The sequence below is a fragment of the Sander lucioperca genome, chromosome 19, assembly GCF_008315115.2.
Source record: "Sander lucioperca isolate FBNREF2018 chromosome 19, SLUC_FBN_1.2, whole genome shotgun sequence".
NCBI classification, from domain to species: domain Eukaryota; kingdom Metazoa; phylum Chordata; class Actinopteri; order Perciformes; family Percidae; genus Sander; species Sander lucioperca.
The window spans coordinates 29,364,806-29,418,702 of NC_050191.1; the positions used below are offsets into that span (position 1 = coordinate 29,364,806).

General features: G+C 42.0%; 1 protein-coding gene and 1 long non-coding RNA gene across 2 annotated transcripts; one reads left to right on the top strand and one right to left on the bottom strand.

Moving 5' to 3' along the window:
• Positions 1-1,599: 1,599 nt before the first annotated feature.
• On the bottom strand, positions 1,600-27,618 carry nt5e (5'-nucleotidase, ecto (CD73)). Its single transcript, XM_031293053.2, has 9 exons — positions 27,023-27,618; positions 21,134-21,356; positions 15,799-15,987; positions 7,198-7,395; positions 5,922-6,076; positions 4,707-4,815; positions 2,433-2,582; positions 1,937-2,137; positions 1,600-1,844 (listed from the first exon to the last, which is right to left on the bottom strand). The coding sequence occupies exons 1-9, from the start codon at positions 27,383-27,385 to the stop codon at positions 1,678-1,680; spliced, it is 1,755 nt and encodes a 584-aa protein (XP_031148913.1). The 5' UTR covers positions 27,386-27,618; the 3' UTR covers positions 1,600-1,677.
• Positions 19,027-22,962, top strand: LOC118493810. The gene is made up of 3 exons (XR_004895831.1): positions 19,027-19,107; positions 20,033-20,037; positions 22,950-22,962. It is a non-coding gene; the product is annotated as an uncharacterized LOC118493810 (long non-coding RNA).
• Positions 27,619-53,897: the final 26,279 nt, after the last annotated feature.

The following is a 53,897-nucleotide window of genomic DNA, read 5'->3' on the forward strand; positions in this document are numbered from 1 at the left end:
TTCAATGTTTTTGTCGCTTTTTCCAAACATTTTTGCCAGTTTTTGTACTCGTTTTTGTTGCTTTCTTTTGTAAAATACACATTTTTTTTAAAAGTTTTTGTCGCCTTTTTTGACCATTTATTTCAACATTTTGTCGCCTGTTTTTAAGGGATCTGTTGGAAAACTTCTTGACATTTGTCACCTTTTATCCAAAAAAATCAAAGTTTTGAAAATAGACATTTTGTACAGTTTAGATTTTAAACAAAAACCAAAATTAGACATAAAAAGGCAAAGAAAAAAAAATATACAAAATACAAACAAGCAGAAAAAGCAAACAAGACTTGCACGTCAGCAAAATATGATAATTTTCTCTCATCGTGTACTTAAATTTTCTCAAATTTCAATAAAAACATAACATCTCTGAGCCGCTGTGAAACTGAAGGAGGGTTTGGAAACTTCCGCTGTAAAAGAATTCGACATCTGGCTAGTAAAGATTAGTTTAGATTAGATTCATATGCCAAATTTAGCCAATCTGACTCGTCTGGGGTCCCAAAAATAGCAATTAAGGGGCATGGTTGAAAATGTATTCCTGTTGAAATTGTGTTGAAAGAACCAGACCAGAAGTTGTGTAAAGTGAGATTCATGCTTCTGCGTAAAATCTACGCCGTGGCTACGTACGTAGTTACGTGGCGACACGGATCTGATGTGCATCTCTCGAAAAACTTAACTATTAATCATTTCCTGCTTCTCCTTCTCCATAAACCAGTGATTTTCAAACACTGTGCACATTAGTGTGCCGTGAGAGATGGTCCTGTGTGCCGATTGTCCGATTTTACATAATTTACCCAACAAATTGTTGGGGTAAATTGAGTTACTGCAAATAATTTGCCATTGTTGCGCATCTGTGCATGCAATGTGATGACTGGCAGAGAAATGAAATACTATTCTGTGTCAGTACGTAGCAGTAGTATAGCGCAATAATGACCTTGTTGATTTAAGACAATAGATTTACTGATCACGCTTAAGCGTGGACGAAGGAAAAACGTGTCTCAAGTGGCATTTGTCGCCTTTTGACATTTGCGTTTTTTTCCACCATTTTTTTCGAGGTCATGTTCCTTTTTTTGAGGTTGTTTTCAACAACGCTTTTTTCAATCCGTGCAGACGTGTCCCGGGACCTCCCTAGATATTTGGAGAACCTTATGTTGAACCCAAAGTTATGCCCTTGGGTGTGCCATGTGTTTTGGATGGTTTTGGCCTTTGATTTGGATTAACCAATGTATCTGTGGAGATAGTGGAGCCAAAAGAAACAAATATGGACAAAGAGTGCAGAGCCGGGAGACCTTCACTGCTTGTGTAAAGAATGTTTTTATTTCACGTGTCTGGACAGAAAGTTGAGGATTTTCCAGCTTATCTCGATACAGTCGGTTTTCTTGAGGCTGCCACCTAGTGGCCGTTACAGGAACTGCAGCTGTTACGTTAAACAAAAGACGCACCAGCGCGTCCAACCAGTGGTGTAGTCTACGTGATCTGCAGGTATACCCAGTATACCCACTAAGAAAGCTCCAGGATCTCCATATACACTCTTAAAAATGCCCAATGACACGCAACAACATACTTTCTATTATATTTTTGACATATTTTGAATTGTCATCTGTGTTTTTCTTCTCTTTTTCTGTCCTCTTGTGTTTCTGGGTAAAGTCAGCCCTCCGTGTTCCCACACAGAGTCCACAGCAGTCCCAGTAAAACCAGTAAAACCAGCGGAGCGTTTCGTCCAGAAGCTGAGAACTTGATGCGTCCGTCAACAGACGTGTAAACTATCATTTTTTTCGCGATGTAGCTGGACACAACTGAAATGTCCAAATCCCCTGGAAGGAAAATGAAAAGTAAAAAAGGATCACATGCACCGTACCTTCACGAGTTCACGAAACACGTAAGGAAACAAAAACAAACGTCTCACCGCTGTCGTGTTTGAGCTTCTCGCTTGGGATCATGGAGAATCCGTCTCCGCCCGTCACTAGGAAGGACGGCACCACCACTCTGTAAACCGTCTCATCCTGAACCGGTTCGTAGTGAGGAACTCGACACTTTGTGCAGAGGATGCTGAGGCTCTTCACCCGCTGCTGAGGGGGTTTGGACAAGTCAAACTCAACATGAAATCCTGTCGGGGGGGGGGGGGGGACACGGAAACATCATCAGTCTGACTTATCCATCGATACCTGGCTGAGGATTTAACATGTCAGGAGCACGGATTATCAAAAACTATCAAGCTGGCGTCAAATATCTGCTCAGATTTGCTGTTGTTTAAACTAGGGATGGGTGGTGTTTGGTGTTTTAAGCCCCCATTTTCGTCTTCCAGGCAGCGCTGCCTGGAAGGCACTAGGATTAGGCAATAGATATTTAACACACACACACACACACACACACACACACACAAATAGGAATGTTAAAATTACCGGACACTTGGAGGAACTCTCCTGTGCTCTGGCCGTAGCGGCTCACTGAGTGTTCGAAGGCTTTAAACAGCGTGGAGCCTTTCAGCTGCACCAGGTCGAAGGTTCCCCCGAAAGGTAAGACGGCGATCAGGTCCTCCATGGTGATCGAGCCTATAGCGACAACACATCAACACCGTTTTATAGAAGTCCCTCTGACAAAAACGGTTATCCAAGAAGACACCCAATCGTCAATGATTGGGCGTAGTTTCACTTTGAGGAAATATGCAATATGAAAAGACACGTAAATAGGATTTAAAACACGGCTGTCATACTCAAGGTCCTCGCAAATTTAGATCCGGCCCACATATTAACTTAGGTTCACAATGAATTTTGGCCCGCCTAGTTGTACGCCAAACCAAAGAGACAGGAAGTCTCTTTTCAAACTGCATTTACGAGTCACTCAAAGCACTTTGAGACTCCGAAATCCCCCAGAAGCAGAGTTTTCACATTCAGGCTGAGAAACAGGTTGTTGTGAGTGTGCTGTGTGGTAGCCTGCTTTTATAAAATGTAATCATTGCTTTGCTAAACTCTCTGATGGCTAAGGAAAGGGCGTAACTTTGGGCGGGGGGGTTTGAGATCTCCAACTATTTAGGGAGGTCCCAGGAGAAATACATGTATGCATGCATTTAAACATCTAAGAAAGTGTACCAAAAAAACTGGAAAAAGCAACAAAAACGTTGAAAAAACCCGACAAAATTATCGAAAAAAAAAACTACTTTCCTTCACAATAAAAAGGTGACAAAAACGTTTAAAATTTTTTTTTCGTGAATACGACAAAAACATTGAAAAGGCACAAAAACTTCTTTAGGGCTTTATATTAATTATTTATTTTTTTTTATTTATTTATTTATTTATTTATTTATTTATTTATTTATTTATTTATTTATTTATTTATTTATATATATATACACACATACACACATATACATATATATATATAACTGTAATTGAAGACTATATATGAGACACGTAATAAGTAATACACTCACAGATATTTAACTTTTTTTAAATCAAAGCATGTCAATAAAGTAAACATGTCTGGCCCTAGATGTGATTCTCATGTTCCAGTGTCGCCTTTTAGGGAAATTGAGTTTGACATCCCTGATTTAAAAGAACCATAACAAGGAAAAGGAGAAGATTAAAACAGATTAAACTGTAGATTAAAATGATATGAATAAACATGCCCACATTTAACTTAATTGCACCAAGACCCTGAAAAACGCTGGACTTCTAGGCTGGATACAAAACCTTCTGTAAGGGCTACGAAGACACCAAAGACATCAGCAGAACGGGGCAACTGTTAGCTTGTAGCTCCAAAAGCCGGTATGTTTCTACTAGTTATTATTATAAAGTTATTAAGTTATGAATCAGAGGTGCCGTTTTGGGTCTTATACGACCCGCTCGGCAACTGAGGGTTAATAAAATGCAAACAGAAAGTTTAAAGTCCTGATTTAAAAGAAGTGAGAGCTTGTTTCAGAAAGGTACAGATTGTTTTCAGATCTATGTGATCGAAAATAAACTAGTACATACGTTGATAAACCCACAGAAATATTTTAAAGTCAGTTCTTTGACACACAGGGAGCAAGTGCAAGGATCTGAGAACTGATTCTAAAATCTGCTCCAGATATCTGATCCCCTTTTAGAGAGGCTCGTAAAGACAATAAAAAGGGATTATTGTCATGATTGAGAGTGTCTGTGTAGTCTTGTTTTACATCCTGCCTTGTGTTTTCCCGGCTTTGTGATTGTCTGCCCCGCCCTGATGCGTTTCACCCGTTCCTGTCCCTTGTTTCACCTCGTTATCCTGTGTCTTTAGTCTCTGTTTTCTTCGTGTCTCGTCGGATCATTTTTCTGTTCTGTGCCGTCTTAGATTGTGGCGTCGTGTTCTGTCGTGCCTGTTCATGTCGTGCTCCTGTGCTCTATTCTTCCTGGCCTGCTTGCTTTTTGGTATTACTTTTTGTTGTAGTTTTGGTAATAAATTCTGTATACTGCGTTTGGGTCCAAGCCTCGGTACTTTCCTCCGTGACAAATAGTCTTGCGTACTGAAGACAAACACGTAGATGTTTCTAAATCCTCCTGATGCAGATGTTCTTTAATTCTTGCTCAATTCGTCAGTAATTGTTGAGAAGCCAAACGGAGAGATTTTCTTTGGCTCCGACTATAAAATATTTCTCCCTTTTTCTTATTTTTTATTTTTATTTTTTTTAAATGTTACTTCCATGGAATTGACTGAGTTACCGTTTCTGGTGCGTTCGTCCACAGACGTGCGGACGCCCCCTCCGTTGAAGATGCAGGCGCTGACGTGGTTCCACTGAAGAGCGTCTGCGGAGCGGATGTTGTTGTCGACCTGAATAATGGAAATCAGAAGCAGATTGTTCTCGCTGACAAGGGCGTAACTTTGGGTTGAGATCTCCAACTATCTATCTAGGGAGGTCCCGGGATATGTCTGCATGGATTTACATGGACAAAAATGTCAAAAGGCGACAATTGAAAAAGCACATCCCTAGACATTGTTCTTTGTTAATGTTATATGTATGCAACGGCATAACTTCAAGAGCTTATTTTGGGGGGGGGATCCCGGGACATGTCGGCATGTATTGAGAAAAGCACCAAAAACCCTCTGAAAAGGAGACAAAAACTCAGAAGCAACAAAAACCTCAGAAAAACGCGTTGTTTCTGTATTTGTTTGTTTATTTCATATTAATATTTAAATATGTTTCCATGTATGTCAGAAGCAGAGTATGAGGGCGTGTCCTGACAGTAGCTAGGTAAGGACTACTAGCCAGTCAGAAGCAGAGTATGAGGGCGTGCCCTGACAGTAGCTAGGTAAGGACTACTAGCCAGTCAGAAGCAGAGTATGAGGGCGTGCCCTGACAGTACCTAGGTAAGGACTACTAGCCAGTCAGAAGCAGAGTATGAGGGCGTGCCATGCTAGCAGCTAGGTGAGCATTATAACGTGTGTTCCAAAGTGACCACTTTCGTCTCTGAAGTAAAGGCTGGACTACAACAGAGCTGTTTGGAGCAGTTTGTGAACAGTGTTTTCTGTTGGAGATGGTAAGTCCCTTTGGGGTGGACTTTGGGCTTTTTCACTTTGTAAACCTATAACATGCACAACAAAGATATATAACACAATAAAGGAAAGGGAAAAAGCCAAAAAGCATGATATGAGCACTTTAAAATGTTACCATCTGAGGAATTGTACCAGAGTTACTGCAGCTTTACCCTCAAGTTGTTCTCAGGTCCAATTTGACCCGTTTGTATTTCAGAAATATGGGTTTCCTTCAACCACATTGCCCAAAAATAACATTAAAAATAATAAAATGGTTTCAAAACGGTATCCTGACGAAACTTTGACAAAAACCAGCCTGTGATATCCATCAACATGCTGTACGTTCCTCTTAACTATTAACTATTTTGTTATCATGTACTCACGTTTCCTCGTTAGATACCTACCATGGCATCACAGATCAGGTTTCCCAGGTTGCACTCCCGAAAGCGACACTCCTCAGTGGTCCCGTTCAGGAAGACCAGAGTCTTTCCCACCGTTTGAGTCGAGTAGCTGGTCAGATTCTTTTTCCATTTCTCCACGTCGGCAAGAATGTCCGGATCTGGATTAATCATTAAGCCGTTCATTTAAGAAACCGATGAAGACATCAATGTTATTTATTTCATGTCTGAAAAAGAGCTTTAGAAAAGTATTTATGCCTTTAGAGGGTAACTACCAACCTGTTTTTAAACCTATTTTCCTATATATATTTGTGTCTAAGTGACTGATGGGACCAACAATCTTTGACATTGGTCCAGTGGTAAGCGCGATCGCTGCCCTTGGCAGCGGAGAAACAAGCTACAGTGCGTTCCTCAGGAGCATTTTAACCCAAACCTCAATCTTTTCCCGAACTTTATCTAGTCGTTTTGGCACCTAAACTTGTGTCGTCGCAGCATGACGCTCCAAGTATTCCTATTGGCTTGAAATTTTATATTTGCGTTTGCATGAACTGGGGTAGACGCTCCATATTCATGCTCCATCTAGAAATACGTTAGCCGGTAAGAGACATACAGGACACACTGCTCCACTGTGTGTGTGTGTGTGTGTGTGTGTGTGTGTGTGTGTATGTGTGTGCGTGCGTGCGTGCGTACGGGACATACTGCTCCACCTTTCACGTTTTCTCTGTCACATGATAAACTTACAGCTGCTGCTAATGCTGCTAACGGGTATCGTAGCTTCCCGGCCCCGGCAAGTTAGAAGAAGGAAACATGGAGGACCACACGTATCATAATCCAAATTTCAGGAACAGGAGTCTTCTTCTTCTTCGCCCAGAAAAAGAAAAAAGGAGATTGAAAAGAGCAAGAGACCGGCTTTTTGAGGTGTGAAGGCTACTGCAGCTGTAATACGTACTTTGAACTGCGTGGCGTGAGAGAGCTGATTGATATATAATCTCAACGCTAGACGGGAGAAATTCCCACACATTGGACCTTTTAAGCGGAGCTCACTTCCCTAGGAAACGTGTGCTTGTTCCTCGGGAGTGTTTAAACCCAAACCCTGATCTTTTTCTCTAATCTTAACTAGTTGTTTTGGTGCCTAAACTTAACTGTCGCCGCTGCATGACGCTCACATTTTTCATTGGCTAAACTTAACTACAAACTGCCGCTGATATGAGCTCTGTAGCCGGTCTCCTAAATTCGTAGGATATCGTACGAATTGGTGTGCATAATACATGTCTTGCTTTACCCTGTGTGATGTTCCCGTCCAGCAGAATGGGGTTTCCTATGGCCCTCTGCATGTTCCCAGCATCGTCAAAGGTCACTTTAAGATAACCCAGATATTTTCCAAAGGCGTAGGCCTGCACGACAGGAACCTTCCGCCCGTCGTCTGAGTCCACCATGAACGGATAATCACCTGCAGGGACTTCAGAAGAAGGAGGGCGTCCTGAGAAATAAAGTGTGGAGAAAAAGAAAGATTAAATTGAGAGTTCTGACTTTATTTTCAGAGTTTAAACTCACATTGGGCCTCTTCTTTCGTATTCTTTTGTATTCTGTTAACTTGTTAAAGTGCTCATATTATGCTCATTTTCAGGTTCATAATTGTATTTAGAGATATTAGAATGTTTACATGGTTTAATTTTCAAAAAACACCATATTTTAGTTATACTGCACATTGCTGCAGCTCCTCTTTTCACCCTGTGTTCAGGTCTCTGTTTTAGCTACAGAGTGAGACCTCTCACTGCTTAACATCTTTGTTGGCAGTCGCACATGCTCGGTAGCTAGGTAAGATCACATGCTCAGTAGCTAGGTAAGATCACATGATCAGTAGCTAGGTAAGATCACATGATCAGTAGCTAGGTAAGACCACATGCTCAGTAGCTAGGTAAGATCACATGATCAGTAGCTAGGTAAGATCACACGCTCGGTAGCTAGGTAAGACCACATGATCAGTAGCTAGGTAAGACCACATGCTCAGTAGCTAGGTAAGATCACATGATCAGTAGCTAGGTAAGATCACATGATCAGTAGCTAGGTAAGATCACATGCTCAGTAGCTAGGTAAGATCACATGCTCGGTAGCTAGGTAAGATCACACGCTCGGTAGCTAGGTAAGATCACACGCTCGGTAGCTAGGTAAGACCACATGCTCAGTAGCTAGGTAAGATCACATGATCAGTAGCTAGGTAAGATCACACGCTCGGTAGCTAGGTAAGACCACATGATCAGTAGCTAGGTAAGATCACATGATCAGTAGCTAGGTAAGACCACATGATCAGTAGCTAGGTAAGATCACATGATCAGTAGCTAGGTAAGACCACATGCTCGGTAGCTAGGTAAGATCACATGATCAGTAGCTAGGTAAGATCACATGATCAGTAGCTAGGTAAGACCACATGCTCAGTAGCTAGGTAAGACCACATGCTCAGTAGCTAGGTAAGATCACATGCTCGGTAGCTAGGTAAGATCACATGCTCAGTAGCTAGGTAAGGACTACATGAGCTAGCTAGCTGTTTCTCCAACTTCAGTAGTACAAGGCAGGATTAGCCGGGAGACTTCTTCTAAACGACATGAGAAGTCTCACACACCGTGACACAGGCGGTTGTGCTGGTTGAGATTGTTGTTACAGCCTGGTTTCACTCAGGGGAAAAATGTCAAAAAGACAACAAAGTTTGCTTAACTTTTTCAAAACACGCTGGCCAGTCGGATCCCAAACTAGCAAAAAACGTTTCAGCCGATCAAGAATGTGGAGACCACGGTGGGTTTTTTGGTTAATTTAATAGTCTGATGGATAATTGCTGCTTGTGAAAATGATCGTTGCAGTATATATTTTTTTTTTTACATTTCGTAGTGCATGTTCTGAAATAAAAATAAACATTGCCCTGATGTACACACAGCGCTGTTTAGGTTTTTTTAGTCAGAGAAGCTACATAGGCAGTGTAATTTTTTTGTTCCGTTACCTCCAACACACCTACACATGTTCTTCATCAGAGCTTCTTTTCTTCTTTTCTCCTCTACCGGAAAATTTACGCTCCATTTTTAATCTGGCTTTTTGACAATAATCAAAGTTTTATTTCTTTCATCCTTTTCAGTAAACTATCTTGGCTGATCGATGAGGCGACAATTGTATCAAAGTTTAGATAATTTAAGTTTATATCTAACATTTTTTCCTTTTATTTTGTTCTGGTCAGTTCTTTTTCACATTCTTCACATACAACTGCAGCTTTCCTCATCTCTACCAGGAGTGGAAAGTAACCCATTACAATTACTCACGTAACTGTAATTTAGTAGTTTTTTGTGTACTTTTAAGTAAGTAAAGTTTCTAGAGCACATTTAAACACAGCTTAAGCTGACCAAAGAAGCACCAAGGTGTTGATAAAATCATAGAAATGTTAAAATATAATAATAATAATAATATATAAATTAAAAAGTAGAAACAAAAACACACATACAGAAAAGCATCCCAATCAACAACAACAATGGAGGGAGCACATCAGAGGCCTGTACTACGAAGAAAGATTTGGCATTAACGAGGTAATTTCAGGTTCACGACGGTGGATCAGTTGTTACCGGGCTCAATCGCCATGGTAACTTATGCTGAACACCTGACCTGCTTGGGAGCAGGTTAAATTGGAGATTAGAGATTAACCGGTGTAAAAGCACCGCCTACTGACCAATCAATACTCGATTGATAACGGCATCACCGTTCTTAGAAGATCAGCTGGAGCTCGGTGCGCAGAGAGAGAGAGAGAGAGAGAGAGAGAGAGAGAGAGAGAGAGAGAGAGAGAGAGAGAGAGAGAGAGAGAGGGAAAGGGAGCGAGAGAGAGTGGGAGAGACAGAGCGAGAGAGCAAGAGAGAGAGAGAAAGGGAGACAGAGAGCGAGGGAGAGCGAGCGAGAGAGAGTGGGAGAGACAGAGAGCGAGAGAGCAAGAGAGAGAGAAAGGGAGACAGAGAGAGAGAGCGAGGGAGAGAGAGCGAGGGAGAGAGAGCGAGGGAGAGAGAGAGAGAGAGGTGCGCTCAGAAAAGTTAAACATTTAGAGACGACAACCCCGTTAACATTCCCTGATGGGTATTTTTATGAAATATATAGATTTTGTTATGTATAGGCTATTTGTCGGCTTGTTGAGCCGTGTGTTGCCAATGAGCACATTGGTTTGAATTATATTTTTTATTTCCTCTCACGATTTTTTATTTTCCTCTCACTCGCTCTCTCACTTCCCACTGCCAGGGTTGCAACTGAAATAACAGGCTAAAGCAACGACAGTTTATGGAAAGCACAAGTGTAATTATGGTCAGATCTAGTGCCTGACTGATGGGGAAATTATATTGATAAGTGTTGTGATTTACGCATCTACAGCGTTGGCTATTTTTTGCCGGCTTTCCTTCCTGTTTTAGGAAGCAGCGACTGTATTGTGTTTTGCCTGCAAAACCGTGTCTGTATTCTTCATATTTATGTAGAATTATAGTTTGCTATAAGAGAGACCTCGGGGCTGAGAGCCTTTGAAATACCATAGAAATAAAATGGATAGAAAGGCCATTTCCATTCAAATCAACGTAGCAGAAGGGTCAGAACAGCAGCCAGCTATTTTTATGTGTACCATTGCTATAGTAACGTATAAACTTCTGATAATAAGCCGACTTCCGGCTAGTCGCGGAGCTGAGGTTTTGCAGTAACGGATAAACGAGCAGCGGAGTAGTAACGTTACGAGGCAGAGAGCCAAATGCTAAATGAGTCAACTTAACTTCATGCTTCATCCACACAGAGCACGTTGCTATCGCCACAAGTGACAAAAGGCAGAGTTAGCAAGCTAACGTTAGCCAACTAACACCGGCTGGCTGGCTTGCTGGTTCCGCTGTGCTTTCATGCTGCATTGGTTACAGAGAATGAGCTGAATAGCTGGGTCTAACGTTAGCGGTCTGCTGACCCACTGCTGCTGGGTCTAACATTAGCGGTCTGCTGACCCACTGCTGCTGGGTCTAACGTTAGCGGTCTGCTGACCCACTGCTGCTGGGTCTAACATTAGCGGTCTGCTGACCCACTGCTGCTGGGTCTAACGTTAGCGGTCTGCTGACCCACTGCTGCTGGGCCTAACGTTAGCGGTCCGCTTATCCACTTCTGCTGGGTCTAACGTTAGCGGTCCGCTGACCCACTGCTGCTGGGTCTAACGTTAGCGGTCTGCTGACCCACTGCTGCTGGGTCTAACATTAGCGGTCTGCTGACCCACTGCTGCTGGGTCTAACGTTAGCGGTCTGCTGACCCACTGCTGCTGGGTCTAACATTAGCGGTCTGCTGACCCACTGCTGCTGGGTCTAACGTTAGCGGTCTGCTGACCCACTGCTGCTGGGCCTAACGTTAGCGGTCCGCTTATCCACTTCTGCTGGGTCTAACGTTAGCGGTCCGCTGACCCACTGCTGCTGGGTCTAACGTTAGCGGTCTGCTGACCCACTGCTGCTGGGCCTAACGTTAGCGGTCCGCTTATCCACTTCTGCTGGGTCTAACGTTAGCGGTCCGCTGACCCACTGCTGCTGGGTCTAACGTTAGCGGTCTGCTGACCCACTGCTGCTGGGTCTAACATTAGCGGTCTGCTGACCCACTGCTGCTGGGTCTAACGTTAGCGGTCTGCTGACCCACTGCTGCTGGGTCTAACATTAGCGGTCTGCTGACCCACTGCTGCTGGGTCTAACGTTAGCGGTCTGCTGACCCACTGCTGCTGGGCCTAACGTTAGCGGTCCGCTTATCCACTTCTGCTGGGTCTAACGTTAGCGGTCCGCTGACCCACTGCTGCTGGGTCTAACGTTAGCGGTCTGCTGACCCACTGCTGCTGGGCCTAACGTTAGCGGTCCGCTTATCCACTTCTGCTGGGTCTAACGTTAGCGGTCCACTGACCCACTGCCGTAGGGTCTAACGCAGGGGTCACCAACACGGTGCCCGCGGGCACCAGGTAGCCCCCAAGGACCACATGAGTAGCCCTCAGGCCTGTTCTAAAAGTGAAAATTGAATATTGACATTATCTGTTTCCCACCTTGTTAAGTCATTGTTGATTATTGTGAGAAATCATTAACGTGATCAGTGTCTTCACATAGATGACTATCATTAATCATATATAACTAAAGGCAAACTGAGCAAATTAGTTATTTCAGAAGAGTGTATCAAACTGGTAGCCCTTCGTATGACTCAGTAACCATGAAGTAGCTCTCAGTTTCTAAAAGGTTGGTAACCCCTGGTCTAACGTTAGCGGTCCGCTGACCGACTGTCGCTGGGTCTAACTGTCCCTCCGCACTCCCTGCAACTCCGAGAACGTCTCCCGAGCTGCGTCGGGTGGCTCTCCTCCCAGCGAGCTGCGACACAGTTTATGGCCCCACTCACCCGTATTATCACTATGACAACTAACAACAATCGCCATTTTGTTGTGTACCAATCAAATGACCACTGGAAACAGTTCAATGGCCTTTCTATCCATTTTATTTCTATGGCACCAACATTGGAAGTGTGGGGGACATGCCCCCCCCGTACCCCGTGTCCGCTACGCCCTTGGCGCCCAGGTTTTTCTGCCATCACTCCAAGAAAGACTTTGAACACATCATAAATTACCTGCGTCATGACAGCCCTACAACCCCAACAGTGACTGATCTCAGACAGAAAAACAACTTCTGAGAAAGTATCACCCCTGTGGTTATGCTGTCAACATTGGCATTACGTTTGGTATGACTAACACCCAATCAAACTGCTCTAAATCTGATGAGTCGTCTGTCAGGGACACACTTACCGTCTAACTCACGACCACAACGAGTGAAATCACAGGTCTTACAAATACTGGAGGGAACTGATCATCCAATGACGTCTTTTAGAGAATGTTGTTATAAGCTGCTCACTGTTGGTTTAGAAATCATCGCCCTATCTACATCAACCAGCGGTGGAAGAAGTATTTTGATCCTTTACTTCAGTAAAAGTACTAACACACTGTAAAAAATACTCTGTTACAAGTAAAAGTCCTGCGCTGAAAATTTTACTTAAGTCTGTAAGTAAGTTTACCACCAGTGGAGGACTTGTTGGAGCGTGTCAACACAGCCTCCCTCTTTCATTCCTTCAACCAGCTTTTAGAAAAGGTAAGCCCATATCCAAAAACCTGCTGGTATCAAAGTCTTTCACAATATTTAAAAGTAGCTTATCTTCTTTTGGCCGAGATATCTCTATACTGCAGCCCTACAAACTATCGTTTACAACCTCTCCAATAATCAAAACTGCCCGGGGTAATGAAGTCAAAGAGTTACATTGCTGTGGCAAGCAAATATTTGTTGTTAAGATGTGCATAATTCCTAAAAAAAAAAAAACACCCCAAAACACGTGTAATGTTTTGAATCTGCATAAAGTTTTGAACAATACAGCAGATTAATTCATAAATAATAATATTTACATGGATAAAAGACATTTGCATCCAGAAAAGGCACAAATAGTTGCAGAAAAATTCACCAGAATTCAGGAAATTAAGCGTTTGATGCTCAAAATTCCCTCGGTTATAATTTGTCCCCCCCCTTCACGTGGAAACGTTTTCGCTACAGGTGGAGATCTAAACCCCACATGTTGAACCCAAAGTTACACCCTTGCACTGATGCCAAGTTCATGTTTCCATTTCTTTTTGGGTCATCTGAATTTTACAGCACAAATCACAGGAGGTCTTGAATGCATCACTGACTAGTCAGTGCTGGCCGCCTGAATCCTTGAGTTGCTGTGGCCTGAGGTCCAAACCAACAACTCTTTTCCTCGGCCTGCTCAGTGACTGCTCACTGCTATTTATATAAAACACTACAGTGTTATTTATGGAGCACACCCACACGTGCATCGACACCATGTTTACTCCCGGCTAACTGCGAGTAAGTAAACTCAAAGTTTCCAGTCAGTGTCAGGCGCTGCGGCAGAGTGGAATGAAACAATAACAAGCAGTTTAGGATCTTGCCAGACGGACCAGTTCTGCTCAGTGAAAAACACAAGAAGATCAAGTCAAGCAGGTTATAAGATAACTAAGAAAATTAATAATAACAAAACAGCTGCACCCAGCTGTAACGCTCATTCGTCAAAACACCACGTGACACATTTGCAGTTTTAAAAGCACAAAAAAAGGTCAGTTTGTCCTGAGACCTGCCATCGTCAGCAACTCTGTTCACTGTAGTCTCTTAGTTTAAAGTCATCGTTGGAGATGTTAGGAATTTATGATGCTACAATATCTTCCACTTGGCGAAAAAAAGAGCTTAAAGTGTAGGGCTGTCCTCGACTAAAGAAGTTATTAATCGACTAGAACTCGAGGACTAGAAAAGTGCAATACAAATGCAGTCCATTTACTGGACTTTTGTTTTATATACCCAAATATTCTGGATACTTTTTGTTCTTTCCTTTTATTTATGTGTATACATGCGAGTAAGAGTGTAGGTGTGCGTATGTATATTATATGTATTAGAGTGCAGATCGGGCATTTTTCTGTCTGAGCCCGGCCCGCGTCCGACAGAGCAGTAACCGAACCCAGCCCGAGCCCAACAGGCATTAACCCGAGCCCGACAGTTAAAATCTAATTTTTTTCTCATACTGTACTAATGACATGTACATTTCTTTGTGTGGAAAGCCCGCTTTTATTAAGCAACTGTAGAAAGGCATTCAGAAATGTCAACAGATGAGCGCATCAGCACACACGGGGGGCAACAAGCACACATTAACACAGGCGCGAACCTACATAATAAGCTTTTTTAAATTTAAAATGTTCAATGCCTTATCGCGCTGTGTGACCGAGCCCGACCCGAACCCCAACATCATTTCTTAATCTGTCCAAACCCGGCCCGGCTCGGGTATCCTCTAATATGTATGTGTATATATGTATGTATAGACATTTGTACATATGGGCTAAATGTTGTCATGCCTCTTAATACTGCAATATGTTTTATACATGGAGTTGTTTCCAATAAGGAGTGTTGGAGTGTTCATGTGCTGTATTGTCTGATGTCTCGAGGACCCCCTCGAAAACCAGATGCTTGATCTCAAGGGGTCATCCTCCTAACAATAACATTTCAAATCTGTAACACTGAGTTTCTCTACAAAGAATCATGCGGGAGGGGAGGAAACAAACGACCCATGAAGTCGTATGGTGTGGAGGACTTGTTGTAATTCAGTTAGGGGTGTCTACAAGGCTAGCAGCGGGGGGGAATCATCCTGGAATAATGCATCAGCAGCCGTATATTTGTTTAACTGTGTACATGAATGCAGATCAACAAGGGTGAAGTTCAGTGTTTGGATTAGCACAAGCATCACAACCAGTGGTGGAGTGTAACTAAGTACATTAACTACAGTACTGCACTTAAGTACAAATGTTGAGGTACTTGTACTTAACTTGTCTTTTCATGCCACTTTCTACTTCTACTCCGCTACATTTCATTTAGAAATATTGTACTTTAATCTGTTACAGCTTAAGTTACTAGTTACTTTACTCATTAATATTTCTGCACTCAAAACACATGTAGTTTATAAAATCTGATGTTTGATTCTAAAGTAAACTAGCCAACAATATAACGGACTACAAGTCCAGCTGAGATGATTAGACCATTAAACACACAACTGGTTGGATCCTTTACACTTTCTACAATGGGAGGATTCTTCTTTACTTTTGATACTTTAACTACATTTTCCTGATGATACTCATACTTTTACTCAAGGAACATTTTCAATGCAGGACATTAACTTGCAACAGAGTATTTTTTACAGTGTAGTATTAGTACTTTTACTTAAGTAAAGGATCAGAATACTTCTTCCACCGCTGATCAATACCACGTTATATGACCACCAGTAAATAAAGACGTGACGGATCTACCTGTATAGAGGAACGTGTTGCTGTGTCCACCGATGACCACGTCGACTCCGCGGACCTTCTTGGCGATCTCCTGGTCCACGGTGAAGCCTGAGTGACCCAGAGCGATGATCTTATTCACTCCCAGCGTCTGCAGTTTGTCCACCTGTGGCTGCAGGGCCGTCACCTCGTTCTCAAAGCGCAGGTGTGGTCCTGCAGAAGGTAACGTGGACAGGTGAGAGGAGAGGTAGACGTGGAAACACTGGCTGTGTTCGTAACTATGAGGGGCCGCATAAGACATTATTCATTCTGGTATTAGATTCCCTTAATGAAATCCATTCATTTTGTCTTCATTATATTTATTTATTTGCCACAAATTCGAAGGGCTGCGACTGAATTTCAGAACCAGTGGAACAACCATGGTCTCTCAACACAAGGGGGGCAAACTCCACTTCTGCTGTGGCAAAGGGTCACAGTCAGTAATGTTGGAATGCATAACCCTTGTATGAATGAGGTTTATGACATAGACAGTGACTTTGCTATTGAAGACAGACCACTCTCACAGTTACAGACAAACAATGTTGTTGTTGTTCCATCAATGAACATTTCTATCAGTGACACAACAATGGAGACACTTCAGCAGACCTTTCATCCATTTGAAGATGATGGAAATCATGGTATGGATGTATTTTGCAACCTTGTGCATTTTCTTGAGAGGCATTCCTAATATTGTAACCATAATGCAGTCTTAAAAAAGAAATCAAACCTGTCCATATACTATACTGCATAACTTGACAAAGACTAAGATTATGTTCACATCAATAGTAGAAGCACACAGGATATTTACTCACTATAGTTGTGTAATATAAAGCCAAACTGCCTTTCACTGCCTATGTGACAGTACAGCACTTCACTTAAAGATGCTGTTATAGTTTTAAGGTCATGGTATCATTGTTACCGAAAAGGTGAAACACTGAAACCACATTTTAGTTCATTCTTTTGGATCTAGAGATCTCAATAAATTGAATTAAAATCGGACTTGTTTTAAAATATGTCCTTTGTCGAACAGGATAAAAAAAAAAAAAAAAAAAAAATCAAACAACATTAATACATTGGGAATCTGCAGAAATGGACATTAAGAGAAACAGAAAGCAGCACACGACAGAGTAGAAGAGACAGATGACAAAAGCAGAATTAATTTTTGCAGTGCACATACAGCAACCAAATACCAAATACATAATAAAATAGTTAATAAGAACAATTTACTTCACATTTCATTGTGTAAAATGTTATTGGTCAAAGAACAAGACTAACACGAGTCAACAAGTATAGGGCATTACTAAAGAATGTGTCACTAATAAGAGGCCAAATTACAATCTGTCAACATAATGCCAGATCAGTTTTAGAAAGCAATGCCTTACCCAGTGACCATACCAATATTTAATGTTATTAGGCAATATGTCATATCAGTCATATCCAGAACTCTTGAAGATCAAAAATACTTGCTGCAACAAGTGTTTGTTTGAATGGTCCATGCAAATAAATGTAGGAGTAATTAACACAATCAAGCACAGATGATTAAAGCAGACACTATCGAAATTAAAATACCAATTAAATGCATCTATGAATTATCACTGAAAACAAGCAGTTTCAAGATTACTGGCAAGATAATCCTGGCCACAAAACCAAGCCTACTCCACAATAGGTTTCTGCATTAAATATTGTTTTACCTTCATTGGACTCTGACAATCTGAACTGTACTTAATATGAAATGGTATGCATCTTCTTTAAAACAAGATGCAACAAATGTGTATTTTGCACACAAAAAAACCACCAACATTGTGGAATGATGTGACACCAAATATATATATATATATATATATATATATATATATATATATATATATATATAATATATATATATATATATATATATATATATATATATATATATATATATATATATATATATATATATATACACAGTATGAGAGGAGGCTCTCACTTGACAGAGACTTTGCTGATCTTGAGCTCCGTATACTCGTGTCTGGAACTAGTAGGGGTGGGGGAAAAAAACTCGATACAGCATAGTATCGCAATATTTTCCGTGGCAATACTGTATCGATACACAGACGCCAAGTATCTATCTTTTCTTATATATGTGTTGGTCAGTTTGTCTGCTTGACTATCCCATTTTGCAGCAATAACATTGAAGTGAGATGAACAAACAGAGACATGTATCTTTTTAGATAAAACAAGATGTTGACAAAGTTTTCTTTTGGGGACATAATTTGAAATTGGGAAAAATTTGAAGTTGGAAAAAAGGTAATAAATTGCAATATATCACAGAATATTGCAATATGTTTAAAATCGCAATAATATTGTATGGTATGTGATTCCCACCCCTAGAAACTAGGGAAACTTAGTGTCATTTGTGAACCCACATATGTGTTTGGAATACTTAAACTGCTGTACTAGTAAAAGTGACTTGACTTGATTGTCTTTGAATTGATCTTTGAGTTCTGGTATCCATCAGTCTCATCAACAGACGCATGGGAATTTGAGCAGACAGATCAATTGGAGTCAGATCTTTCCTGGCCTTCGGGCCTCCACCAAAATTCCCTTCAGTACCAGAATGAATAATGTCTTAAACGGCCACTCATACAACCGTTCCCTCATTCACTCACTATTCCCTATATAGTGTTTATTAAATAGTGAACTACAGAGGCAACGACCAAACCAGATTTCAGACACTACATTGAAAACATTGTTGCGTGACTTGCGTCGGGAGTTGCGCCCGTTGTTTGTGTGACAGAGGAGGGCGCGCCCAGCATCATGTAAACAAACCCAAACTAAAATACTTCTAATACATCCCTGAAAGAAACTGAGCACCCAGGAGAACAGTAACAGGTTGAATATATTATATATATATTGCATGGTACATTTCCACTGTTTAGAAACCAAAGCCCGCTCCAATTTTCCTTTTCAGTTTCCACGGTTCCTTCTGCTTCTTCTCCGGGAAAACACGGCCGCTTTGCATTGTGGTATACGGGAGTAAAATGTAGGGTACATCGTACGTACACTCAAATTAGCTGTGCATTGTGAGTATTTTATAGCGGACTATATAGTGAATGAAATTAACCGCGGAGAATTTGTAACTACAAACACCACTACAAAATGGCGAACACGCTATATAGGGAACTATTTCCGTGATAGGGGACGGTTTCCAACACAGCTACTGTTAGTCCTGACTAAGGGCACGTTCAATCTCAAAACGGTGTGCACCATCTTGCTACGGTTTCCTGGTTGAAAGACGCGTTTCCTTGGAACGGTGTGAAACGGTGTGCAATGTGCTTTGAGGTACGTTTTCTCTCGTTTTGTGCTGTGTGTCTCTCATTTATTGGCTGCGTTCCAGGTGATACCCAATCAGCAGAGACGTGTCTGTAAACCCGTAGGCACACAACAGCGTGTTCAACGCACCCCCATTTCAGTTTAAAAGAACGTGTTTCTACGTTTTGTCGGGGCTGAACGTGGCCCTAGTCTCACATGTCCAGCTCTAGCTCCACAGCGCTGCGGAGGAAGGTCTGGCTAGTCCACACAGCATTCTGGGATGGGAGGAAAACGTGCTCTGGTTTATTGGCATTTCTTTAAACCAATCACAATCGTCTTGGGCGGTGCTAAGTGCCGGACAGAGCCACGGTGCCTGTGCAAAATAGTCTCAGGAAGGAACTTGTTTTGGTGGAACATGCGTACGTTCAAAAAGTAGTTTTAGTTGTGCAACAGAAAACTCAGATTGGACAGATAGTCTAGCTAGCTGTCTGGATTTACCCTGCAGAGATCTGAGGAGCAGTTAACCATAGTCCTCACAAATCCACCGGAGGTTAGAATTACAACACAAAGAAAGAGGAAGGTGACGGACATCCGGCCGAAAATGGAAGACATCCGGCAGATTTTCTGGTGGCACTGGAGCAATCCCGAAAATGGAACGTCCACGATATAGACTACCAACTTCATAATCACGGCACTTGAAATGACTACAAACTCCGGCCTCCTATCTGTCAAACATCTGAACTTCAGTTTAAATCACAGAGGTTGTTCTGAGAGGGGACTGTGTAACCCCTTACAGGTCCAGCTCCTTTAGTCAATCGTGTTTTTCTGTTAGAGCCTCTAATAGGTGGAACACTTTACCAAATGAAATAAGAAACTGCACCACCTACCATCATTTCACACAAAGTCTCAAGGCCTGGCTCTTGCATAGTCAGAGTTGTGAACATTTTTAAACCAGTATTTTTTATATTATTGTTGTTATTACTGATAAACTGCTGCTGACATGTTTGATGTGTTGATATCTTGCCCGGTATCAAATTTAGCTCGCCCTGCATTTCTTGGGGATGTATGAAAAATTAAATTGTAATATTTTACCATCTTAACAATCAGTGCCATATTAACGCATACCTAACGACTGATGTAGCCTAGTATCTTTTCATTACTGCCGTTATGGCTTTGCATGGTTGAGCGGTGTTAGGAGATGGGTTAGGTCTATGTTACTATGTCTTCTGATGTTTGCATGGCTTCCTATGCTGCAGGTGGATACTGTTTGATGTGTAGCTGTGCTGGGGTTTTGATGCTTCCTGTGGCTCTGCATGGCAAACTAAGAAAGCTTTTCTGTTGTTTTAGCTGTCTGTCTGGTGTCTTGTTGACTCTCGTCTGTGTAGTTTAATCTGTACTCATGTCTCGTTGACTTCTGTCTGTATAGATTAACCTGCACTAATATCTTGCTGCTTCCTGCTGCTCTGGTCTAAAATCATCTGGCCAAAGGACTATAGTTGAAAATTAGCCGGCTGGCTAACACTGGCACATTTACAGAAATGTTGATTAATGTGTGTTGTCCTTTATAAATAAAAAAGAAGAAAAGAAGAGGTTCAGTGATATGGATCAGATCAGTTTTTTTCTATGGGATGTCTTGGTAAACAACCCATGTAACCCCTAATATTATTTAACATTTCATATTTATTCTGTTGATTTGATTTTGTGTGTAATTTGAGTTTCGGCTTTTTATTCTTCTCTTTCTTCACGTTATCAGTATTTTAGTTTCTTTCTATTTTGATTGGAGGACGCATTGGAGAGTGCCCAGATAAAGCCCTCTGAGGTTTTTTTTGCATCTCTCCATCACATCTTTTATTGATTATTGTGTATATTAATCTGCAGTATTTGTATATGTGTAAACCGATAAACTAAACTAAACTAAACTGAGAGTGTATATCATCATGTTTACAGTGTGGAGGGCTTCACATGAACACGGGAAAGAGTTAGAAGCAAACAGAGAAATCCCAGACAGGAAACATCAACTTACACTCACCAGGTTTGGACAGAGCAGGTGTTTCCTGGGATGTGTATCCCACCACGCCGACCCTCTCGCCCCCCACCGTGAGGATCTTATAAGGTAAAAAAGAGTTGCCAAACGTCGAGGCCAGAGTTTGGTCTGCTTTGATGTTGGCGCTGAGGACAGGACACTGGATCTGCTCCAGGAACGGCGTCATGAGTCCCTCCACTCCGTTGTCAAACTCGTGGTTTCCAAAAACCTGAAAAAAAGAAAAAGGAAAGTCTAATATGAAACTGCAGAAAGACATTCAGACAGTTGCTCTCACTAATAGCAGACACATATAACTTATTTCTCTAGATTCTGCAGATAGTGAAAGATGATCTCAGAAAGAGGAGACTTTCAACACCAAGCCGAATACCAACATGAAATGATCAACGGTGCAAGAAGTACTGTAGAAATATTTCTATAATCTAGATGTGTTAATTCTCAGTAGAACATTTTATAATTATTGATTATATATTAGTTTTTTAGTACCAGGCGGAGAGGTGGAACGGCAGGGGGTGGCTCTCGGATCAGTGTGTGTATGTGTGAGAACTGAAGAAATCTACCCAGAGACAGAGGATGACACAATCAAGGAAGAAGATAAAAAGATTAGGGATATGGTCAGACGGGGTTCACAATTTCGAGACTGAGTGGACCTGAACTCTGTGTACTTTTGTTTGCGGTCAGGGAAACTTAGGAAACTTTTTTTTTTTTTTTTAATATTCTTTTTATTAAACATTTTAGTTATTTCAAAACAGAAAAATTAAAACAAAAGCAGAAACACAGCACAGAAAATATTAATAACCATATCTATGGGCATGTGGATAATTTACATACAGCATCTCGTCATGTGGTTGTACCTACATTTTATCCAGTTTGTGGTTATGACCTTTTAATCTTCAGACACTTTAAAATATTCTCCCATTTTTAATTAATTAATTTAAACAGGTGCGATTTACCATTGAGACAATACCTCAATCTTTCTAGAGTTACAACTTCAGATATCAGAGATTTCCATATCTGAATAGAGGGGGCATCGCTACCAACCCATTTGACCATTATAGCCTTTCGAGCCAGCATTAGGAGAAACTGAACAGTCTCTTTGTGAGCTCTCAGAGGGTCAGGTATAAGCCCCAGTAGACACATGAGTGGGCTGAGTGGGGTTGTCTGTCCTATCACCAAACTGATTTCACTGCATACTGCCTGCCAGAATATCTTGATGTTCTTGCACTCCCAAAGACAGTGATATCTAGTACCCTTAGCTGAGTTACATTTAGGACAGTTCGGAGAAACACCTGGAGTGTACTGACTGTATATATAAGGTGATATGTAAACATTATGTAGAATATTGAACTGCATTTCTTTGTATTCGTTACAGATTGAAATTCTAGAAGGCAGTCTTACTATTTCCTCCCACGACTCAGAGTCAATTGAACTTAGGATATTTTGTGTGTACCCACACGTGTGTTTGAACTTAAATGCTGGACTTCAGTAAACTTTCTTGACTTTAATCTATCGTCTCAGTTTTGATCCCTGAGTTCTGGTGTCATTAGTCTCATTAACCAACGCGCGGGAATTAGAGTGTATAGATAACTGGAGTCAGAACTTCCTAGGGCCTTCGGGCCAGTACTTTTTTTAAAGTATTCCCTTCAGTACTCAGATCCTTTACTGAATTAAAAGAAATACCACAGTCTTGGTGTTGTAGACAATGTTTTGCTCATTTGCTTTACTGAAGTTGCAGTATGTTGACCTCTTTTGGCTACCGTACACCGTGTAATTTCTTTACATCTGATGTTTGAGGCCTCAGCAGGGAACGGTACAGGATTTATTCTCTATCAAGATTTAAAGTGGTGCAAAAACTAAAAAAAAAGGTACAGAGAGCAGACAGCTGATCCATTAAAACGTTGCTCTCCGAGTCGCTGCAATTAAGCTAATTAAAACCAACCAATTGGCCTTCGGAGCTGAATCAATGAATCAACGTCGGCTTTTTCGCTGAGTCAAGTCTGATTCGTCTACTCTGAACTGAGACTATTCTGTTTTTATCTTTGATGGTTTTAGTAATGTTTGTAGAGCCCCGTCATTAAAAATGTGGGATGCGATGGCCAGTTATTTTATTTTCACATAATACTACATACAAGACATTAGTTTGGTTCAAAATTGCTTCCTTATAGCACCAAGCGACCGGGGGGTCAGGGGGTCCTCCCCCATAACATTTTGAGTATCAGAACACTTCAATTTCCTGCATTCTGGTGAATTTTTATGCAACAATTTGTGCCTTCTCTGCATTTATGGTGCAAATGTCATCATTTACGTTAAGTAAATTATTATTATTAAGTAAATTATTATTATTATTATTATTATTATTATTATTATTATTATTATTATTATTATTATTATTATTAATAATTAGGGGTCCAAGAACGAGGGGGCTGGGATTCCATGTATGCAAGGCAACGAAGATCCCAGTACCAGTATGTAAGTATTTTATACGGTACCGCCGCCGCCAGCGACATCATATTCGTTTCCAGCAAAACTGCAAAGAACGCAGAAAATCCATGTTATGTTCTTCTTCAGAAAGTAAATAAATGTCAGACAGACTGACTGACATATGTCCATTCTTCTTAGAAAACAAAAAAGGAAAAGAAAATCCCACTACTCAATACTACCGTACCACAATACTTCTAGAATCGCAATACGAATCGAATCAGTGCCCATGTATTGTGAAAGAATCGAGACGAAAGCATATCGTCCCAGCCCTACTCTCCACGGTCTGCTGCGTGCAAATACACTGGAGGAAGTAACAGGGGACTGGGGTTGTTTTTCTTACATAACCCACAGGAATCTTTTCTCTCTTCTTTCCCTCTGCCACATGCTGGCCAGACTGAGACAGAGACTTTTGGGGAAAAGTGCAGGAGAAAGGCATCTGGCACTTTGGTTGTTATGTTTCGTCCCTTTCCTCTCTGTGGTCTCGCCCCACTCCTTTGACTTTTTTTTTCCCACATTTGTCGACTACTTGAAGGGCTCTGGCCCCGAATCTTTTCTCCAAAGCCCCGAATCTTTGAGGGTTTCAAAATAACTTCAACCTTGTGTCATTTCCTCTCAGTCTCTCTGACTGGAGCAGCAATTCAACAGAATCATCAGACAGTTTCTACCTATGTTATGGAACTTAGAAACAGAAATATAAGACAGTTTCTACATATGTTATGGAACTTAGAAACAGAAATATAAGACAGTTTCTACATATGTTATGGAACTTAGAAACAGAAATATAAGACAGTTTCTACATATGTTATGGAACTTAGAAACAGTCTTTCTGTCTCTCTTTAGGTGTCAGGAGGGAAAATGAGTCATCATCATGTTTTCTCCAAAGCCCCGAATCTTTGAGGTTTTTAAAGTAACTTCAACTTTGTGTAATTTCCTTTTTCGCACATCTGTTAACTTTAACTGGTAACGGATTATTTATAATATCGAGGGCTTGGAGCCATTTTGGGCGAATATGAGTTCTTAATATCAAAATAAGGTCTCGATGAGCTCTATCCAATGGTGCCAAAAAGACCTATCTGATATCAACCTGTATTGAATAAAGCAACAAAACAATAAAGACCTAACACAAAGGTGTGAGTAATGTTTGGAGCCAGAAGGGCGTAAGTCCACTTATGCCCTTCTGGCTCTGAAAAATACATGTAGGACCCACATTTTTGTTCAGAGCCAGAAGGGCGTAAGTGTAGTTGGTGCCCTAAACAGCATTCAAAATGGCTGACACAACTGCAGACATGGAACTGTCTGAGGCAGAAAAGAAAAGATTTTGATGAATATTATGAAACAAACTGATGAATCCTATATTGAAGAAGTTGAAGATGAGTCAGAGTTGTTTTTGAATGAATTTCCTCACAAGAGTGATGACAGTAAGACATAATCATGCCTTGAGAGCCTTACCTTGTTAGCCTAGCCTAGCATGGCTAACGTTAATCTCATTGTTTTGGTCTGATTTGGCTAACTGTGCATGCTAATTAGCCTAGTGTTCTGACATAGAATATTCTTTTGAACTTTCTCATAATCTACTTTACCCTAGCCTTGAACTAATAGATTCAGGGCACTCATGTAGGATATTATATTAGTAAATATTAATGTGTTAATCATTAAGGGACACAGCCACATGAGGTGAGGAAGAGAGATCAACTTGAGGGACACATGGAGACAGCACATGATGGAGGAAGTGAGTTCTGACTTGCATAGAAAATAAGTTTGAACATTCACCTTATCTAATCCTTACCCCAAATTATTAGTATAAGGGCATTGATGTAGGATATTAATAAATATGATGAGGGAGAGAGATGAGATGGAAGAGAGAGAGGGACACATGGAGACAGCAGAAGATGGAGGAAGAGAGACAGACAGGGAGACAGATCATGCAATTGATAAGGGACACATGGAGACAGAAGAGGATCGAGGGACTGAGACAGTAGACATTGTGCTAGAATTTGTTCAGGAGGGAGGGGCTAACAGTGGCCAGGAAGAGGAGACAGAAGAAGATCGAGGGAGTGAGACAGTAGACATTGAGCCTGTTCAGGAGGGAGGGGTTGAAAGTGGCCAGGAAGAGGATGCCAACACACCACAAAGAGGAAGAAAAAGGAGTATTCCTCACACATACGCAGAGTTCTACAATGCTCTGACAGTGGACAGTGAGTAGAACTAAAACTAGTGAACAGAAAAGCAAATAAGACGCAACATGATTCTTTGGATGTGGTCAATGAATAGACTCAGAGTAATTGAAATGGTTGAACAAAAAAAGAAAAGTGAAATGAGTAAAGAGAACACGAGATAACTGTCAATTGTATAGAGTATTTGAAAAAAAAAATAATGAATGTAATGAAATCAATTGAACAACTCATGAATTGCCAATCAAAAGTGTGTTTAGCAAATTCAGTGACTTTTATTACAGATGCCCAGAATGTGAAAAGTGAAATGAGAAAAAAAAAATTAATGAATGAGTTAAATGAAAATTAATTACTTGTTCAAGTGTTATTCAAGTGTTAATTATTCAATCAATTCCCCTTTTGACCAATTATTTTCTGCATTGTTCAGCAGATATGCCCAATATGTTCATAGAAGACTTGGAAATGTTTGGTGCCAAAAAGGCGTATCTGACGTTTTTTGCCATATTTTTTTTGATTTTAAAATGTTTTAGAACATGTTCATTGTGTTAGTATGCCATAAGTTTATTACTTAAATACTCATTCATGCAAGTATGCCTGTGGTTGCAATGTTTGTGGTTTGAGGTTAATAATACAGGTGATTGAAGTGTGGTCAAAATTTTGTTTCGTCTCTCCTGTAAAGTTTGTCAAAAGCCACTTACGCCCCTCTGGCTCCAAGCCCTCGATGTGTGGTTTTGCTACTTGTACTTAAGAAAAGGATCTTAATATTTCCTCCATTACTGGAAATAAAACCACACCACTCACTTACCCCCTTGGACAAAACAAGACATTTGAGGACCTCGTCTTGATCGACATCTGTCAAAGTTTTTCCAACATTTTAAAGACCAATTCAATTAAATTTTATTTATAGTGTCAATCATAACAGGAGTTGTCACACTATAATTTACAAAGACCCAACAATCCCCCCCTCCCCCTCCCCCAAGAGCAATTAACTAATCAGTTAATCGATGGAAATCGTTTATTTGCAGTCAAAAATTAGCACCATCTTCTAGCCAAATGCCAACACTAATAATCTATTGAGTGGCTGGTGAAATTTTAACATTCATCAGCCATTTGGCTGGTGTACAAAAAGTTAATTTTGAACCCAGCACACACACACACACACACACACACACACACACACACACACACACACACCTAAACTTAGTCATCTCTCTGTGTTTCTCACCATGGCATCATAATGCAGTTTGTTCATGAAGTGTGCTGCCTCGGCTCCCTTGTAGTAGCTGAACCACACGGTCCCCTGGAACTGGTCCCCGGCGTCCAGCAGTAGCACGTTGCTCTCGGTGCTGCGGATCCGTTTGATCTCCGTCGCTCTGCGGGCCACTCCGGCGAAACATTTCTTGCTGCTGCCGCCGCATTTCCCGGAGTACTCGCTGGTCTCCTCCACCCGAGCGTGCACGTCGTTAGTGTGAAGGAGAACCAGGTCCCAGGCCGCGGATGGGGACACGGAGAAACCCAGCAGCAGGATCGGGAGGAGAAGGAGGCAAAGCCGCGGCAGAGCGCTCCGCTCCGGTCGCACCGCTCCCATCTCTCTGCTGCGCGCAAAAAAAGTCTGGAGGAAGAAAGAAAACCTGGGACTGTGGTTGTTTTTTCTTACACGACCCACGTTAATCTTACCCTCTCTGCTTCCTATTGAGTCCCTTAGTACATTAAATGAGTCCCACTGACGCTACTTGCTGGACAGACTGAGATAGCGTGTCTGTACACGCCTTCGGGGGGAAAGTGGAGGAGGAAGGCACCAGAGAGGACTTTGGTCGTTATGCTACGCCTTTTCCTCTCTGAGGTCCCCCCCCCCGCCCACCTTTGACTTTTTCGCACCTGTGTTGACTACTCTACAAAAGATTACAGGCTGGATGGAATCAGAGCACACAGTGTCACAGGGGCGGAGTTAAGGGGTGTCTTCTGGGGCTCCAGCCCCGAATGTTTTCTCTGAAGCCCCGAATCTTTCAGGGTTTTCAAATAACTTCAACTTTGAGTCATTTCCCCCTCAGTCTCTCTGACTGGACCAGCAAATTAAGGCAGCAACCCTACCTATGTTATTGTTAGGGACCGTTCGGTATTTAAGGAATGGACCACCGGAGGAAAATAGGGGAGGGTCATGTCTTTTTATTTTATGCTAAGGGGAGGGTCATGTCTTTTTATTTTATGCTAAGGGGAGGGTCATCCAACATTTTTTAGTCTGGGTGGGGGGGGGGGGGTCACCCAACTTTTTTATTCATGAAAAGAGCACAATTTCAAAGTGGCTTGTTTGGTGCATATTTATCCATGTAGCTCTCAGTCTCGGCCCCCTAGCAGATGGTCTGACCCCATACGCGAAGTTTGCTGGGGGGGGCAGGAGGAGCACTGCCCCCCTGGTGGCTCAAACGGGTAATTGCATTGTTTAAAAAATGAGTGGAATAATTACGTCTGGCATGACCAGATATTTTATAAATATCTTAAATAACACAAAACAACTAAATGGTGATAGGTAATACATCTGATTTCATATACTGCTTTAGTAAAAAAAATATTACCTGGCTGACGATGGGAGCAGCAGGACGCAAAAAACGAAAGTTACTGTTGCACTAGTCTGGACATCTTGCCGTGCCAACCTTGCAATAAAGGTTTCCTAAATGCCATGTATATAAATGTGATGTCAGCTTACTAATTGATTGCGGGTTTTGTGTAGATTTGGACTTTTATACGTTTATTCCACTTTGTTTAAACGGTGAAGTGGAGAGGCCTCGTTCACCTGTTTGGAGCTGGCTGGTGAATGTGACGCTCGTATAGACCTTGCTGGATACACCGTGACCCTTTTTGGGGATCTACTGATCGCTGTGGATTACTTTTTTTTTCGTGTCATTGGATTACGGCAAAATACGGATCTTTTTTCTCAACGTGTCTTAACGTTTTATGGTGAGTTTGGAGAGGCATCTCAACAGACTGGAGGTCCAACACTGATTGTTCACTGTTACTTTTTAGTTGAATTTAAGTGTCTGTCTATTGCGTTCCAAAACAGCCGTGCCGCGATTGGATTTCATAAGGGCGAATTGTTAAATTGTTACAATGTAATTTAAAATCTGCTTTAAAAATAAACATATATGTTTTAGAATATAATGTTCAGCTTCGGCAGCTTTACCTATGTGCTAAAATATACAATGACAAAGCCTAGTGTCAAGTCCATAGCAACCAGTGTTGAATTGGTTATATCCCAGCGTCCTTTGCTGAATGGTCTCAATGTTTTATTGTTTTATTTCATATGAATACTAGTTTACTAGAGGAGGAACTTAGTATTTGAAGTAATGCAGTAATGCATGAAGTGTGCATTTAGTTTCCATGCTTATTGTGTTTCCACAACAATGTTAGTGAGTAAATCTACTGAAATGGCCACCACACCATAACAGAGGAGTGGGATGTGTAAGATGAGAATGCAGAGGTTAACTCTGTACATCATGGCTGTAAAAATCAAATGGTATCTGTACTTCTTTGCTAAGTGCAATCTTGCACGCGAGGGGAGGGTCATTCCTTTTTTTCAAATCATTTTGAAGGGTCATAGGACAATTATTACTGACGAGGGGAGGGTCACGTCTTTTTAGGTTAGAGGCCACAAAACTCCTCCGGTGGCCCCTTAATTAAATAACGAACAGTCCCTTATGGAACTTAAAAATAGACACGGAGAAGCCCAGCAGAAGCGGGAGGAGGCGATGCTGAGGCTTCCTATAAAGTCCCATGACGAATTAAATGAGTCCTGCTGGTGCTACATGTTGGGCAGACTGACACAGAGACTTTTTGGGGAAAAGTGGAGCTGAGGTCTTCCCCCACACCTTTGACTTTTTCACACATTTGTTAACTAGACTTCTCTACAAAGATTACACAATGACTGGTAAGCTGTGCACACAGTGGCCCTCATTTATGAAACGTGCGTACGACCTAAAACAGGCGTAGGACGGGCGTACGCCGATTCCTACGCAAAGCAAGGGATTTATCAATTTGAACGTGAGCGTAGGCTGCGATAAAATCTCACATCTGGTCTGAACTCGTATGCAAGTTTTGGAGTCAGTGTGGACTTGCGGTGCAGCATATAATCAGTTTAACAGGAGAAGGAGAAATCATCAGTTGATCACTATATCAGCAATGGCAGATCTGGCTCTTATAGAGGACCTCTATGCGCCATAACAGTGCACACGTACGCGCACGGGCCACAGTGGAGCGCTCCATCGGATTGATTAAGGGCAGATGGCTCTGTCTTGCATCAGCGATATCACCCATACACGGCAGAAAAAGTCTGCAACATAGTTTTAGCCCGTGGGGTTCTGCACAACATCGCGCAGGAAAACAGGGTGCCATAAATGTAGTGATGGAGCCAGATGACCCGATGCCCAGAGAACAGTGTCCAGCACAGCCCCAACTGGGGCTATACCAAGGAGACAGGATATTATTCCTCACTTTTAAAAGGAATAGTGTTATGTTTGGCAATGATACTCAATACAGGAAACATGATGAGTTTTAATGGCCACAAGGGAACGATTTATTTCTGCCATCGACCGAGTTATTTCGGCTTGTTTTTCCAGCCCCTCTGCTGTCAGGAGACAGGGTCAGGGTGGTGGTCCAGCACGGGGGGGCGGAGGACACGCGCTCTCCCTCACAGCTGTTGCCTGGCTCTCACTCGTGAAAAAAACACGAGAAAAATAAAAGACACTGCATAAACGCTGCTACTGTGTGTTTATTTAAATATAGGTACACCAACCATGTAGGCCTAAGGGATTGCAATATAAGCCTGTATATTACTATTAGGACTATAGTATACATATGTCAAGGATGTATAAATTAAATAAACTTCAGCTGCAGTCCGATTTACTACTGCAACACTGTTGACTACATCAGTGATCTCTTTCCATTCCACATTCTTTCTACAGCCTTTAATACCAGTTTTCAGGCTGACAAATAGTACACGTTAGTGCACATGAACCTGAGATATCAGGCTTTCAATCTCCACCTCTGAAAAGTGCCGCTTCTCAGTCGGATTACGTCTCGCCATGTCGTAAATTATAGGGGCGAGGCCTCAAAACCCAGAATATATTGGGGCGTGATATTTAAATTCTGATCGTTTCCAGCCGCTGCATTTATCAATGTACGACCATTCTTACGCTCTGATTGGTGTGATACGAACATTTAATGAATCATATGTGAAGCCTGTCGTAAGAGGATTTCTGCGCTCATATCTGCGCTGGTTTCTACGTTAGGTTGATAAATGAGGGCCAGTGTGAGCACCAAGGCAAGTTTATGTATAAGCTATACATATGGAGTTTAAAGGGATTTACACAAAACAAGACATTAAGAAAGATTATTATAAGGGAACACAAAACGAGACATATGGATTGAAATATCATCACACACCACACATCTGTGAATCTGGAATTTGAAACGATTCTCTTATCTCCCAAAGCTGTTTCTGATGCTCCATCAGAAACAGCTTCGTCAATTCGCCATGATAACAATTTAATTCTAATAAAACTAAGCTACAGTTTGGTCTGCAAGATGGAGACTGGAGAAAACTTAAAACCACCAATAGACAGTCGTGACAGACTGGGGAACCCTTTTTCTTTACTTATTTTTTTTTAATATTTTGACCACTGAACATTAAAATTCTATCAGGAACAAACAGCAGCTGCATGTAGCCCTATTCATTTACAAAATCAGTGTAAAGTACCCTAAATGCATCCACGCTCAGAATCTCTTTACGATGCTGTGTTTTGTGCCAAATAACATACATGTTCATTCAATGCATCATGTACATACACCCGTTCACGATTCACATACTTTACAGCACAGCGGCAGAGTTCAGACCAGAAGAGTAGAGCACCACATCTGTTCATGCTTCTCTGTAATACAAATGAAGTTGAAAATACAATCGAGAGAGAGAGAGAGAGAGAGAGAGAGAGAGAGAGAGAGAGAGATGCTGCAGCTGGTTCCCATTAATTCACTGTAAAGAGAAAGTCTGTTTTTTGGCAGGAAGACTAACCAAGGTCAGCCCAAGTCAGCCAGAACACGCAATTTCTATTTTTCAGTTTCAGCACACTTCAGTGTGTAACAGTTATTAATCTCTGTCCACCACTTTGGTCCAGACTGAAATATTTATTGGAAGGACTATAGGGCTATGAACTTTGGTGCAGACATTCATGATGCCAAGAGAATAAATCCTAATGTCTTTTTTCCTCTGGGACCCTCTATGATGTTGACACTTGTTTTGAGTGAAATATCTCTGTTCTCATGAACCCTTCGTACATATAACTACCAAAAGGTAATACACTGTAATTCGTATGTATTCCACATATGTATTACTGTCAGCACCACATTGACTGCTGCTGTATAAGAGTGTGAAGATCCTCTTAGGGAGGAGGTCGGGGGGGATGTTTGGCTCCTAAAACAAGAGGGGAGCAGAGTTCATGTCCTGGAAGAAGTTAAGGGGAAAACACAAAACTTTCACCCAGGAAACAGGTGTTCATGTCCTGAAGAAGTTAAGGAGAAAACACAAGACTTTCACCAGGAAACAGGTGTTCATACCACAGGAGTGTTTTAATCCAATCCAAGATCATTTTCCTAAACTTAACTAGTCATTTTGGTGTCTAAACTTAACTGTCGGCCCATGATGCTCACTTTTTCTCGGCTAAACTCAACTATCAACTGCCCCTGTAAGGACCGATAGCTTACATAGTTTTGTAGCCCGCATAATTTCGTAGGATATTATACGAATTGGTGTGCATACATTTTCGTACAATGTTGATGTACGAACTCTTTCATGAGAATGCATTTCAGTTATCCATCTGTCTGTCCACCACTTAAGTGCAGACTGAAATATCTGTTGGATGGACTGCTATGAACTTTGGTGCAGACATTCATAATGCCAAGAGGATAAATCTGAATGTCCTTTTTCTTCTGGGACCCTACATGATATTGACACTTATGGTTTTGAGTGAAATATCTCAACTTTTGTAAGGATTGTCTTCAAAAAGGTGGCTCATCATTCATGTTCCCCTCAGGATGAGTTGTAATAACTTTGGTGATCCTTTGACTTTTCATCAGATCAAAATGTCCAATACTTTGGTTTATCACTGAATCCCTGCAGAACTAATGACATTCCCATCAGCCTCAGCTGGAAATTGTGTAAAATGCTGATTTGCAAATGCTGATAACACGCCAAACTAATATGGGAACTTAAATGTTACTTGCTAAACAGCAGCATTTAACATCAGCGGTGAAACAAATCTGGTTGAAAATCATCACAGTTTCTCTTAAATTCATTTACACTAAGTCTACTCATTTGACATTGTTTTACAGTTAGTATATTAACCAATAAATTAACCAATCCATTTTTAAACATGTTTTACTGTCGGGAAAACAGAGGACAGAGAAATATGGATTTTATTTTAAATGTACCCTTTATTTGCCAAGTACATTTTTACATTTTACTGTAGGCTGTCCAGCCATTGAGATTCACATGGGAACAACCTGATGGTAGTTGTCACTGGTAGTCGCCAACTCTTGATCCTACTCCCTCTGTTCCTTCCATTTGATTTCATTGCTGTGGGATTCGTCTTTAGTTTCGGAGTTCTATGATGATCCATTGGTAAAGAATCCACCAAATAACTCCTTATCTAAGTCCCACCACTTCCAGTCAATGATATTTCTGTGGGACTCGTCTTTGGTTTGGGAGTTCTTTGTTGATACATTGGTGATGAATAAATCATTAGACTCAGGATTTTCTATACTATTGGCGTTGAATGTACCATTTAACTCTGCATCTAACTCCCCTTGCTTCTTGCTGTTGACGGTGTGGAAATCGCCTTGGCTTTGGGAGTAATTCTTCGATCCATGGGTGAAGAAGATCTTAATGTTTTTCCAAACCGAATGCTTTTTCGGGAGGATTTCTCCAGAGCAGACCTCTGCTTGCGTGGGAAAGTCTTGCTCGCTTCCTCCACTGTTCTCCTCAATGACTTTGGATTTTGAGTCATTATCTTGGAGTACGTTGTTACTCATCAAGAGTAGGTCATTTTCCTCAAGTGCCTTCATTGTTACCTTCATGTCTGGGGTTTTTAACCAGGACTGCTCTTTCAGATGGTTGTTTTCTGCCTGGAGGACAGCGTTCTTCTGACGTTGATCCTCAATGATTTTCTTCAGGCTTTCGTTCTCTTCTCGGAGAGCTTGATTGCTTTTCCAAACGGCCGTCTGTTGGTCTTGTTTGATGTTTAACTGAGTGAGATCCTCTGAGATTATCTCATTCTTGCTCTTATAGACCTTTTTGTCTCTTTCGAGCCTCTGAACTTCTGCGTTGACTTTCTCCGTCAACATATCTATAGCACACATGCTGTCCATTTTCTTTAGTGTTGCAAGTAAAAGAAATACTTGTTGCAGACAGACCGATCTACTAAACACTCTGAGTGTGAAACGTGAGATCTGATTGTATACCAATGTCTGGAATATCACATGAAAGGCCAAAATGGAACTTTCAAATAAAAACATGACTTTTTTTGTCAATCAATCTCAGTCCCACACAGCGAATGAATAATTATCCAAAACTTATTTACATAAATACAAAAAAATTGCACAAAAAGTAATTTTGTTTAGGAACTTATGCACTCATTATTGGTAGATAACCTGAGTTGAGTTATCTGACTCGACATCAGGAGAATAACTAACTGTCAGCCTCGAAAAACATTATCAGGAGAAGCTGTGAGCAACAGTCGGAGCCCTCCAGCTATGAGGAATCATTTAGAAAGCCGATGAGGGTGCTAGTGTCAAAACAGTGCGGTAATGTGAAAATAATGCACAGCCTGCAGCCACACTGCTAGCACTGATGTAATATCCTCCTTCAGACATGGCAGGTGGAATCCATCACATTCCTGCTGCACAAACTACAGAATGAAAATGAAAAATAAATGAAAATGTGTAACACGCTACAAAGATTAAAAAAAAAAAAAACACTGAAAAAGAAGATGCTAAACAAATATAAAAGTGAGGCATGTATAGGCATGTATTTTGTTTCATATCTTCTGTATGTAATATGTGTGTTAAAGGTGCACTAAGAGTTCCTGCATGGTTTCAGTGCGATTTCATTTTTCTCTCAAATCGTAGTCATCTCTCCTTGATCCGCTAGCTGCCTGCCCCCTGAACACACCGTGAAAAAGCCCGGTCTCGGGAGACAACACAGGGGTCGTAAACGTCAAACAAACACTAGAGGCACAGGCTGTGCACCAAAATACAACAAACCACGGTTTTTGCAGCAGCTACTCTCAGGGGCCATCCACACGGAAACGTTTTTTTGCTTAGTTTTGGCCGATCGTCCAAACAAATCCTGTAAACGCACTGCCTGAAAAGCACTTTTTTGAAACATGGTCCCAGGGTGAAAAAATTTCGAAAATGCTGCCCCTTCGTTTGGACGGCGAAGCTGCGTACTTGTGTATCGATGTTGTCATCGCCACACCCCTCGACCTCTTATCCCGCGACGACGTCTCAACAACAACAATGGCGGACTACATAAGCGACTTTGAGTCTTTGAAAAGCACTATATAAATTCAATTATAATTATTATTATTATTATTATTATTATTATTATGACATGCTTGTGTTCCTGCTGATATTGAGCCGTAAAGTGTTGTGAATAATGTGTGTCTAGTGAAAATAAACAAATGACTGCAATCACTTTCAGAAATCTCTTTTATTAAAAAGTAAAAGTAAAGTTTTTAAACCTTGCAAATATAACATAAAGGTCACTCCACATCGTCTTTAGTCAGTCCCCTCTGTGGCTGTCCAGCTTGGCCTAGAATTAAGAAGAGCAGAACACTACTATTGGGCAAGTTAAGGCCAAAACTATGTTGTGAATTATGTACTATAGCAACACACCTACATAAACTTGCATCCGTCCTAATGCCCACAACGACATGGCACTGTAGCATATAGCTAGCGAGCTAAGCTTGAAATCATGAGCATACCTGGAGCTAATCCCGGCGCTGCTTCAAAACTGCAGGAGGAAGACAGTCGAGGGATTCTGTTGAATTTGGTGATGCAGGCATCTCCTCTGTCGGTGTTGAGGGCTGGGACGACAACTCCACCAGGTCACCCGTCTCGATGCTTTTGGTGAATTTCTGTAGCAGAAACAGCAGCACCTATAGGCCTGGAATATGAAGTAGCGTGTTGAGTCATTAACAAATGGATCCGTTTGGACGCATATATTCTTGAAAGGATGCCAGGGAAGACGGGAAAAAAAAAGATCGTTTTGGTATGTGTGGACGTGGCCTCAGATACAACTCGCGCTACTCAATCAACTCACTGTCCGCCCCAATTATGTGCATGTGCACTAACCCCCACCCCCTCCCCCAACCATCTTGTCGGTGATTGGCTGGAACGTGATTTGTTGTTTGCTCACTCCCATCGCGTAAAATACGGATGCTTGGTCAGGTGCCTTTGGCGTTGTTATTGACGCTAACAGTCTCCTTTAGCGTCATATCTAAACGCGCTTTGTCTAAACGCGCTGGGTCGGGACTATTGGCGTCACTTTTGACGCAGTTGGGTTTAGGAAAAGATGGTGGCTGGGCTCATAAAAGGTACGTTTAAGTGACACGTGGGACAAGAACGGGACAGTTGGGTTTAGGAAACATGACACGCAGGACACGAACCTGGGTGAAAGTCCTGTGTTGTTTGACCCATCCACCCCCCCAACCTGTCTCCCTATGCGGAATTTCGGTCTTTCATACTACTCTCTACCTTTGTCTCTCTACATACTACTCTCTACTGTTGTCTCTCTACATACTACTCTCTACTGTTGTCTCTCTACATACTACTCTCTACTGTTGTCTCTCTACATACTACTCTCTACATACTACTCTCTACTGTTGTCTCTCTACATACTACTCTCTACTGTTGTCTCTCTACATACTACTCTCTACTGTTGTCTCTCTACATACTACTCTCTACATACTACTCTCTACTGTTGTCTCTCTACATACTACTCTCTACTGTTGTCTCTCTACATACTACTCTCTACTGTTGTCTCTCTACGTACTACTCTCTACTGTTGTCTCTCTACATACTACTCTCTACCGTTGTCTCTCTACATACTACTCTCTACTGTTGTCTCTCTACATACTACTCTCTACCGTTGTCTCTCTACATACTACTCTCTACTGTTGTCTCTCTACATACTACTCTCTACTGTTGTCTCTCTACATACTACTCTCTACTGTTGTCTCTCTACATACTACTCTCTACTGTTGTCTCTCTACATACTACTCTCTACTGTTGTCTCTCTACATACTACTCTCTACATACTACTCTCTACTGTTGTCTCTCTACATACTACTCTCTACTGTTGTCTCTCTACATACTACTCTCTACATACTACTCTCTACTGTTGTCTCTCTACATACTACTCTCTACTGTTGTCTCTCTACATACTACTCTCTACTGTTGTCTCTCTACATACTACTCTCTACTGTTGTCTCTCTACATACTACTCTCTACTGTTGTCTCTCTACATACTACTCTCTACATACTACTCTCTACTGTTGTCTCTCTACATACTACTCTCTACTGTTGTCTCTCTACATACTACTCTCTACTGTTGTCTCTCTACATACTACTCTCTACTGTTGTCTCTCTACATACTACTCTCTACTGTTGTCTCTCTACATACTACTCTCTACTGTTGTCTCTCTACATACTACTCTCTACTGTTGTCTCTCTACATACTACTCTCTACATACTACTCTCTACTGTTGTCTCTCTACATACTACTCTCTACCGTTGTCTCTCTACATACTACTCTCTACCGTTGTCTCTCTACATACTACTCTCTACCGTTGTCTCTCTACATACTACTCTCTACTGTTGTCTCTCTACATACTACTCTCTACTGCTGTCTCTCTACATACTACTCTCTACCGTTGTCTCTCTACATACTACTCTCTACTGTTGTCTCTCTACATACTACTCTCTACCGTTGTCTCTCTACATACTACTCTCTACTGTTGTCTCTCTACATACTACTCTCTACTGTTGTCTCTCTACATACTACTCTCTACCGTTGTCTCTCTACATACTACTCTCTACCGTTGTCTCTCTACATACTACTCTCTACTGTTGTCTCTCTACATACTACTCTCTACTGTTGTCTCTCTACATACTACTCTCTACTGTTGTCTCTCTACATACTACTCTCTACCATTGTCTCTCTACATACTACTCTCTACTGTTGTCTCTCTACATACTACTCTCTACCGTTGTCTCTCTACATACTACTCTCTACTGTTGTCTCTCTACATACTACTCTCTACTGTTGTCTCTCTACATACTACTCTCTACCGTTGTCTCTCTACATACTACTCTCTACATACTACTCTCTACCATTGTCTCTCTATATACTACTCTCTACCATTGTCTCTCTACATACTACTCTCTACCGTTGTCTCTCTACATACTACTCTCTACCGTTGTCTCTCTACATACTACTCTCTACCGTTGTCTCTCTACATACTACTCTCTACTGTTGTCTCTCTACATACTACTCTCTACTGTTGTCTCCCTATATACTACTCTCTACTGTTGTCTCTCTACATACTACTCTCTACCATTGTCTCTCTACATACTACTCTCTACTGTTGTCTCTCTACATACTACTCTCTACTGTTGTCTCTCTACATACTACTCTCTACCGTTGTCTCTCTACATACTACTCTCTACATACTACTCTCTACTGTTGTCTCTCTACATACTACTCTCTACCATTGTCTCTCTACATACTACTCTCTACTGTTGTCTCTCTACATACTACTCTCTACCATTGTCTCTCTACATACTACTCTCTACTGTTGTCTCTCTATATACTACTCTCTACCGTTGTCTCTCTACATACTACTCTCTACCGTTGTCTCTCTACATACTACTCTCTACATACTACTCTCTACCATTGTCTCTCTATATACTACTCTCTACCATTGTCTCTCTACATACTACTCTCTACTGTTGTCTCTCTATATACTACTCTCTACCATTGTCTCTCTACATACTACTCTCTACCGTTGTCTCTCTACATACTACTCTCTACCATTGTCTCTCTACATACTACTCTCTACCATTGTCTCTCTACATACTACTCTCTACCATTGTCTCTCTACATACTACTCTCTACTGTTGTCTCTCTATATACTACTCTCTACCATTGTCTCTCTACATACTACTCTCTACCGTTGTCTCTCTACATACTACTCTCTACATACTACTCTCTACCATTGTCTCTCTACATATTACTCTCTACTGTTGTCTCTCTACATACTACTCTCTACCTTTGTCTCTCTTAATACTACGTCCTCTTACAGCGTTGTGTAGCTGCTGCTCTGCCCGGTGCGTTCTACGCACACGCTGAAGGGGGATTTTTTTTTCGTTGTATCTGACAGCCACTGCGCAAGCGTCTGTATTTTACGAGTTCTGGGTGAGAGCGGGTTGGAAAACCATGACGGATAAAAGACTTTTAACTCTTGTGGATTTATCGTCTAATTTTGTAAAACTGTATATGTTTCGCTTGAGGCTGTACTGTATGTGCAGTTATCAGCTTGTCAAATTAACTCACTAATTCACTCAATTAGCCTCAGGCTTTCATTATATATGAACCCAGAAATGAGACAATATAATATTCCTGCTCTTTCAAATACGTACTGTTCAAACATTTAAGCACTTGGGATTGATGTTTCTGTTAGGGGTTGTACTTTCTTTTAAAACAAGGTTTCTGGTTTCTTGAGGGAGGGTGTGTTTGTTTAACAGTCCATAATCCTCCATGTAGTAACTGGTGAAACTCACAGGGATGATTGTCACTCTGATAACTCATTCAAACTTGCTGTAACTGTAACTTAAAATGCAGTGCAACAAGCGGCTATTATAATGTCTATCTTCTTCCCTAATGGATGATGTCCTTGTGTAAGTCAACACTTTCATTAGGTTACAGTGTGCTGAAGGAATTTTCAGTTCATTGATTCAACTCGTGTAGATAAAGAGTTTGGTTTGTCAGCCAAGTCCCAGGGATGTGAGAACAAAAAATATTTAACAGTCGCTTCTATTCGTCTTGATTCCAACATTGTCCCATTTTTTGAGCTGCATGTTTCAGGCCGTTCTGTTTGGGCAATTATCTGCTTGTTGCTACAGTGTGATTCACTCACTTAATCTCAGGCTTTCATTATGTTTGAACATGAACAAGGCATGAGACAATATATTAGTCCTGCTCTTTCAAATACGTACTATTCAAACATTTATCACTGGGGATTAATGTTTCTGTTGGGGGTTGTACTTTAAGGTTTCTGGTTTCTTGAGGGAGTCTGTAACAGTCCAAAATCCTCCGTGTTGTACCTGGTAAAACTCAAAGGAAACTTGCTGTAACTTTGTGTTTTAAAATGCAGTTTAACAGCTCAACAATTATAATGTCTAACTTCTTCCCTAATGGATGATGTCGGATGGTTGATTAAAGTCAACACTTTCATTAGGTTACAGAGTGCTGAAGGAATTTTCAATCCGTTGATACAACTCGTGTAGATAATGAGATGTGGTTTGTCAGCCAAGTCCTGGAGATGTGAGAAAAGTACATCTTTAACAGTCGCTTCTGTTCATCTTATTTCCATGAACTCAAAAAGAAAACTAAGAAAACTAACTAATCAATCTGCTGATTATTTTTCTTATTGTTGTTCAAAATGTCCCAGAGCCAAAGGTGATTCTTCATATGTCTTGTTTTGTATGTTTGACATTTGGTTTTAGGGAGAAACCTCGAGTGGTGAGGAAAACTTCCTTTTAGGGAGAAACCTCTGACAGACCCAGGCTCTTGGTAGGCGGTGTCTGACAGTACCGGTTGGGGGTGTGATGAACAGTGGCAATAATAGTCACAATAAAGATAATGAACTATGACTAGAAATAGTAGTTGTAGTAGTTCATGGCCTAGCAGGGCACTGCAGGGCGCAGCAGCAGCAGCTCCTCTCTTTGCCTCTAATCTTCCGACACACCTCCGACCCACTGCAGCACCTGCAGACCTGACATATCATTAGCTTCAGGGAAGATTAAGCTGCTAGCTCGTGGGTGTTTCCCACCCTCAAACCTTCTTATTAAAATATGAATCATGTGAGGCAGTTTTTGCAGAGCGTTTGTCTCACTAGAGGGCAGCATACTGCAAGAAATGAAGTAACAGCATGGGGACAGTCTCACAGAAAACATGCCTGGGGCAGGTGAAAGAAGTTAGACTGTATATTTATACTGTATATATGAATAATGGAACGGCACATGTTGACCAGTTCAATCCAGTACAACAGCAGCTGAAATGTCTTTGAGCAACACACTTGTGGATGGATTTACAGTCAGTGTTGGGCAAGTTACTTCCAAAATGTAATACTTTATAGATAACTAGTAACTGTCATTTGAGTGTAATTAGTTATATTACAATATTACTGTCTCTGAACTATAAGTAACGCAAAACTCCAAACACTTTACAGTACTGAGTATGTGCAGAAGAATAACTGCAGTTTCATGAGTAACCAACCAGCAATACTTTGTCTCTGCAAAATACATTTGGACAATTCCTGACGTATTTAAACACCTTTAACCCAATCAATATGGACTGCTATCAATCAAAATCCAATTTCTCCAATACTTTATCTATCCAAGAGTTAGGTGTTTTCCACCTGGACTTTTCCTGCTTTAACATGCTAAAAAAGGACGTGAATATCTGCACCAAATATCATGTAAATTCACCCAAGAGTTGTCGACACATTTCACCAAAACCACAAATGTCAGCCGTGTGGTGGCGCTACAGAAAAAGTCACACTGCTCACCAAAAGTTATGAGGATACATCATCTGGGAACCATGAACCAATGTATGTGCAAATACCAGACCGTCCTCACCCGAAAAACGACCGTATGGGTCAAGGATGTCAAACATACGGCCCGCCAAAGGGTCCAATCAGGCCCACTGGATGACTTTGCAAAGTGTGAAAAGAGAAGTAGAGAAGTAGTAATTCATTCAAATTCCAAATTTACCACTTTAATCCCAGAGAATATCCAAGTTCTTTCTTCCGACTTTAATCTTACAAATTCTGAGTTTTTCCTGGGAATATTACCCCTCTCTCCCGGGTCCGTTACATTATTATTTCTCCTACAACGGCCTTAGAGTGCTGTCGTAAAAGAAGATACTTGCGTCTGCCAACATCAAGCTGACAAGAAACTCTGTGGCAGATAAAGTTTCTGATCTTTCTGGAGTAGTTTACTGGTCTGGTCCACTTGAGATCAGATTAGGAGTCTGTGGCCCATGAACTAAAATGAGTTTGACACCCCTGGTTGATTGTGCAAGCAGCTAAAAACAACCCATATCTATGTTTGCTGTAGTATTTATCAGATGACACCGCGGCCAGGTGTCAGTAATCTTCATGTGGTTATCATCACCACTTTATTGTCCACTAATTAACCGATTGATGTCCTAATCTTTTGCACCAACAACTAACAGAATATCCACAGAGAATAGAAATCCTGAATCCTGCCAAAGTCCCATTCATAAATAACAAAACACTGAACAACAACAGAGTCAACCAAATAAACTGGCTACATGTATTGAAGTGGTTGTGTTCGGGGCCGGTATTAATGGTCTAAACCGGCCAGGAAACTGCCTCACAACTCTCACCAGCAAGGGCGTAGATTGTTCACAATATAACCAGGGGGCTTGGTGGGTCAAACACTTCATTTCCTGCATTTTGGTCAATTTTGAATGCAACAATTTGTGCCTTTCTGCATCATTTTATGGTGCAAATATCTATATTTGTTATTATATGTTCAAAACATTCTGCATATTTGAAACATCACACGTGTTTCAGGATGTTGTTTTTTTAGGTATGATCTACATCTCAGCAACAAATCTGTTAGAGATTGAGACCTTAAAGCCAGAAGCTCCAAAGTTTAAATGAATACATTTTTATTTTTCACTCCCTGTTGTGTTCTGTTACACCCAAATTTAGCACAAGTAGACGCAGTTTTCCGTACATATTTTGAGCCCCCTGAACGGTTATGTTTACCTCTTTTGGGGAGTGGATTGTCTTTTGTATTTTTTGAAGGGGGACAAATCTATCTCTTCTAAATATTGGGTTAGTGAGACATGTCCTCTGCATCCCCCTCTGAAATCTACGCCTATGCTCGCCACACTGGTCTCAGACACACAGAAAGGACTCATCAGACTTGGAGAAGATTTAGCATCATCTTACCTTTTATTTCCCACCAGATTTGTTCAAATATGAGTCCCTGTCACAGGGGAGGGCAGCAGAGAGCAAGAAACGAATCAGGAGAGGAGTCACTGCTCTCACTGCTCACACTGAACAATCACATGTCAGGGCACGATAATACAAGCCACATTTCCTCTCTTTATGTTACATGTCTGTACGTTTGATATGAAAAAATGAATAGAAGTGCAGTGTCCTTGTGAGGAATGTTTGGTTACTTTGACAGGCGCCGTAAATAAAATGGATGAGGGTGAGAAGAGGCAGAAGAGAAGCGGAGTGACGCAGCCTTTTCTGGGCCTTTCTTATGCCAGCTGATGGATAACAACAGCTCTCCAGAGAGCGGCCGAGTGTATCTGGAGAATGAAAACGTAGCAGACGTATAATAAAACACCTCCTTCATGCATCTATCATGTCCGTCCTGCATTAATACACTGAACAGAGACAGTGCTCCCCGATGGATCATCCTTTATCCCCATCTCTGTGCGAGATCTGCGACGTTTACACTACAGCGAAGGTGACGGAGCTCCTGTCTCCAGTCGTCTCTGTGAACTTGTTTCAGCCCCTTTTGTTTGTGTGAAGTGAAAATGGAAAATGGACTGACCCCGTACACAGGGGTGACACATTAAAAAGGTATAGATCTGACTAAATTAATGATTAGCGCGATTTTTGACTTAAACTATCATTGCCTCCCATTAACCTCCTCGGCGCCCCCCTCGTGGAGGCTCCTGTCTGACGACGTTCGCGTGACGCAGCTTCTGGGGTTATTTTTGTGAACTTGTCTCATTTTGTTTTGTTTGTGTGGACCAGAGTGCGGCTCGGGCCGCATTTTTCTGTCCGAGCCCGACCCGAGCCCAACAGTTAAAATCTAATTTCTTTCTCATACTAACGACACATGTCTACGTTTGGAGAAAGGCATTCGGAAATGTCAACAGATGAGCACATCAGCGCACACGGGGCAACAAGTGCACGTTAACACAGGCACGCACCTACATAATAAGCTTTTTTTAAATGTAAAATGTTCAATGCCTTGCTGATGTGACCGAGCCCGACCCGAACCCGAACACCATTTCTAAATATCTGTCCGAAACCGGCCCGGCCCGTCAGGTACCGCCGGGTCCTGCCTGGTCCCGCCGGGCTTGGTTCGGGTGTCCATCCTCTAGTGTGGACAGACAGGCGATAAATTAAAGGTACAAATCTGAATAAATTAGTTAAAAAAACAACAAACAAATTTGTGCAGCCCTACTTTTAACCATGTTTTAAGACGTAAATCCTGTCAAATTGGAGCATTAGATGATTAATCAATTACGATTAATTTGCTGTACAAGCGGCTCCAACCGGTCCATCTATAGGTCACCACCTTGCTCTCTTGTCAGCAGCTGGTGATGAAGACTAGGGCTGACTTTTTGATTTAAACCCGTCCTCTTTGAAGCGTCCATGACGAGAGTGCATGTCTGAGCTCCAGGCTGACATCTTCACTAATCAATGACGGCTCCTCTTCAGAGAGCTGACCTTCCAACGATCCCGCTGATAAAGGAGGCGATCAGCCGGCAAGTGAAACAGCTGACATGTCCGCTTACATCCAACCCTGCCGATAATGGCCCGGCCGTGCGCTCCATTAATGTCTGTACGGTCAGAGGTCACTGTCGGCCGCTCAGCAGCGTTACCAGGAGCTGCTGGGAATTCAGCATCTTTCCTCAAGGACTCTTCAGCCGGGCCGAGACAGCAGCTAATCCCCCACAGCGGCACGGACGGTTTCCATGACTTTTATGTGACTTTCCGTAACTCGAGCGAGTCCGTGTTCTGTGAATGTTCTTCTTACTGTTGGTTCTCTGAAGCGAAAGCAGTCAGGTTTTCACTATAACTCTTATATATATTATATATTATATCACAATTCTGTGTGACAGCTTTTGTAACTTTCCAGAGGAGAGTTTTTCATCCCCTTCCTGTCCAGCAAAAATCATGGGTACATGATGTACCCATAACGTTTCAGCGTTATCGCCAAATTATCTCTTTACACACTGCTCTAGAAATAATTTGGGCGTCACTATACGGAAAGCTGAGTTTGTTCTGAACATTTTGATATGAAACACACTGGGATCAGTTATATGCAAATACCCTAAAAAGATAAATTTAAGAAGATAATGCCCTTAGACCTCAGAGGGTTAAATTCAACAAGCAGTTTGTTGTATTTTAGCGGAATACTGAAAGCAGCAGAACTGAGAAGACTTTAATATCTGTTTATATTTTTGCAAGTAATATTGTTGCCGTGATATTCAACAAAGTTAGTGTATCTCATATTTTCCTCATATCGTGCAGCCCTAGCAGTAACTGTGCACACAGCTTGAGTCCGTCACATCCCAACAGAGGGAAGCTTCAACATGACTGAAACCATTGACACTTATTAAAAATAAACCCTGCTCCATAACCATTGTAACCCTAAGTCAAACCAACCAGTTAGACGTCATCCTTGAAGTCTTTCTGCTTGTAAAGCTGTAAAAAGAGCCGCCACACGCTGCCCACGTGTTGTGATTTGCGTCACGATCCCCTCTCCGGCCATCAGTGCACGTCGGCTGTCAGCCCCGAGCTTCGCACTGACGGAAGTCTGATGCTGAGGCGTGATCTGTCTGCAGGGCGGGCGAGCCTGGCCCGTCAGTGTCAAAACCTCGGCTTCAAATCAAATCTGTCATCACATCGACGAAGAAGACATCACAGGGAGGCCGTAGAGCCGGGGTGTCAAACTTCACTTAGAGACACACTGGAAAATAAGAATTACATCAAGGGCCACACACGTTTAGTTTATTGACAAGCTTGGATTAAAAAAAAAAGTCAAATATCTTTGACTGTATTATTGTCTCATATAGTGTTCTCATTACAGTTTGGTCGACATAAAGCCCTAAAAAAAGTTCTTTAGTCATCATAGAGTTTAGCAAATCAAGCAAAACAATGATTATGTTTCTAAAAGCAGGCTACCACACAGCCGACTCACAGCCAGAGGATGAAAACTCCCAGCCTGGGTAAACCCTGACGAACTTCCGCTAAATTTGAGATTTGCTCTGCAAGTCCGTCTGGCCAAGAGCCCAATCAAGCCCATTTCCAATTTTTCCAAATCGAGGTACCAGTCACAACGGTTGAGGCGGGCTTTACATGATGACGACAGCGCAGCGACGGCGAGCAGCTTCTTGTTTACATTCAACATAACGGCCACCGAAGCGCAGCAACCCGTTAATGCTGCTGTTGCTGCTACGTCACCCGGATTGTTGCTCTGATTGGATGAAGGACTATTCAATTGCGCCCAGATGCATTTGAGTGGCGTCTGTTGGTGACGCCCCTTTGGAAATGGGCTGTGAATGAAGCTTTCCCAGACCCACTCTCAGTTACAACTGGGAAGGGTCTGGTGTCAACCAGGCTAGAAAACTCCCTGCTTCTGGGGAAATTCTGAGTCTCAAAGTTGGCGAATCTGCCAAATTTAGCTCTTAGTGTCGCGTAATTGCAGTTGGTAAAACAGTTTCCCTGCTTTTTGGTTTGGTGCATTAGCCTGGCTCCGGCCTCCTACATACTTCCGTTCAATTTTCATTTTCCTTCAGTACACCGTCTGGGTTATATTCTTGGGTTTTCTCTGGCCAAATCTTTACCAGTCCAATCAGCAAACAGAGGGAGTGGCTGAGAACGATGACGTTGAGGTTGTGCTCTAGTTTGAGTTGTAGTTCCGTAATGGCGGGGGAGAAAGATGTGAGCGAAGCCATTCGGTCCGTTGTGGCAACGCTGCTGAATATCCAGAAGTTAAAGCCCAAGCAAGAACAATCTTTGCTGAGTTGTGTTGGTGGCCATGATGTTGTGGCCCTCCTCCCCACGGGGTTCAGGAACAGTTTGATTTTCCAGCTCGCTCCGTTAGCGGTGAAGGAGTTGGCTAAGGCTAACGCTAGCGATGCTAAGCCGACGTCACGACCAAACGTTAGCGATTGGTTATGGCAGATCCAGAGTGGCTCTGGGCAGATCCAATAGTTTTAAACTTCAACAGAGTACCCGCCTTCAAGGAAGTTAACACTTGTCAATGGAGAGTGGCCAGACTCTCTGGACCAATGAAATGGACCAGAGTCTGGTAGGACCAGGCTAGTGGACCAGAGTCTGGTAGGACCAGGCTAATGTACCAGAGTCTGGTAGGACCAGGCTAGTGGACCAGAGTCTGGTAGGACCAGGCTAGTGGACCAGAGTCTGGTAGGACCAGGCTAATGGACCAGAGTCTGGTAGGACCAGGCTAATGGACCAGAGTCTAGTAGGACCAGGCTAGTGTACCAGAGTCTGGTAGGACCAGGCTAGTGGACCAGAGTCTGGTAGGACCAGGCTAATGTACCAGAGTCTAGTAGGACCAGGCTAATGTACCAGAGTCTGGTAGGACCAGGCTAGTGGACCAGAGTCTGGTAGGACCAGGCTAGTGTACCAGAGTCTGGTAGGACCAGGCTAGTGGACCAGAGTCTGGTAGGACCAGGCTAATGTACCAGAGTCTAGTAGGACCAGGCTAATGTACCAGAGTCTGGTAGGACCAGGCTAGTGGACCAGAGTCTGGTAGGACCAGGCTAGTGTACCAGAGTCTGGTAGGACCAGGCTAGTGGACCAGAGTCTAGTAGGACCAGGCTAGTGTACCAGAGTCTGGTAGGACCAGGCTAGTGTACCAGAGTCTAGTAGGACCAGGCTAGTGGACCAGAGTCTAGTAGGACCAGGCTAGTGTACCAGAGTCTAGTAGGACCAGGCTAGTGTACCAGAGTCTGGTAGGACCAGGCTAGTGGACCAGAGTCTGGTAGGACCAGGCTATTGGTGCACAACTAGGCGGGCCAAAATTTAGTGTGAACCCTAATTTGATATGTGGGCCGGATCGAAATTTGGGAGGGGCCGGGTTTGGGCCACGGGCCTCGAGTTTGACACGTGCCAGAGAGAGACATGAGCAACACACCAGGGAGAGGTTTCATTCCACAAACAAGATGTCATAGATGATGGAGTGCGTTTGGTTCTCCACTCCCCGATCGATACGGTTACATAGAGACAAAGAAGCACAGTGTTCCTGCAGGAGAGGTTTAATTTTTATATCCCATTTTACAGATCAGAGATGCCAAAAAGGAAAAATAATAAAAAGGCTTTTGATGCATAAATCAGGAGGATGTAATTTGAGTTCAGAGGGGACACAGAGTACAACAGCTAAATTAGAAAGTAAATTGACTGAGATCAAACTGATCACAAAACAAACTTCATCTCTTTGGATTTTGTACTTTCTGGTACTTCAGACTTTATTAAATTCTTTTGATTTCCAGGATGAAACAAAAAATACGCCTTCATGTTTTCTTTTCTCCTTTTCTAGACCAGCGAGCGGCGGCACTCTGCTCGTGTCGACAGTAATGCCGTCGTGGAAACACATTCAAGTTATTATCTTTTTAAAGATAATCACTGCTGTCTCCAGAACAGATGAAAGCAGCATTATATGCAAATTAAGTCATGCATGTTAGAAATGAGTTTTCTTCCTATTGCTATTATGTCTGCAGGTAAGTTAAAGTAAATACTTTTTTTTAAAGGTTTTTATATAATTCTGTTACTTCTCAGTAGTGTTCTCATCATCATAACCTTTATTTAAGGGTGCTTTCACACCTATAGTTCAGTGGACTCGGTGCGATTTGGGGATGAAGTTGCAGAATAGTTGCATTATTCATTTGGTTGGGTTTGCGTTCATACTGCACTTTGTCAAACGCACCAAACATTGTAAACACACGTCATACGATCGAGACGGTCGCTTGTTTATTGAACAGAATATCTGAAACTCGCCGACACAAATAATGGAACACCAAATTTATAACGTCTTTGGCTTCCTGGTTCTGCTTTAGAGTTTCTAGTATTTTAGAAGAAGGCGAACAATGAGCAGCTGACAGACAGCGAGTGAAAGAGAGAGATGATGATGTCACACAGACTGATGATGTCACACAGACCACCAGCGATGTTGGGTCAGAACAGTTTAGGGATCTGAAAGTTATCCCTTAAATCATATAGAAGTCTGTAAATTGTGTGCAAGGTTGAAACAGCAGGCTAGTGAATGCTCTGTTTTTGGTTCACTTCCTGTATTTGGGTGAGATCGCGTTCTCACCTGAAGAGAACCGAACTCTAGTTCACCTGGAAGAGAACCGGGACCCCCGATTTTAAGCGAACCAGAGTTTGTTTGTTTGATCCGCACCAGAGTTTGGATGAGCTTTCACACCAGCCCAAAAGTACTGGACTATCAGACCAAAACGCTCCAGCCTTCGTTTTAAATGGACCAAACGAAGCAGGTGTGAAAGCAACCTAAGAATCTCTTGTTGTGTTCTTAATGTATTCAAATCAAAATATTCGTAATTTGGTCAAAGTACATATAAAATGCATCGAAATGCTGTTTTCCCAAGCCCTTCTAAAAAGTTTTAGCTAGTAGTTAGTTTTCTTTCTATCTGTAGGTTCACCGAGTTAATATACAACTAAAGTTTATTATTATTATTATTATTATACATCTCGTCATAAAAAAACAGTGTATTTTTCCGCCGGATTTCACAGATTTAGGCCGGATATCCGTTACCTTCCTCTTTCTTTGTGTTGGCGTTCTAACCTCCGGTGGATTTCTGAGGACTATGGTTAACTGCTCCTCAGATCTCTGCAGGGTAAATCCAGACAGCTAGCTAGACTATCTGTCCAATCTGAGTTTTCAACTTTTGAACGTCCACATGTTCCACCAAAACAAGTTCCTTCCCGAGACTATTTTGCAGAGGCACCGTGGCTCCGCTCAGCGCTTAGCCCAAGACGATTGTGATTGGTTTAAAGAAATGCCAATAAACCAGAGCATGTTTTCCTCCCATCCAGGAATGCTGTGTGGACTAGTCAGACCCTCCTCCGCTGCGCTGTGGAGGAAGGTCTGGCAAAGCGAGACTAGGCAGTTTGTAAAGCCAGGCAGATACTGTATGGATTAAGCTCCATTTTAACCCCACAGCCCTTTCACGTGAAGTTTGGTGTCACGATGTCTGATTAATACCCAAAGCGATCAATGATCTGGCTCTCCGACGACTGTTGGCAGTGGTTAGCAATTTCCCGTCCAGCGCCCACGTCGTTTAAATAGCAAATGCACCTGCGCCCATCGGTGCGCCCATGGGCGTGGTGGTCTAACAGGGAGGTGTGTTCAGGTGCATTCTGGGGGCGTGGTGGTCTTACAGAGAGGTGTGTTCAGGTGCATTCTGGGCGTGCTGGTCTTACAGTGAGGTGTGTTCAGGTGCATTCTGGGCGTGCTGGTCTTACAGAGAGGTGTGTTCAGGTGCATTCTGGGCGTATTGCTATCTTGAGGCAGCGGGAAGTGATTGCGCCATTGACCAACAAAAACCTGGTCTAAAGTCAATAACGCAGCATTTCATTGTTATTTTAACAGAAACATGAAACTACTGTTGCTTTGTAGATGGAGTGTGTACTCCAGCCACGGTCTGGCCAAAAATTCCGCTTTAGGGAAAAGCTACAGATTTGAAAAGTGTCACCGCTCTCTCGTTGTGTCTCCATGTTTTATATAAGCCTATTAGTAAAACAAATTGACCCTTCGCTAAGCCACGCCCGAAAACCACCACAGGCCAATCGTGGCTTAGCAACCGTAACTAGGCGCGGGAGGTCTGTCAAGCTTTAGAGCGAGGGAAACACCGTACGTTGAAGCGTTGTGCAAATCCGATACCCGGTATCCTAAAAGTTTGGACGGGGTGGTGGAATTTTTCCCTTCCCGAAACCTAAAACCCAAGGGGAGAAAGGCCGGCAGTGGATCAAGCAGTGTGGGAGGCCATTCACAACTAAACTAGCTAAATGTCGATAGTATTAACAAAAACACATACGTTTGCTCCAAGGCAAGAACACGCTAATGTTAGCTAGCTAGCTAGCTAACTCAGCACACCATTGCTTGGAAATAATGACGGCTCTTTGTTCATAATGCATATATTTGAACGTAAAATAAAGACAATTCCAGCGCCAAAAGAACCTAGGGGTTAAATAACAGATGTGTAGCCACTCTGTCGCCGTTCTCTGGGACATGTTTTCAAGCTAGCACGGACCGCTGATTAGCTTACAACGCTAGTATTCGGGGCACAGGGAAAGTAAAAACAAATCGCTATTTATACCACTAAAAAGGCTCAAAATATCACCACACTTCAACGGTAGAATAATGAGGGTCCCTACATGTTAACCGAATTATTGAGAACTTTGTAAGTGTACAGACAGTTTATTAAAAAGATAGATTATAAAGACAGTTGCGTTCTCGTATACAGACGGCCGCCGTCTTGGGAGCTACTGTCTTTCTGCCCCGAATACTAGCGTTGTAAGCTAATCAGCGGTCCGCGCTAGCTTGTTTCAAGCTCCAAACACATTTGATTAGCATGAAAACATGTCCCAGAGAGCGATCGAGTGGGTACACATCTCTTATTAACCCATCCATGAGATGATTAAAGGCAAAACGGAGGCTCACTGACATACTTTAAAATTTATTTCAGCATTTGTTAAATCACTAAAAATATAAGCAGGAGAATGTTATCATTGCAAAGTGTTCAAGCTAATGTCTTGTGTTTATTCCACAAGATTTATGGATAAGTTGTTCGATTTATAATTATTATAATTATTAGATTATTTTCAAATGTCACTTACCCTGCTGTGCATGAACATAGCTGTTCCTCAGTGTGTGTGTTTCCCATTTGAATGGTCAGCGTATGAGGTGGCTCACATTATTGCATGACCTATAGGCTTTAGCTTCAATTTTGATGAAATTATTCTCTCATCGGTTGCATATTATGCCATGGATATATCCCTCGAAACCATACTGCAGTCCCTTTTGTCTTGCTCTCTCAGATATTTCACCTGTTCGCCAAAAATTACTAATTATCTCCTTGGGAATGTCTGACACCGGTGCATACATACTGTAACAGACGGGCCAGGCACGAAAGCTTGACAGGCGTAGCAACAGTAACTAAGGAGGGCGGGACTTAGTGAAGGGTCAATTATTTCCATGTGACATTTTTATGATTGGTTGAACCGACGAGGACAAAATAAAATAGGCTACTTATTTTTTAAATTTGGGGTGAGGATACTGGCGTTAGTGGGGCAAGTGGTGCATTCGGGAGGGCATTGCCCCTCCCCCCCTCCCCCCCTTCCCCCCGTGCCCCTGCCTACAACCGGGCCCAGTTTGTCACTAGAATAGAAAGCTGATTGGGGGAGAAATCATTTGCCACTAGAGACATTAAGAAAATGTCCTGGATGACGAGAAGGAGACATTATTCACTCACTTCTCCACATTTTTTCCCAGATGGTCTGAAAGTTTGAACCAGTGATTTGCTGCCTGCACGCTGCAAATAACAGCAGAAAGTTTAGAAGGAATCATTTCTCTCTCTCTCTCTCTTCATGAAAAGGAGCATCAGTAGACGGATTGTGGAGATGACAGAATGATGCCGGAGATGAAAAAGTACAGAGGTACAGTGGAAACATTACCCGAACAAATTCAACACCAACGACGTTTTTTTGATATGCAGATTTTCTCGGTGGCATAAATCTCCATGCAAATGTGTTACAACAGTGAAGATTTTGATCTTCCATCAGCCAAGACAACAAAAGCCAGATGGTTAACTTTGTGTGAAGCAAGCTCTGAGATGACTCGATTTGAACGGCAGCCTTGTGCTTATGAAAAGAAATATCTCCCAGCATGCTTATAGAGACCCAGGAGTACTTCAACCATGACATGATTAATAACCCCTGCACTTAAAATAGGCCTCAAAAATAATTGTAGGAGATGGATGGGGGCGGGGTGGTTTCTGATGAGAATCACTTTAATTATAGAGTACAAAGAAGGATTTGTGTTGGTGGGATAAGTGCGGAGACAAGGCAACAACACGGGCAAAGTGCTGCTGGGAGTCGAGCTCTGACGCTGACAGGACTCACCGGGGACAAAGCCACTCTAAAGGCACACAAAGTAATTTCAAAAAAGTCAACTTCCACCGTATCGACTCGCCACGGATCCCTCGCTGCAGAGCCATGTTTGATGTTAAAGGGTAACTACCTTTTTTTTCAACCCATGTTTTTGTGTCCAGTGTCAGCGTCATTTCCGCGATTCCCATTAATTTCTATGGAAGCAGCCGTGCAATGCATTCTGGTAGCGTGGCGGGGACTTTGGAGGAGCGCAGCGTTGAGTCGCCCGCTCCTCATTTGCATAACGTTGAATCCAGCCAACTTTATGCAAATGAGGAGCGCCTGCCTTGGCTCGACGCCTCTTTTAAAATCTTTTAAAGTAACCGTTGATCGATCTGAAATGAAGACGGATTCGGCAACTGCTTAGCCTATTTCTCACTTAAAATGTTTTCAGAAACACGTTTTGGTGAACTATTTGCGTAAAATTTTTTTTATCATCGTAAAACACACTTCATTCAAAGTTGAAAGAAACAAAATAAAACTATCAAAAGCCGTCTTGGTTTGTCTTCCCACTGTTCCAACAATCACCACTCTGGTTTGGTTGAAATAAATCCTTAATTCACCCATTTACATGAGGAAATATGCTGGCTCTATACACGCTAAAAGTCCTGATTATTTACATGGAGTCTGGTGGAAATATGCTGGCTCTATACACGCTAAAAATACTGATTATTTACATGGAGTCTGGTGGAAATATGCTGGCTCTATACACGCTAAAAGTCCTGATTATTTACATGGAGTCTGGTGGAAATATGCTGGCTCTATACACGCTAAAAGTCCTGATTATTTACATGG

Bases quoted from the DNA above. Each gene is read 5' to 3' on its own strand.
- nt5e (XM_031293053.2), bottom strand. From the start codon at position 27,385: ATGGGAGCGGTGCGACCGGAGCGGAGCGCTCTGCCGCGGCTTTGCCTC. The intron at 7,396-15,798 runs GTAGATCCGTCA...TTTATTTCTCAG, and splicing joins CAACACGTTCCTCTATACAG to GACGCCCTCCTTCTTCTGAA. The intron at 2,583-4,706 runs GTAACTCAGTCA...TTGTCGCTATAG, and splicing joins GGACGAACGCACCAGAAACG to GCTCGATCACCATGGAGGAC.